A 72,089-nucleotide genomic window follows, 5' to 3' on the forward strand; every position below is an offset into this window, starting at 1 on the left:
TACAAGATGATTCATTCTTTCTATAAAACCTTCTTGCATAAAATGATGAGATGAACATTTGTAGAAAGGAGGTGATTATGGGCTTTATTATTATTATTACATTTTATTTATAGGCGCCATACATGACACTCCAGGACACCGTACAGTACACAATCAACATTAACAACAATCATCAGTAATGACCAAAACTAAATACAAGCATACAAATACTCACAAAAAATGCGCCTTAAAACAAGTTTTTAAAATACAAAGATTTTCGCTACTTTTGACGTCCTGAGGTAACGAGTTCCAGAGATAGGGAGCTGCATGACTAAAAGCTTCAGAACCCATAGTAGTGCAAATTCGAGGGAGAGCAAGACTGTGTGCAGAAGATGATCTTAAAGCGCGAATTGGAGTGTAAGTGTGAAGAAGTTCTGTTAGATATGAAGGAGTCAAATTATTGAGTGCTTTAGAGACAAAGAGAAGGATTTTAAAGTCGATAGGATATTAGTCCGGGAGCCAGTGTAGGTTTTGTAATGTGGGAGTAATGTGTTCAGTTATAGGAGTTCTGAACCAACTGGAGTTTATGAAAAAGCTTTGTCGGCAGACCGTACACGAATTGAGGGGAATTACAATAATCAAAACAGGAAGTGACTTGTGCATGAACCAATGTCACTGTGCTCTCAAATGAAAGAATCGTACCAAGGCGATTTATATTTCATAGATGGAAATATGCAGAACGAACTACATTATTTATGTGTGCTTCAAATGATAGGATGCTATCGAAGATGACACCTAGAGTTTTTACCTTAGTGGAGACAGGCACTGATAAGTCATCAAATATCATGATAGAAAATTTAGACTGGGCCAGTTTTGAGCAAACAAGCAGAATTTCCGTTTTACTACTATTCAATTTAAGAAAATGTAATGTTAACCACTCTTTAATCTCAGATACACAGTCTGAGAGAATATTTGAAAATGCGATTTAAAAATTGGAATAAATAATTGGATTTACAAATAAAACTAGAAATAAATGTTTTAATCCGTCATTTAAAAGACTTTTTTTCCATTTGCATTTCCATTTCCCGCTGCCATTCCTTTTACCATTTGCTATTCGATTAGCCAAGTCATTTAGCTTTACCTTTTAGCCTCTCTATTTACCATTTCCCTGACACTCTGGGGCCTTGCATTGCTAAAACGAGATTAAACAATGCAAATTAGCTATGGAGAGAGACATGTTACAAACTCTCTTATTGGCTAGTTCCTTTTACATCATGTTCAGAGGTATGTCAGTTGAGCAATGGAGAAGAGAGGATAGTCTGTTGTTCACTACACGTGTACCCAGCGCGTTATCAGCGCCTGCTTATTCTCTAACAGAAATCATAGAAAATGAAATTTATTGTTAGAACAGATTAGAACATTCATACTGCCCGTGGAAGCAGCAGTGCTGCGGTCATTTTGGCGCCGAGTCTATTTATGATGCGATGCTTACGCGGAGTTAACGTGACATAAGTTATGGTGCATATGGCCAAAATGCTTGTAGATTACCGCGAAATGTAACAGTTTTACCATTAAAGCATGTAACTGATGTCAGCTGTGTTTTTATGCGACAATATTGACTTTTTTATGAAACCGCAAACACACACCATGGTGTGTATTATATATGCATATAGTAGATGCTACTGTGTACTGTCTGAGGACAGAACTATTGAGTGACCCTGGAACGTTTTTCCAAGAGCAGCGCACCACATCACGTTCCGGTTCCCACTGTCTGCTCATGAGCGGTGGCCCACCGGTGCTGAGGGAAGCAACTGCATCAAGCAGTCAATCGAAACCAAGCAAATCCTTGTATCAATGTATCAAAATCAGTTGTATTATCTATATAATCCGGAAAAGCTTTAATTTGTGTGTTTTACACAAGTTCAGAGCACACTGTTCTAGTGGTACAAGCTGTGAACAACAAACAGGTCTTCTTCTACTCGAATCATTGCGTAATCAAGTTGTTTAATCCAGATGCGCGACCAGCGCATTTAAACATAGAAAAGTATATAAGTTTATACTTCGGCAAGTACAGAAAGCGTCGCATCCTGCATTTCCAACGAGTTTAAGACGTTTATGGCCCTTAAAAACCCAAGCATTTTTTCCAAAAAATGGTGGGGATACACATATCATATATACATTTACACGTACGTCCCACATATCCCACCTGCAAAATACGACTATGCTCATCTGACATACCTCAGCACACAACATACAGTACGTTACATGGACATGTTAGTAAAACACATGATAATGAAGACCGAAGACAAGGATTTGCTCAGCAGAAGGGAATTATTGACAGCGCGATACAATCATATCCCCTCCAACATAAAACGCATCGCATGCTGTGTATATTCCGTTTTATTTGTTTCTCTGAATTGACATGGAGAGTTTGCTTAAAATCGTTTTCCCCTCACTCACAGCGTGAGTCTCATACAAAAACATAAGTAGTGAACATGATGTGTACATTTAGTGGTGGTTTTCTGAAGATTACGATGAAAGACAAGGATTTGCTTTTTTAGTTTGGATTGACAGCATGATGCAGTTGCTTCACTCAGCACCAGTGGGCCACCGCTCATGAGCAGACCGGGGGAACCGGAACGCGAGAGGGTGTGTGGTGCGGTGCACTTGGAAAATTTTGAAATTCCACTGTTTATAAAGGAATTCATTAATGCGCTTAAAAATGATGTATTTATTTTGTGTTTTATGTTGATTTTTGTGCCCTGCGATGGGTTGGCACTCCATCCAGGGTGTATCCTGCCTTGATGCCCGATGACTCCTGAGATAGGCGCAGGCTCCCCGTGACCCGAGGTAGTTCGGATAAGCGGTAGAAAATGGATGGATGGATGAATGGATGTTGATTTTTAAAAGTCCCTTTTTAATTTGAAGTATTTATTGATGGATTAATATTTCATTTATTAATTATTTTTACAATCACGCTTTTTATTGCCCATTAAAACAATATATAATAAATGACTTTATCATTTCGCCTATTTATATTTGAATTAAAAAATGAAGTTAAAAACAAATGGATTAATGCCTATTTTTATTGAAGAATTAGTTATTAAACAATGAAATGCTTCATTACTTTACTCAAGACTCTCCTGGTCCTCCATAGCAACAACCCTGTCCAATATTTTAGAAAGAAATGGTAAGTTTGAAATGGGGTGAGAATGATCAAAGTTACTTGAGTCCGCCCCCGGTTTCTTAAGTATAGGAGTTATCATAGCAGTTTGAAGTGGAGGTGGAACAACACTGGAGACAAGTGATGAGTGAATAATGTCAGTAATTAAAAGGAGAGTGAGGGTAGGAAGGCTTTGACCACAAATGTTGGAATAGGATCCAACTGACTGGAACTAGGTTTAGATTTTTTAATAAAACAGAATATTTTCTCAGTGCTCAGAAGATTAAAAGTAAAAAGGAGAGATAAAAAGTCGGTCCAAATAAGTAATGGAAGCACAATGGCCTCTGTTTGATGCTGAAATGTGTTGATGAATACTATCAAAAAAAGACATAAAAGCATCACAAAAATCAGCTGAGAACAGATGAGGAGAGCGTGAATCCGGTGTTTTAAAATATTATTTATCACAGAGAAAAGGGTTCAAGAGTTCCTCTCGCCAGAACTAATTAATCTTGCATAGTATTCTGTTTAAGCTGTAGAAATAGCTACCTTATAGTTTTGCACATGCTCATTATACATTTCCTTGTGCACTACAAGTCCAATTTTAACGGACACACGATCCAGACGATGACCCTTCACTTTTAAGCATATGTACTGTTGGGTAAAGAATGGAGAAGAGTTAACTAATGGAACAGTTCTGGTTTTCTGAGGGGCAAGAACATCTCCTTGTAGTAGGAAACCTTGCCACAAGGTTTGCCACATTTTCTGTGGCAAAAATATGTCCGATGCAGGATAGAGTGCTAAGTCTGTCTGCAAAAGCCAACATATCAATGTTCTTTATGTTCCGAAATGTAATAGATCGACATAAATTATACGTAAAACAGGTTATTGAACATTAAAACACTAACAAATGGTCTGATAAAGATACTGTATATCAAGGGTAGCGCATATGAGCCTTTACTAGACAGCACACAAGATCCAGCATATGAAATTTTAGGTGGGTAAGAGAACTCACAAATTGTTTTAAGCCAAAGCTGTCCAGGCATGACCAGCTTATTCTTCCTGTTTATTGCTCATAGTGACAGTAAACTGTTAATTTTACAGCAATTAGCGATGTGTAAGGATTTGAAGAGCTGTGATTTTCATCCCCAAGAGTATTTATGGCACTTTTCATCTATACTATATTAAATCCAACCTACCGATCCCATGCTGTATGAAAATACAACAGAGATTACTTTTGTGATAGTGCTAATGGCATGCAATGAAATTTTGCTGCGCTTAATGTGGCTCATAAAAACTAAAACAGGAGGTGACTAAAACTGTCTATGCAAGACTGTACTGTACATTTGGGGGCTTCAGATTTCCATATAATAACTGTTTGGGAAGGCTAAAGTTACAGATACAACCAGATACATTTCAATTTGCACAAGTCATCTATTGCACAAGTCATCTATTGCACATGACTTTTGAAAAAAGACATTTTTCACATTCATGATTATGAATGGCTTTGATTTATGACTTTATGATGTGGGAAACATAATAAAGCAGAATGACAAATAAAATGTTTTGTTAATTGAGTTTAAAGTGTAAAGAGATTCTGTATTTATAATTGTGAAATTGTTTAGATCATTATAGATTCACAGAATGCTTCTGACCCCGTGGGGTTCCTCACTTCTCCTTCTGTTTCAATTTTTGTCATTCACAGTCTCAGTCTCTACGTCATTCCCACTTTAACAACTTATCACAAATGACGATAAGCCTGCTTTGCCAGGCATTCACTCACAGCTCTATTATTAGATATAGGAGCTTTAATATCAGCTCAGATGCGTTTTCTATACCTGCCCAAAGTCTGTTTATCTGGATGTAAAAGGCCATTTCACTCTGTTCAGTTTTTTATGATAATAGCACTCAGTATTGAAACAAAAATGGTGCATGGGCCCAGCAATAATGCTGAATAAGATCCCATATGTCTATGTATTTCCTGGCCAGCCAGGAGCTCTCCTGTCTTTGGGGCTTTTGTTCTGATAAGTAATTACAGTGGGTTTCATAGTCCCTAATGTCCTTGTTGGAGAGCACTTTATAAACATTGAGTACATAATAGCTGTCTGAATGCGTTGGCAACATCGCGGGCCAATGTGTATGGAAAACAAACAGTGGGCTGAAAGATTGCTCTGAATTGAAGGTGCCTTGTCATTCCCTTAATCCTGTTTGGGGGTATTTTGGGTTGTGCAGTCTCGTATCTAACGTCAGTCTTCAATACAACTCATTGAAAACACATTAAGCTGTTAATTCTGGGAAAACATCTCAACTCCACGCTCTCATCAGCTGTCTTCAATGCTTGTTTTTCAAGTTAATTCCAAGGAAATATCTCTTTGTGAGCAGAGAGGCTTTGCCAACCACAAAGATTGTTTGAAGTATGTTATAAGCAGGTTAAGTGTTTTTCAACAGGGCGGCACATTGAATATTGATTATCGTCGCTGTCTTGAAATCTCACATGTAAAAATTGAATAAAAACACTACTTTTTAAATGTTTTGTGATATCTTAGTTGATGAGCACTTATTCGATTTTATCGGTTAGATATTAGCAAAACACAGTGAAAAACATAAAGGCTTACTAATAATGAGTTCAAACAGAAGCGATATTCCATTCCATTCCATTTTCTACCGCTTATCCGAACTACCTCGGGTCACGGGGAGCCTGCACCTATCTCAGGAGTCATCGGGCATCAAGGCAGGATACACCCTGGATGGAGTGCCAACCCATCGCAGGGCACACACACACTCACTCATTCACTCACGCACTCACACCCTACGGACAATTTTTTCCAGAGATGCCAATCAACCTACCATGCATGTCTTTGGACCAGGGGAGGAAACCGGAGTACCCGGAGGAAACCCCCGAGGCACGGGGAGAACATGCAAACTCCACACACACAAGTCAGAAGCGGGAATCGAACCCCCAACCCTGGAGGTGTGAGGCGAACGTGATAACCACTAAGCCACCGTGCCCCCCGAAGCGATATTAAGTGATTATATTATTTCACAACTGACTGATCAGCAATACATTTAAATACATTTTATAGGCTAATAATAATTTAAACATTTTCTTAATCTTAATCTTATTATTTCTGATTTACTTTTATGTCTAATCTATTTAATGTCTATGTATACTTGTGCAATTTGTACGATTTGAAGACGTTTTGTGTTGTTCCTTGGGTTATGTGACACAGTATTTTAATGCAAAAACCTGCATTTTTCCAAGTTTGTCAAACCCCTGACAATCCAGTATTATCTTGTGCTAAATGTGCTTAAAGAGAGCTATACTGGGGGAATATTTAAATCGTTGGCAAACACAACTGGCTTCTATTTAAGATCATTTTAATAAGTTTAAACTTTTGTGCCTTAACTGCACCACACAAATCGCGCAGTTTTGTGAATAAGTAAACAATAAACAAAATATATTTAAAAAATACGTACCATACCATAGCAATTCAGTAAGGATCAAATATATGGATAGTAGCATTTTAATAAGAGTGAGCGTAATTAATCGTAATTAATTCTAACATTATTTATACTACTCTATGGATTAAGAGAGAATTCAGTGCTAATCCCTCCCTCACTATAAAACATGTTGTGTTCATCATTTAATTGGCTCTTAATGAAGTCACTGACTACTTATAAACCCCACACTTCCCCTTTTTGAGGTAATGAATTGAAAAAAGTGATTACATTTGTTATTGAACATGTAGAGGCTGAGACGCTCAGGTGATTATTTCTCAGGGGTTTACCTTTAAAGCATTCTAAAAAATATTAACAATTTAACAAATTATGTGTTCATGTAAAGAACTTTTCGTTTCTGGGAACTGGTGATAAGTAAATATGTTTTTGCATTAACAAAAGCCCGTTTGTAGATTATGTGTCACAATATTAGCACATGTATGTATTTAAGAATAGAATGTGCTGTCCGCAGTGTTTACATCAGCTGTGAACAAGCACTCCCTAGAGTTACATTACGTGTTCTAATCTTGTAGATGTTCATAGAACTCATCATTGCATAATCTATTGCATGAACTTTAGACTGATTTTAAAGCCACGAAGTCGGTTTTACATGTATTATGGCCATCTGAAAGGTAGAAGCTTAATTTATATTGAAAGACCAGTGAGATGGACGTGAAGGTCAGGAGATTACACTGCCCATTTAATCTACTGAGAGAAACCAGGCTCATTAGTTAACATAGCTGCAGACTGACAGCCTTGTATCCAATGTAATAAGGGAGGACTTCAGCTTTCTAATTGCACTTCCACATATTCTAGAGTAGAAACAGACACAGACTGAGAAACTGAAAGACTACTTTGAAAAAGTCCAGAGAAGAAATTAGATGTAGCTTTGGAAAATGTCCACTGAACAAAAAATGCTTGAATATTTCAAACCCAGCTTGTGGTTAAAAGGATAAACCCAGTTTTGGGTTAAACTCCCTGAACCGGAAGTTGCGATCATTTTTACTTCCGTATTCTGATGCATTTCCTAGTGAAACAGAATTTTTGAGTAAAAAAATAGTGGGCGTGCATAAAAAAATCAGTTGAACTGCCAGTTGAAGGGGAGGAGTTAACTAAATTAAATCAAATATCTCCTTCGGCAAAGAAGCCAAAACCTAGTGCCACCGTATTGCTTCAAAAGGGAGGGTTGGAGTCCTTTTCTCTACGTTCTGGTCCATGTTGTTTTCCATTTTTTTAAATGAAGGTTATGAAAATATGTAGTTTTATACAACCCCAGAGTTGGACAAGCTATATTCATCAAAACTGTTTATTCACACATATTTGAGTATTTCTGTGAATGTACTGAAAAAAATGTTCTCTGACAGGATTCTTGTATGATCTTTCCACAGTATCCATCGCAGTTGTCTAGCACTTTTATGCCATTCTATTGGTTTAGCCGATTAGCTGTGACCTTAACTGCAGAAGGTCACATCCATCGCTAATCTTCGTTGCTATTTGTCAGCTATTGTTGCTGCACGCCACCACCTCTTAAAGGTCAAGCATTTAGATTTTCCTTTTGTCACTGTTCCAGACCCAAAGTATGGAGTTCAGTAAAATCATGACGTTTTAACCTCTGTCTCTACTTCTACATATCCGGCCGCATGGATTGACACTTGAACAGAATAATTGCCTTTGGGGTATAGCAGTAATGTTTTCTAGGTGGCTTACATAAAACGTGGGAGAGTGGACGTCTCCTTTAGCGCTAATGGAGTGACTCTCTCTTTCTTCTGTTTAGACGTCTCAGAAGATTAATATCACAAGGCTTGCCCTTTTTAAGACTCATTTATTACCTCCGGCTCATCTTTTCAATGCAAAAAATAAGGTAATGAATCAAGCCCTTCAAATGTCATTGATCTTTTATTTATTCATCACTTTGTTTTTTCCACAGAAAGATTTCTCCCAATTCTACTCTGAGATGATCTGTCTAATTTAAATATATTGTGTTATCTTGTAATTTCAACCCAACATGTTTAGAGAGCAAAGGCTTTATCGGTTTAAGATCAATGTTCGTGCCTTCGTTGACGTCGTTGATGTTAAAAACTAATTAACCAGCCGACATGTACTTGAGTATGAATGTACAATTAATGGGACTTAAGAAACACGTTCACTTCTGTTTACATTAACATGCGTTCATTTATCAGATACTTTGACCCAAAGTGACACACACATTAGAAGAGCAGCAACACAAAGTTCCAAGATTGTTTGGAGATCTACAAGATCTTTAATGCTGTTTGAATCATTTTTGGTATGAGAAGTTAAAGCTGAGCTAAAGCTGCTACCCCGGGCACAAGTGTGTGGATTCCAATCAGAGACACGCACAAGACACAGAAGTGGTTAATCTCAGCCGAGATCTCCAGAGACAGCCATGCAAAGCTGCAGACTTTAGAGTTCATGAAGCAGAAACACAAAAGTGGGATTTAGACGAGGAAGCATAACATTATGTAGATCGATCTGGTTAACTAGTTCACCTTCAAAATGAAAATTCTGTCATCATTCACCCTGTTGTCATTTTAAAGTGGATGTATCACACTCATTTTCTGCCAATCTCATATTAATCTTGAGTACCTATAGAGTACTATTGCATACTTTGTATCTTAAAGAGTCTTTAGTTTGATTACAATTATAAAAGACAGATCCAGCTGTACGATTCTTTCAGAAAAAAGATGACCTCCTGAATGCGTATTGGGGGGTTTGGGGATTTGTGGAACTTTTTGAATAAATAGCATCTGAAGCTGTATATGCCTGTTATGTTTTATATTATATAATATACAAACTGTTAGGTTTAGGTGTGGGGTTGGGTTACGTGCTAAAATACGTCTAAAGTGTGCACAACGTAGGCCTATTCAATTTACACAAATTACCATGTACACCAGTACAGGTCATTCCATTCCATTTTCTACCGCTTATCCGAACTACCTCGGGTCACGGGGAGCCTGCACCTATCTCAGGAGTCATCGGGCATCAAGGCAGGATACACCCTGGATGGAGTGCCAACCCATCGCAGGGCACACACACTCACTCATTCACTCGCGCACTCACACCCTACGGACAATTTTTCCAGAGATGCCAATCAACCTACCATGCATGTCTTTCAGTACAGGTCATGAATTATAAAAACATAAGAAAATGGTCACGTTCTGCTAACGTTACTCCATCTTCAGAGAGCGCTTTGCTTGAGTAAAGTACATACCAAGTCAACGCAAAGACGCGAACTCGCGGCAGGCGGTGCAAATGAGGGGAATCGGCACGTGTTTTTGGCATTTACTGTATTTCTAAGCTGGGTCCTATTTGCTGTTTTTTTTCATAACTTTCATTGTACGCTACTAGTCTCAGATTTGGTTCCATGCATGTTCAAATAAAGATTTGTTTAAATGTTCTCTGGTGTTGTTTTGTGTTGACCTTACAACAATTCGAAAGAACAATGAGCAGGCGAAAGGTCTTTATTGGTGTTTTCTTTGTGAGCATAAAGAACATTTGTGAGAGAACAAACAACAAAATGGACATATTGAAATTATTGCCCATGAAAGGCTTTTCTTCTAGTACTTACACACACACAAACAAAGAGAGACAGAGAGAGTCCACTTTTCCCATTTTATTCATAAACACATGCAACAAAGCATTACACGTTGTAGGCAATGCTAAATTCATGTTCTCTCTGGATGCACAATGACAAGAAATTACAAAGTTAAATAAATGAACATAATTAACCCAAATTGTTTTGAAGCACAGCAGCCAATATTGACATGTTTCGCAAAGAAATGGGCCCGTGTCTGCTACAAGAGAGTGGTATCTATATACTCAGGCACACACAACATATATAATATGAAAAATCACAAATATTCTTCACTATGTAGCATCTTACAGGTTAACTTTACACTACCGCACTTTAACAAATGTGACTGCAATGCAAAGCAATGCGTTGTTGGCAAGTAATACTCACTTTTGAAAACACCTGCCTCGCAATTCTCCGCCGTGCCCCTGCATGAACTTGTCCTGTCCCGTGGGATCATGGAAATGGGATAGATAAGTATCTGTCGCTGGGTGCTTCTGAATGGGCGTAACAAGTAAGCCATCCGGGAATTTCTCACCTAGTTTAAAAAAAATCTGTTCAGATTTTAAAGTCTAGTAGTGTATTCCAGCCATAAATTAAAGCGGCTATGTGGAGGTGACATCATTTAGTTATTATAAAGCTGCATGGACTTTGATATGTGAAGAGAAATGTAGCCCAATAGAAAATAATGCATTTACACATCATTTAAAACACAATTTTAAACTCATGTTTGATTGAAGAAAATTCAATGGTCTATAATGAAGCTGCTGTGATAAATAAATCCTAATTGCCGTCCGTGGACTTGAGAAAAAGCCTTGGTTTATCATAACCCATATAGTATTTCATAACTGAGACACAGATCAGGTCTAAGCTCGCTGTCCAACAGAGATATCCCTCCACGCATGAGTATCACTGGCATGTCCCGAGGGCATTGTGGTCCTAATTAAAGTTATCCATGGTCTACTCATAATCCACTCATTATTTTATCAGTTATTTATGGGCATGGTATCATAACTGTACAATTTAAACAAAGTCGGCAGATAGAAAAGGCACTTTTCCATCAGCTGTTTTCCACACAGGGGCATTTTTTGTGTGACAGATGAAAAAGAAGGCAATCCATAGAATATGGGCTGTTCCGGAGGGGGCATTTTAGGTGCCAGAAAATCAATAGGTTGTTTTATATCCAATTTCAAAAAAACATATTTTTTTCTGAGCTCATTACCTACCAGCCTCAGCTGGAGCTAGATTTGTTTAGCACTTGCTTTTTCTGCACTTAGTTTAATTGTTTTCTCTGCAATGCTTTGTCACCCATTTCTATTGCCATATTTTTCTTTACCTGTTGTGTTGAATTTAAAGCTGAAGAATGTTATTTCAAACTACTTTCTCTCATCTCAACTTAAAGGAATAGTTCACCCAAAAATGAAATTTGTCATCATTTACTCACCGTCAACTTGTTCCAAACGTATATACATTTCTTTGTTCTGTTGAACACGACCCTGTTGAAAAAACAGCATATGCTGGTTTGGTGTATTTTGATGCTGGTTGAATCTGGTCACGTGCTGGTTTAAGCCGGTCATGTGCTGGTTTAAGCAGGTCATGTTCTTGTCCTTAGCTCGTTTAAGATGATCAAACCGGTATCAAAACATACCTAACCCAGCATATGCTGGTTTTTCAACAGGGAAAAAAGATATTTGGAAGAATGTTCAGAGAAAGTTTGAAAGGGATACTTTACTCAAAAATGTATTAGTTTCTTTCTTCTGCAGAACACAAAAGAAGTTATCTTGAATGATGTTGATTGTACCAATTCACTTGCATTAGTTTTCTGTCCAAACAATAGAAGTGAATGGGTGATGCTGTTGTGTGGTTACCAACATTCTTCAAGATATCTTCTTGTGTGTTCTACAGAAGAAAGAACTCACCTTCCCGGCATGTTCAGCGTCCCCAGACTACTGATTCTCCACACCTGCACCCGACAATCAGTGCCCTTTAAAAATTCACCCCTCCCGCACCTCAGCGTCTGGTCTCTTATGAGCCGCCCCAAATCTTACCGGACTCACCAAGCCAAGCTAGTACTCTCTGAAGAAGTTCCTAGTCTTGCTTCAGTTGAGGGCATACGTTTTTCAAAGACAATGAAAGATCTGTTCATCTACGTTTATTCAGATTCTGCTTAGTGCTACTATGACTTTGTGGTGAGGAAGGCGTGACGAGAGCCGTGAGGCGGGGCCGGTGGCATGAGTGATAGTTGGAATCAGCTGTGCGCACCGGTCTCGCATATCTCACGGAGGAAATCGGGAGCATAAGAGAACGAGCGACGGGACTGCTGACGAGAGAGGACCGGGCCCGGACATGTTTTACGTTTGTATTTATGTTCTTGTGGCCGGCAGTCGACCGTGAGGTGTCTGCCGGCATTTTACTTGAGTGTTTTTGTATTTTATTAAAGTGATTTAAATGCTCGCCGGTTCCCGCCTCCGCCACACGTACGCAAAATTCACCAGTCTCTCTCTCTCTCAAGACAAAATGTTTCATCTAAGGATAGTAGTTATATACTTTAAATATATATATTAGGGGTTGAATGACCTTCGATTTTTTTGAGGTCGATAATTATGTGATAAAAGTTGCGTCAATGACGTCATTGATAAAATAAGAGATATAAATAAAATAAGAGATAGGAAATGTTTTGCAACAAGATTTGATGGGTGTGGGCAGTAAGACATTCGTGGGTGTGGGCAGTGGGAGAATGGCGGGACACAGAATAGCCTCTAGATATATGGCATTTAGAATATATTATGTGTAGTTAATAAACTGTTATTTATGTATTGCACAAGAGCAAGAACTACTAAAGCTGCTGTATATTTTGTCATCAGGAGGGTCGGTGGTCGTTCACACACCCTGAGAGTCAAGTTTACCAGGCCTTTAACTTTACTTCAGATCTGAAGCGTCATGTGTGTACAGACCAAACTTCCCTTGCATTTACAACAAGTCAACTGAAATGCCTTGGAACGCGCAGCATTATTTGATGTGTTGACATAATTTCGAGTTAAAAATATCGAGGCAGTAACACAGGGTTTTGCGAATATGACGCCATTGTTTATATGTTTACATTATGTAAATATGGTTTATTTAAAAACCATGCTCTGATATTAAGTGTAACTAATGCAAAATCGTATAGTATGTAAAAAAGGTATGGATATGGATAGACGTGAATTGATAATACCTACAGATGGATATCTAGATGTGCTGTCGATTGGGATGATGGAGTCAGTTTGTGTAGGCCTTTCTTTCCTTACCCTCTTGCGTTAGCAATGGACGTTTTGTTTTGCTGGTATCATTTTGTCAGAGGTGTTTTGAGCGAGCAACATTTTGTTGGTCATTATATTGGAGAGTCTCATGTGCGGTGTGGATAAATCTGTAACCTATGATTCCAACGTTTCCTGAACGGAGTAAAACAAAAGCACCAGTAATTCCTAACACTGTATCCAAGAAACCCAACTTTGTTCCACAGACATTTTAATATGACATGCGTCTCTGGAGTATTCAAGTATCCTGGACAAATTAGTCATCCATCATTGGCTTGTACGGCATTAGAATGCAGTAAAGGCAGTGAAATTTCCATGGAGACTAAAGTGCAGGGAAATTAGAGGCCAGCGGTAGACTTAATGCAAGTTACAGTTATTGTTTCATCTGTGAAAAGTCTATCTGTCTCTCTGTCTATCATCCATCTATCTCATGAGTCATGCCCTCTAAAAGCCCATTGAAAACTCAATTTCTTAAAACTATTTTTAACCAAAAATAATCAGCAGCAAAAAAAATATATATACTATCCGATATTATGGCATGGCCATTGTCCCTATGCACATCCAGAATAAAGAGGAATATGAATAAATCCCAGTGACAGTGTGCTGGGGAGTTGTACAGCTGCAGAGCTTTGAGTGGGAAGTTAGGGCTTTATGTGTCACTGGCAGAATACCTGAACAGCTGCATTGGCAGTGAACGCTGTCTGTGAGACTCTTGCTTCCATTTTTCTTCTCTACAGATTTTTCCAATGCTAAGCTGAAGTTCGCCAACTCACCTTCTGTTTCCTCTGCGGGCAGAGCAGTTTCAACTTGCAGTATATTTGGAGTGAAATGTATTATTTATTTATTTTACTCTTTTGTCCTCCCCCTCCTTTCACAATATTGATTTGTCTGCTGTGTTCCTTCTTGTGAATGGAATAAAACATCTGATATCAGACATTCATTCAGGCAGACATGATGAAGGTCGCTATCTGCTTTTACATTTGTGAGAACTATGGTATGTGCGCACCCATTGCCAACAAAACATAGACATATGACTCAGTTTTATAAGCGTGGATGGGCTATTTCTTTCGCCTTGCAGAGAATTGACCGATTAGGGACTGAGAAAAGTTGTTACGAAACCGATTTTCATGTTCGAAAAATCTTTCCGAAACCTATACGCACGCTGGGAGAGTTTTTGACACCTTTACCATGTCAAGCATGAGAAGACAGCAATTTAACATTGTAAATGAGTCAGAATGGATGAAACACAGTTGCATGACCCCTTTAAGGTAGCATATATTCTGAAGCCAACATTCGCGTGTAAGTACGAAGTAGTGTGCTGTGATGGATTTACTATAATTATTCAATACAGCATGAGACTGGTACATTACACCCATTAAAACGGATTCAGCATACAGTGCCATGTTGTTTTCGGGTAACACGAAAACCGCCTACTACACAGTTGGCATGATGAAAGACTACAATGCAAAAAAATGCACACAATACCCGTATGCAAGTTTTACACTCTGAAATATTTTGTCCTATGCTGCTTACATTCCCTTATATATTATTGACTAATTAATTGACACATCATGTCATTGGATTTATTTCATACTTCCATACAGTCTACTGAAGCCTCGCTCTAAAGATCAGGGTGTCATGCAGTCTCTGTCAAAACAGCTCTGCAGCAGTCAATGTGGCCACTAGGGGGAGATGTGAATCCAGGTGGAATGAATTGTGTAGAAACATTACCTCAGCTTGACATTGTACGATTTGTCAGACACCCTTGCGTGATAACAGATATCTGCCACTCATTTATATCATCCTGTTTGGAATATTATATACAGTACGTATGAGACTTTGGGGTGCATTTGTATTTATAGATCAGACTCAGATTTTTTATGATACGATTAGAATGGCTGTATTGTAGTACAGTACACTCATTATCAAAATGTAATCTGTTTATCCTTCTAGCTGTATTACAGTATGCTTATAATGTCCAAGCTCATTTTACTCTAGCAATGTGTACAGCAAAAGATGCTCCGCCCATACGAAATGACATCATGTAGGCATATTTTGCTACATTTACATTTAGGCATTTGGCAGACGCTTTTATCCAAAGCGACTTACATTGCTTTATCCTATACATTTTACATAGGTATTTGCAATACCCTGGGATCGAACCCACAACCTTGCTGAGCTACAGGAAAGCTGAAATAGAATAGGTAAGTGATGTTGAGACACTTATTTGTTGATCTTTTTTGCAAATGTGATGGGATATACTTGACCCATTTGACTGAGACCTATACAATATAAGAACCAAATCCATTGTGATCCGACTGTTGTGCATGCAAAATTTAAGTCCGCATTTGTGCATTGGTATATTTTTGCATAAAGAATTTAGACCCCCCTGCATCCTTTTGAAGCATCCTCTATGCAGTGTCAAAGCAGCTCTTGATATGCAATTGTAACCATAATATAATTGGCTCCTAACACTTCATATGGCAAGGGCCCCCCTGCACCGCGGGGGTGTCGTGTACACCAGAGTGTAAATAAAGTATAAATTTGGCTCCGCGAGGAAAACATTGCAAAGCCTGTTTGTTAATTGGTGTCTGCCTCACGAAAACAGAAAGCTGACGGGAGAGTGTGGTAGTCTGTTAGTCAGCCCTCGGATGACCCTGGACGCAGCCAGTCTTTCTTTGTCGACTCTAAAGGAAGACACATTTGTAATTGAGGGATTCAGTCTGCACTTTGTTTGATCTGGTGTACAGCGAGACGAGTACTGTACTTTACAGCTCACTACATGGTTCCGACCTCAAAGACAAATCAATGAAATTGAAAATTCTGCCATGACCAAAGGTGTGCATTGTGCCTTACTTTATTTTATTTCTCTCTCTTTCTTTACTCTGGTGTTCAATTCCATTTGTGGGAAGGTAGATCTTGTAAGATTTCTCCTCCAAAATTGGTTTCCCGGGTCACAGACCGGCGAGAAGAAAAATCTGCAAAGTCCTCCTCATCCTCAAAACTTGATACAAGAACATTTTGGAAGGATGACTTTTTTAGAATAGAAGTCATTCAGGCATCTTGAACCGAGCGCATTGTACTGAATCAAGGCTGGTCAGTCATTTTACAGATATACAGTGTCCCACAGGATTTTGTCAGACTTGTGGCGCTGGTGACGTCAAAAACAAATTAGCATATTTGTGACGTCATCACATTGTGTTTACGTATTGTTAGTGTTAGTACTTGGTATCTGTTTTTCTTCTAGTCTCAGATCTTGTCACATTATACTGTATTTTACAACTGAATGCCACAAGCTGTCACTTTTACTGCTAGTAAAATCCTGATTTATAAACGCAATATCATCGGACAAAATCACTATACAGCACATCTCGATTATAGAGCGGCTATGTTTGCCCCTTCTAGACAATGTGTTGCTGTATTATGAACCCTTCTTAGATTTTAAGTGGAAGTGACCGTTGAATACACTATACAAAGCTAACTACACACGTGGAAGAGAGGCCGAAAGCTCGCACACACATGGAGCTCATCGGAAGACAGAGTGCGTTTGAACATGCAAGAGAAGGACACGCAACTCACGCCACTCACACCAAACAAGTCAGGAATGAGAGAAGACGTGTTCTAATCTTGTTATTGAGATGTCTTTGTGTTTAATCTCCCTTAATGCCAGGGGTCTAAGGAATACTTTAAATCAGAAAGCTATTTTTTTATTTGCCGAACAATGGAAAACTGACCTTTGTTTTCTACAGGAGACTCAAAGTATTTCTGAGGATATGGGGAAATGACATTTTGTTGTTCGAATGCTTCTCAATATTCTGCTGGTGTATTTACGCTCAAAAACCTATTGGCTGGTAAACTTTAGTATACAGACTTTGATATTAATGGACATTATATATGCCCTATTGTTAAAATTCAGAATTTAGATTTTATTATTATAAATATTTATGGATACAATTCAAAGGCAGAAAATTATGGGATATGATAGACGAGAAATTTACTAATCGGTTACCCCCAATTTCCCAATGCTTATATACTATAAGGTGGTGATTTAACTTAACATTAGATAATATGATTGACAGATTGCCTCCAGGCCCTTGTTCCAATACAAATGTAAAGCTGAAAGTTAAATACAAAAATTTGATTGCTGCTTGGAGAGTTAAGCATCCTCATAATCATGCTTTCACCTGGAGCAATAATACACGGTCTAAACAGTCAAGAAAAGATTTATGGTTAATTTCTAATACGCTTGTACATATAATAGCAACACAAATTAAAATAAATTTGCTGCCAATGTTCTCTGCTAAATTCTATAACTCTTATTGGAAGCTTCAATTTAAAGCACAATACTGTTACCTTTGAGGTAAAAAGTGAATAAATTCCTTCTGGAGTAAAGCTAAAGCTGAACGAATTTCTGGAAAGAATTGAGAGTTGCTTAAGTTTGAACTGGGGAAATTTTTCAGACACTACTGTAGTGATCTTGCCAATATGAAAAAAGCACAAGAAGAGGATGTAATCTTTACTATTAAACACCTATCATCTAGATGTCCTGATAGTTTATCTGTGGAAGAAAATAATATTCTTTCTGAATATCAACACAAACTAGATAAACTCTATATACCTAAAGCTGAAGGTGCTTTTGTGAGGTCCAAAAGACGCTAGCTTGAAGAAGGAGAACAAAATTCAGCTTACTTCTTTAGGTTGGAGAAGTCTATGTTCAAAAACAATATTCAACAATTAAAAATTGGCAAAACTATCTCCGAAGACCCAATTAAGCAATCTCCAGTATTTGTAATATCCAAGTCAAAGATACTATAATCTATCTTGGATTAGTAATCTCCAAATACCCTAAACTGCGTTGTGATCTAAACTTTATGCCTATTATAGAGAAAACTAAGTGTAAATTTAATCAGTGGCTTCAAAGAGACCTATATTTGAAAGGAAGAATCTTTAAAAAGACTGATCAGCTACTGTGTAATTTTGTTTGGAAAAATAAAACGATTATGTAAAGAAAACTGTTTTATCCAACAGTTGCAGTAATGGGGGTTAAATTTTTTGGATTTTGCAACAATAAATAACATGTTAAAATTAACTGGTTAAGAAATCATTTTAAAAATCCATCCATTTGGAATATTATATCGGAACATGTTTTCTCACAGTTGGGAGGTCTGAAGTTTCTATTATTATGAACTTCAATATTGAGGTGATCCCCATTTCTCTTTCCAATTTTCAAATTGTCTTTGATATTCAAACATATTTTTTCTCCTACCAGTTTACCACTTTATTTGGAATGATAACAATATATGTTACAAACATAAGTCTATATATTTTTTAAATTGGTTCAAAAATTTAATAATTTGGGTTAGTCAGTTATTTAATCAGGATGGTTACTTATTTACTTATAAGAATTTCTCTCCAAGTATAATATTCTTGTTCCGCCAAAACAGTTTGCTGCAGTTTTTGGTGCTGTTCCTAACAGTGTCAATATGTTATTTAAGGGTAATAATAGAGTTGTAAATTCTGAAATATATCTTCCAGACCCGTCAGACACGGGTAGGTGGCAAATGTTTTAATTACAGACTAAAAAGTAAAATGTAAATATTTGTTCACTTTTTCTCAAGAATTATGTTTCCATTCCCCATGCTGTAGGTAGATGGAACAGTTTAATGGATAAAACAGTTTGGGAAAAAGTTTGGATTCTTCCCAACAATAACTATTTTAAGCTTCTTCAGTATTATCCTGTGAAATAATTTATTGTGTCAAGATTTTAAATTAAATATTGATGTGAATTGTACCTTCTGTAAGTTACAACCAGAGACTGTTCTGCATCTGTTTTGGTGTTGTGACCATACCGGAAAACTTGGGAAAGACATTTGCCAGTTTATAGTAGAATTTATTCACCTTGACTTTGAGGTTTATTTCAAAGATGATGTTTGGTTCTTTCGTTTTGAGAAGCAAGACAATAATGTACATTTTCTCTCTAACTTAATAATTTTGCTTGGAAAATATTTTATCCACAAATGTACGACAATGGGAGTCTCTCCACGTTTTTTACATTTTCAAGAACATATAAAAAATTATATAAAATCCCCATTAACCTCGTGTAACAAAAAGGCTATCAAAACTTTAGATGTATGCCCTTCTTTTTTTTTTTAAATTATTTTCTTGCATTTATGCACTTTAGATGTATGCTCTTCTTTTGGTTTTTATTTAAATTATTTTCTTGTACTTGTGTTTAAGTTATTTTTATTCTTTCTCTTATTGTCTGTACGATTTGTTTATCCTTCTACGCCCTTGGGTGATATTGTTTTCTATCTTTGTATGTTCTTTGAACTTGTTGAATAAAAAAATCGCATCTTATGCACTAGTTCGGTGTTTCTTAACGGGGGAAAAGAAGATATTTGAAAGGGGGCATTCAGGTGCTCTTTGGGGGCGCTTGCTAGTTTGCACCAAATATCCAGGCAGGACAGGTTTAAACATTTACCTGCAAAAGAGTATGATCTGCATCAGGAGCAGCTAAGGGCGCACACATTGTGGTTTTAATCTATTCGTGAATGTTTTTGACCACACACACCAAAATCCTGCATCTTCACCCCGGACAGAGGTCTTCGCAGCTGCTACGTCGGCTTTAACCAAATATTTAAGAACATATCAATAAATTTGCACCGCATACACCCAAATACACATGCGGGTTCTGCTGGGCCCCCAGTGTAACAAGGGCCCTAAGAATCGTGCTCATCCTCCCCCCCCGTTACAGTGCCCCTGGTGAGAGTGTAAAAATGTGAAACAAATAGACTACCTACAAATTTCTCCATTTACTGTGGATACATAACTTTATCATTGCACATTATATCACAGTTGAGTTTGCATGAACAGAATTTTGCATGGAATAGTTATTTGTAAGCCTTGGAAAATATTTTCAATAAATAATATTTACTTCCACTCTAATGACAGCATTTAAAATGAATTACATTTAACTCTATTTGTGATGTAGAAATGTTTAAGCAGAAACTATAATATGTTGTAATCATCTTTGTTTAGGATATAAATTCTCTACTTATCTAATCATCAACATATCTGAGCCCAAAATGTACCCTGCTTGGACTGTTTCAAGATAATAAAAATAAATACATCCATTAATTTCTGTTTAAGTGTTTATTCTTGTAAGAAGATTGTATTGTTTTCATTTGCCTAATTATGAACACAAATTATTCATGACAAACCTTGCATTATACCTCTGATGGAAGAACACACTGGCACACACATTTAGACCTGTAAACTTACACACAACAGTGTTTCCCTTATGTTTATGGCTTTGGGAGGAGGGGACTTGGGTATGTGCGGTCTCTATATTTTCTTTCTGGCAGAGGTCTGTGCAATACTTTTTCAAATAAATAATATTTAATCAATTGATCCCAGTCGAGTATGTATATACAAAGTGAACACCTAATGTTAAGGCCATTTATTTTATATTCTGATACCCACAGTTTGTAGGCTTTGGTGCTAAAGTGAAGTCCGAGTGGCCTATTTTAATCTTTAATAAAACTACTAAAAACAAAATGTAATAACTGAAATAAATTGTCAGGGGTGCCTCTTTTCTGTACTTAGGCATTTTCCGCACCCTGATGACTGTCACACAACGCACCTCCACCTCTTCTTCCTAGCATGCATCAGCTTTAATAAGTCAATGGGTGGGAGGGAGCCTGTCATGGAGTTATCAAATCAGACCTCATGGAGACGGAGGAGAAAGCCGGAATCAAAATAAACAAATATTTTTGCTCTTCAGGGATGAGATTAAATGATTCTCTATATCACTCGAAAGAGGGTCTTTTCAAAATCCCATCCTTGCGTTGGGTGTCAGTGTCACGGTGGTGCGCGGTGTGAGATGAGGAATGAATAGGCTGTCTTGTGTATGTGCGGAGTGAAAGGATTGAGGGGGAGAACCTGCCAGTGCTGGTGGGAAGAACAAAGACCAGCTGTCCTCAGAGAACAGCAGCAGGTGATGGAGATGATCTGGGATTTGGGATGTTTGTGACACCATGTGACTTTGAAGGCTTTGGGTGGAAAAGTAACCATAACTTGGAAATATGGTTACAATGTAAAAATGAGATGTGATGAAAAGCAGGTCAAATAAAACCAGAAAGTCTGTTGTGTTGTGTTGACTTGCCTGGCAGAATGCGAGGGATTGGAAAAGTGTTGTTGTTTTTATCTTAATTCTCAGACGTGTCAGCTTTTACTGAGAACAGACACAGGTGGTATTTTTCTTTGAGGGTAGCAGAATGTCTTCTGAAATGCTGTCATGTTTCATTTTAGACTATGCTTAAAAGGAATGTTAAATGGCATGCTGGTTTACTACTATTTCTTTAGTAACAGGAATAATAAATTTTGTTAGAATTTTACAGTAATTCAACAGTAAGATTGTATCCTTGTAAAACTTTTATAAATAGAATGGCGAGTATCCTAGAAATCCTTTTCAGTGTATTTTTACAGGCTTTGACAAAATCTGCTGACGATTTTCTGTGCTGCTTTGGTAGAACATCTGTTTAATTCTCAGACTAGATTATTATTATTATCATAAAATGTGTTAGACGGAACAGAAAGAACTAAGATTATTGGTATTGATATTAACTATTGATAGCTGAAAACATAATCGAACATTCTTCAAAATATTTTCTTTTGTGTTCTGCAGAAGAAAGGAAGGATGTGGGTGAACAATCAAAACAAATCAACCGTGAGTCTCGACCATAATAACAGTTACAATAAGAGACAGTCTTACATTCCTTATCTTTGTTTAGTCTATTAAGTCCATGAGTTAAAAAGGTTATTGAATAAGATCAGGTATGTAAAATGTGTAATTCCTCATGGAGTTCAACATCTACCAATAGACGAACCAAAGACCAATTATACAGTAAACAGACTAAACACTAACAGTGCCATCAAATTTAGGTCCAACAGTATACCATTCATGTATTTCTTGTTGCTTTTCCATGTATTTTAGATCTAAAGAAGTCTAGGGATCAGGAAATTGTGGCTAGATAGGCAGACGTGAGCCAGTAAGTTACAATGATTCATTTCTTCCCCCGACCTTCGCTCGTCATCGCTGATAAACACCTGTGCCAGCTCAAAGTCTGGCTCACCTCCCCTGTTTCCTTTCCCTCCCTCCATTCATCCATCTGCCAATCCATCCTGCATCACTCTATCCTCTCCTGCTTGATGTATAATCTCTGTTTGCTCCCTCCTTTTAGTGTAAAGTTAATTTTAGAGGCCACTGTCAGTGAATAATTGTGATCTATGAATAGACCAGTGCACCTCCTCTTGCGTTGTTTTACCATCGCGTTTTGGAGATAATGCTAGTTTTAAAATAAACAAGATTAACATCTTACCCACTTCACCGGGTGGGTCGTATGGAGTGTCCTGTGACGTCGCCCGACCCACAAACTCAGGATGTTATAGAAGAATGGATCGGCCATATATCGTGCAGACTTTTCCTGTTAGGTGATTTGAGTGTCGCTTTTGAAACTGGATTCATATACAACATAAATAAGTAAAGATTTATAGGCAGACAAAGTTCTGACAGGGTGGCCCATTTAAAGGGAAAGTTCACCCAAAAATGAAAATCCAGTCACCAAACAGATCTCATCCCCCATTGACTCCAAGTGTTGGGTAAGTAATTTATTAATTACTAGTTACTAATTACACATTCAATAGTGTAATTAGATTACTGTACAAATTACTCTCTCCAAAAAGCATTTTGTTACTTATTACTTTCTATATCCTTCATCAACCTTGATTAGAATTGATTCAAGGATAGACATGAAACTGCTTATTTAATTCATTCAAATAAATTATAAATAACTCAATAAATTATTCTTATTTCCTGACCACCCTATCCCTTTAAGCAGCGGCGCATCAATGGATTGGTCACATAGAGTGGAACTAAATGGGACGCTCCCCATAAGATTAAGTTAAACCTCTAAATTCCATGACCATCCGCTCCTCTCATTAAAAATGAATTGCGTCTTAGTGGGTAATTTTTTCTAAACAAAGACTTGATGGGATTTTGTTCATTTAATCCTTTCAGTAAAACTGTGATGCTATTTACACAGCAGCATACCTGTGTGTGTGTGTGTGTTGTTATTTGGAGCCTTTAGTCTATTCCATTCGCTCTATCATGAATATAGAATGCAAAATCTTACATTTATAACCTTATATAAAAAAATTGTATAATTTTAATAGTTTAATTTTCTAAATTTAATTGTACTTTATTAATATAACTGTACTACCATTATATTTGATGCAGCAGGTAATGTTATATAATCTTTAAATAAATGGATCCCACCTTGTTTTTTTTATACCAATCCATGCCTGGGTGTCAGGGTTTACTTGCATGCATATGCACACACAACTTTATAAAAAGCATGTGGAGTAAAATGGACTTATTGAGAAACAATAAAGTTTCTATGAGTCACTTCTCACTTCCCTTCGTGATTTTTATTTATTTATTTAGTTTTTTTACTGTTTTGTTCTTGCCTTGGAAAAACACGCTATGGGAGCAGCCATCACTGCCAATACAACCCTGCGACTCACAGCATCTGTGTCTCTCTAGTGCTGTGCCTGAAACCTATAAGGATGGGCTTGCTTTGCCAACCCCTCTCTCCCAAAGTCAAAAGCAATTAAAGGTCGTAACGATTTCCACCGCTGCCTCTGGAACATCATCAGGGTGAGACTGGGCTTTGCCCCCCTGCAAAATTCATATGCACACACTGCAGTGTTAAACGATGATATTATTCTGCCTGACAGCTCAACACATACACAGGGAAGAAAAAGCAGCCCGGGAGGTAGGCAAAAGAAAGGAGAGCAAGAGAGAGGATGCCTGCTGGCTGTTCCTCTCTTTCTGTATCAATGCCTGCTGTCAAGAGCCTTGTATATGAGGGGAAAGAGGACCAGAGGGTTAGAGATAAAAAAATGAAGGAAATATTTTATATGTAATGTGGTTTATGTTCTTTATGTTGTAACTTGCTCATGACATCACAAAATCATCAGAGTTTGACAGGTCCTTTTAATCTTCAATTACAACTACGTCAATTAACACTAGTCATTAGGTGACTCAGGGTTTACCTCAATTTTTTCGGTCTAATAATAGCTGGATATGAATGAACAGCCTATTAAAGTCAACAGAGATATTAAATTATTTAATTTTAATGTCTCAATTTAAATGCAAATCACCCCTTTATGGCTCCGCACAATGGCGCTGTGAAGTTCAAGCCTGCAGTTAATGTGTTGTGTGGTTTCCTGTAGTGGCCATGATCTGAAGGGATGTTTGTACATGATACAGGGTTAATTAAAATGGTGTCTCCAGCTTTGAAGGCTCTTGCCATGAATTGGACTTTAATAGTGGATGATTTGACGATGCGTAATTGTTAGTGTTATTTGTTTGTAATTTTGTAATGTACTCTATATGAAGACTATTAATCTGCATATTGTATCAGCAAATACTGATTTACTGACATAAAAAAAATACATGTTTGTGATTCAGTCTTAACAATGTTTATTTGGAGCCTAAAGCTGTGTCAAACCACTCCACAGAGACTGCACTGCTATCGGTCACAGAAGCAATGCGGCTAGCCAAGGCGGACTGTAAATCCTCGATCCTGATTCTGCAAGACATTTCTGCAGCGTTTGACACTGTCAATCACCAGATATGCTAGCAACGCTGTCATCTCTACGAATCTCAGTCAATCCTCAACATTAGAAAGGCTAGACCCGATCTCTCTGAGCATGAGTCACTACTCCTTGTCCAGTCCCTGGTAATCTCAAAGTTGAACTACTGCAAGGCTCTCCTTGCTGGTTTTCATGCAAAGGCTATCAAATCACTAAACCTAGTTCAGAACGCAGCAGCACGCCTAGTCTTACAACAGTCCAAAAGGGCTCATCTCTTTTTATCTCTCTCCACTGGCTACCTGTTGAAGCCCATATCAGATTCAAGTCACTAATGCTTGCCTATAGGACTAATCCTGGATCTGCACCGGCAATGTGGACCAGACAAACAGCCTCTAGCCAGATCGATAAACCAACACAGGTCGGAACTTCATTTTTTTTTTACTTTTACAATTTTAGAATACATATGCTATAATAATATACATGTGTAAATAGTGTTTCTTGTATCTGAATATGATAAATGCCTGTGTTAGAGGTGACAACTTGAGCTTGCTGTTCTTTTGTTCCATGCACGCAGCAATAACCTTGCTTCTGCGTGTGTGTGTGTGTGTGTGGGCTAATATAGGTCAGCATCTGCTGTAATACGACTAATCAGCAGCTTAAAACTTTATGTAAATTGCCATACCTTTATAAATAATTAAAGAGGTGATGTCAAAGACAAAGGGAAGAGAGAAAGGCTGTGAATAAGAAGGTTCATTCTGTGGATCATATAATCATGCCCAGAGTAATATTTCACTGTGTGTCAATGAACAGGTGATAGAGATGGAAGGGATACAATTAACTTGCATGATGAACACAGAGAAAGATATTTGGAACAAAACTTGTAACCAAACAGTTCTTCTTGGCCACCATTGACTACCATAGAAGGAAAAATGACAATATAGTCCAAAGTGCCCCAGAACTGTCAGTGTTCAACAGAAGAAAAAAAAAATCCTACTATGGTAATGTCGTCCAAGAACTGTTTGTTTACAAGCATTCTTCCGAATATGTTTCTTTGTGTCCATCAGAACTAAGATATTTATTCAAATTTGGAACAACTCGAAGGTGAGTAAATGATATCAGAAGAGCCTTCTTTGAATTTGGTTAGACTTAACGTTACACATTTGCACCATTCACAGTTTTCGCACGGCATTTCTATTATCTGGAGACATCCTGTGATTTAAAAATTACCTCCCCACATCAGTTTTTCATGTGACGCATTCGCACAGGATGATTTTACAAAAATGTACTGACTTATTTCCCGGATATGATGGCAAGGCTTTGCGTGTAGTTTGTATAGCCTATAGGTGTTTGGTGTTTAATGATATATGACCGTACCTGTCAGCATTTGAGACCATTGATCGCGAACTGCACAAAAGATCACTGCGATCTCGAGTCTCAAACGTTACGAGAGTTTCCATGATAAATAAACAAACGGGAGACTCCCGGTAACTTATGGATATCACCCAGCACTCAAAATAATACCAAAACACTTCAAAACAGCTTCCATTATTCGCAAACCGTGGGTTAAACCTTCAAAATGATATATGAGTCTGCCAAATTACAGACATGCCGATTAGCACAAACTTAAGATCACAGACAACCTCTGCAATTAATACAAATGACTAGAGGTCCCCAGGAAATACTAATCTGGTGCGAATAGTGCTCAGGGCACATCAAGCGATCTCTAACAACGCAATAGTGACGCATAGTACAAAATTGTTTTACTCGCAAAAGATTGCTGCACCGTATTACTATCAGATCCAATATTGACGACATAGCACTGCTTTTGAATTTAAGTCATTCCACAAATCCAGTGTCAATCTCTGCCTTGTTCACGAAGGAATCCTCAGAGAAATGAAACGAACAAACGCTCCCTGTTTTTCCCACCTGAGCTGGAACGTCTTTAAAAAAAAACTTTAACCCTGCATTCCTAATATCGAAATCCGAAGGAAGGTTATGAAGCGTTTGTATTCTTCCACAACCAGGGATGACACAATATTTAGATATCTTTAACGACGTATTTGTTTATTGCTTGCTCTCTCTATCTGGTTCCGCACCACCTATTTTACTTCAGAATTGTCATGCGCTAACCAGTGGGCGGAACTGAAGTATTCATTTAAATTTTTCTGTGTAGGCTGTGTTCAACCTATCAATGTTGTCATAGATAGGTGCATTCCAGAACCTGGTGTTCGCTGGGTCTGGTGTCAATAACAGATGTAATCTCAGTTACAAGGGCCTTTTCAGTTCTAACACTTATATGATGTTCGCGTGAATGCAATTCCCTCTTATATAACAAAAGCTTGGGTTGTGCATTGTTCCTACCTGATCTCCTGAGACCTTGTCACAGTGAAAGCAATTATGTTATTTGTATTTTGTATTTGTATTTTGAGCTGTAAACAGGAAACAGAATACATTTAGATTTAAAAACTATAATACATTTTAAAAATCCTTTTAAATCCCACAATTTACAATAGAATCACAATATTTTTGATGCGTCTGTGTGCTTACCGCTCATTGGCTGTTGGAGAATTGGGTCAGGGATCAGAGTGGCAGTGGGGTTTCGCCCCCCAGAATAAAACTCCATAACATCCTTTTATCATTATAAAGATGCACAATGCACATGCTTTAGTTCCTCGATAGGGCAACCAGCAATTACTCACCCACTTCCACATGTAGCCCAACCGAGCTGCTGGAAGAAATTGACATTCATAACAGTAACAGATTGACTTCAGAATTTAGTTCAATGTGATGCCAGTGGCAGGCACAACAAAGCCGCATCCTTCCAACATCTTTATAAACGTCATGTTTTCGTGTTTATTTTAATACAGTCAACTATGGATGACATTATTTCTCCTTGCCAATGGAAATGAAATTATAGCATAAACAGTAGCACAGTGAGTTCTCACTCTAGCTGCCAAATATCGATGCAAGGTAAATAATAATATACAGTACTCTATAAATCCATGACTTTCCTAGAAACAAAATACTAGAACTATGTATGCTTAGGTATGTAACAATATCAAAATCTCAATGTACGATAATACCTTGGTATAAAGTCAACAGTACAGTATTTAAAATTCCAAATGATGACTTGGAAATGTGCCATAAGAATCCTATTTTCTTGATCATTTAATCATAACTGCTGCTTGGAGGTATTAGTTATTAGATGGGTCAAACGACCAAAAAAAATCCCTTTTTTTAAATAAAATAATTGCACCAGATGGACCTTGACAAAGGTAACATCTATTATTTCATAATTCTCTATGTTAGTCAATGGATAATATTAACATAAATGTATATAAATTTACTATATATAGTAATTTATGTGAGTTATTATACTCCATATTTAGTGTACAAGAAGTGGGGGTTCATTGAAGTTCAGATAGTTGGATTGTGTACTCAATGCTGAATAGCAGCTGATACGATACAACTGCAGCACAAGCTATAGCAAAATCTTCAGGAAGTCTAGAGAAAAATGAATTACAATATATATAAGCATGAGGCTTCACTTTCATTGTTTGGCAGCACAGAGTTGGTAATTTATTTACGAACACCAAAACTTCTTATTAAATGTGAATAATACAGTAAAGTTTCAATTTTTATTTAAGCATTAAAACACTCTCTTGTATCCAAGCTTAGTATGTAGTGACTGCAATAAGCAAGCTGTTTGTAGGCTGATTTTATTAAAAGTGTAAACACTGTAGCTTGGTGATGCCATCAAATCATCGCTCCATTTGTTTGAGCATCCTGGCAATCTCCACAGCAGCACTGGCTCAAGCAGTCTGTTGAAGCAATTACGAGAGTGATTGTTTCAGAAAAAGAAAAACTGTTAATATAAGTGAAAATCATGTTAAAGTTGCACTTTTTTTTACAAAGTGCAAGTGGAAAGTGTTTAAATGTAAAAAATGTCTCTAGAATAGCTGCAGATTCTACAATAATCTGTCATGACTGTCAAGTATTTCCAGCTGCCCTTTCTTCCTCATGGAACTGAAATAAAAAAGCAATTAAACATAAAAGATTTAGCATAAAGAATAGCATGAACTGTTTTCTAAGGGTTTGTGTTTCTGCCGAGTTTAAAGGCATATCATGCTTCAAAGTTACCGTAGTTTATAAAGCATCTTTCCGGCAAAGGCTTCAAAAAGCACAAAAGATGGTAAATTACATTTATTCCTATTCATGCAGTGAATGTGTGTGGGGCCTAAACGAAACTGTTGAGGTATTTTATACAGTGGGGCTTGTTTCAAAATCAAACAGTTAAGGGAGTTCTGATCTGAGAACAAAAGAAAATCCTATTGTCACTATTTTAACTTTTATGTAATTGTTTTAAAGAGTGCATATTACGAGATCATGTAAATTACATGTCATGCAGTGTGTAATGTTGCCGTGTGTCAATGTAAGCAGTGTACAAAGTTGTAAAGCCAAAGGTGAATGAGTAACAAAGTTATTGGCTTGAAAAAAGGGAGTCGACTCTGAATCACACAAATGAGTCGTGCCCTAGTCTGATTCGTGAACCGCCATGGATTTACGTCACTACATATAGTCCCCGCCGACGTTATAGGACTGCAAGCGATAACTTCACTCATCTCATCCAAACACTTTAGCTTGTGAACATCATTCGAGGTAGACCAATCACAGCAGAGTAGACAATCTAACCAATCAGATCAGAGGAGACTTGGGGAAAGGAGGGGATTAGATGGATGATTCGCAGAACAAAGTCAAGAAGTAAGGTAAGAAAAACTGGCTATTATAACAAAATAATGTTTTTACACCTTGTAAACGTAAACCAAAATAGCACCTTAAAAATTAAGGAATATTTACTCTTTAAATCTTTTTCAAAGGTGGTGGACCTCATGTTACTGTATCTTAAACCTCATTTAGTTTAGTGAGAATAATCTCATACGTTTTTGATTTATTTTGTCACACCAAATTTCCCAATTGTTGCAAAACCCAAAATGTGATGAGGTCGATGAGGTGCTTATTATAACGTTCATTCTGAAACCTTGAATGTCCAAATTCAAAAATTTTCAAGAAATGATGATTAAATACTGTGTTGTTGTTGACACACATTTTTAACACATTTTTACTCGTTAGATATTGGCAAAACCCGATGCCAAACATAAAGGGTGACTAATAATAATGCTTTATGGCCAAAAATAATAATCATGAAATATGGAGATTTTAGGTTTCAGAAGAACAGGAGTGTTATGATGGTTTGTTCAAAAACACAGAAATTATCATTCTTATAACACAAGGGGAATTAGTTGAAAAACAAACTTTTCAAAAAATGTATCAATGATTTTGCCTGCAATATAAGTTAAGGATATTTTGACTATATCTGATTCTGTGAGTTTCAGTTTGCATTGTTTGGACAGTGTTAGTTTTATGTTACTAAAACAAGAGTATGTGTTGTCCTCCAGTATATGTCTTTAAAAGCACCAACAGTGTTTTTCCTCAGGGAAAAATAGACGAGTCTGTATAGACTCCATTTTGTTTGTCATGAAACAAGAGGTTTTGATGAGTTGATGTAATCCAGTTTTTATAAACAATTGCCCATTTGAGAAACTGACCTTGAATTGTTATGGAAAACAATCCGTTTCAGAGACATGCAATGCTGAGCTTCTAATAACGGCACTTAAATGTTCAAAAATGCTCTGCCCTATAGGCAGCATTTGAGACAATGGTCCATTTGTACATAATGCAATCTTTGTTCTGTCTCTCTCAAAAACAGCCTAAAAAGATTAAACCCCAAGTGTATGTCCATTTAAATAGCAAATCCATTTAAATATTGAGCCCAAACAGGCTTATAGACTGGTTATATTTGATTATGCTCTAAACTTTTGTTACATTTTGCCATTAGCGTCTTTTGAAATAAAGCTGTGAGCGTAATTGGACACTAAGCTGTTTTGTGTGATATTTCATGGGCGAAGGGCAAATGGCTGTTGTTGTCAAGACGGTTTCTCTGAGCCTTTCTGCTTCAGTGTTCTTTAAATGACTGCTTTGCTGCCCTGGCATCTAGCTGACAGTGAAAGGAAGCCAACCTTTGAAACAAATGGGGAAATTAGTTTTTAATAATTCACGGTTAATCATCCATTCAACAGGCCCCACTTCATCTCATGCCAGCTATATTGACATTCATTCCGCCAATAAATTTCGCTTCAGTACAAATGTACTGTAAGAGAAGGCAGAAGAAAAATGCTTCTTTTCACTTTGTCAAAAAGAAAGTTATGAATCATAATAACGTTCAATGTGTTTAATGTGCTTCTTGGAAAATATGCTTGTTTTCAACAAAACATTCACTAAACTGCAGGGCTGAGTTCACCATGAATTTCCTAGTCCTCCTGACAGAAAGCTGCACATTGACTGCGTTTAATCGCATAAGTATATTCTCTTATTCATCCCAATTTGATCCTATTATGAATATATAATCATTCAAATTTTGGATAGTCAGATGTAACCAGTGGTGTAGTCTAGTTTATTGTAGTGAGTATACTATTTTCCAGCCCAGCCTACTCTGCAGTTTTTATCAAGCACCCGTAGCACTTAGATTGCTGGCAGTGTCTCTAGACCAGGAGTTCTCATCTCTTAGCATCTTAAACAATTATATACATCGTAGTACAAGTCATCTGTCCCTTTCTCCCTCATTTATTGATTCACCACACAAACTAAAGTGTGAAGTTAGCTAGTTATATACAATTTAATGCCAATGATCGCCTTACAGTTATGTTAATGATAACAAATATGCTCATTTTATTAAAGGTGTGATGAACTGTTCTTGTTTATTTTTGTATACAGTTGTACGAGGTATACTTATGACGTTTGCGTGATATTTACATTAAAAAACATCAAAACCATAAGTATTAGGCTATTTTCTACCTGGGTTTTAAGGCCAGCTCTACAGACGCTATATTTTAATAGCCGTGTCGCATTGAAGATTTTATAAGTAAACGCCCACTGCTTTGATTGTATAGCAGTTTGTGTAGTTAGAGCCTTCTGTGAATTTGGTTCGAGACGTAACGTTAGGTCACACATTAGCACCATTCACAGTTTTCGCAAGACATTAGTAATATCTTGAGACCTCATCTGATTTAAAAATGACCTCCCGACCATCAGTATTTCATGTGACTCATTCGCACAGGATGATTTTACTCAAATTTACTGACTTATTTCCCAGAATGTGATGGCAAGGCTTTGCGTATAGTTTATATAGCTTATAACTGGATTAAATATAATGATACATGACCGCACCTGTCAGCATTTGAGACCAGTGATCGTAAACCGTACAGAAGATCACCGCGATTTCGGGTCTCAAATGAGTTTCCATGATAAATGAACAAACGGGAGACTCCCGGTAACTTATGGATATCACCCAGCACCCGAAATAATACCACAACACTTTAAAACAGCCTCTATACATCGCAAACGGTGTATAAATCCTTGAAAAGTGATATATGAGCCCATCAAATCACAGAGATCCTGTTTCGCCCTGGCTTAAGATCACAGACAACCTCTGCAATTACTACAATAATTTCGTGCAAATAGTGCTCAGGGCACATCAAGCGATCTCTAACAAAGCAATAGTGATGCATAGTACAAAATTGTTTTACTCGCATAAGATTGCTGCACCGTATTCCAAACGGAACCAATATTGATGGCACAGCTATGCTTTTTAACATTTTTGCCTTGTTCACAAAGGAACCTTCGGAGAAATGAAACGAATAAACTCTCCATGTTTTTCACACATGAGCTGGAACGTCTTTAAAAAGAAACTTTAATTGGGTTTAACCCTAATTCGGAATTCGAAGGAAGGTTTTGCAGCGACTGTATTCTTCCACAAACAGGGATGGCACAATATTTAGCTATCTTTAACGTCATGTTTGTTTATTGCTTACTCGCTCTATCTGGTTCTGTGCCACTTGGTACGTCAGAGTTGTTGGCTAGAGAAGTCGCCGTTGATACTTTCTGTGCAGGCAGTGTTCAACCTATCAGTGTCATCATAGATTCAATCTTGTCATCATAGATGTCATCATAGATACAATTCACTCTTATATAACAAAAGCTCGGGTTAAAATTGTGATTTAAATTCATGTCTCCTTTAAAGAATACGCAGTGGTTTTAAAAGTGGGGGTGAGTTATCAGCAGAAAGTATAATACCTTGGCGAACAGCAGAGTATGCGATTGCGACCCCAGGACAATACGACAACGGAGGTGGACGATGTTGTTTCGTATCCTCACGCTTTTTTAAGTGGGTATACAGAAATCTTATCTTATAGTGGGTATACAGCGTAAACCTGTGTATCACGTAGACTACACCACTTGATATAACACAGTATTACAGTTTAATTTCTTTAAATTTTCTTTAAATCAAGGAAAAATTTTGGCTAAAATAAATAAACACGCCTTCGATTTTTAACTGATTAAGATGGTTTCATGTATAACAGCCATGGAGCATGTAAACATCTTTTTCAAAATAAACCTTGACCCGAATACAATGAACCGATATACTCTATGGGTTGTAATGGTAAGATGATGTGCATGGAAGCGTTGCATAACCTAGATTCGTTTAGTTCGGTTCTGCCCATTTTGATTGTAACGTCGGCTTCAAACGTCTGGGATCTGAGAAAGGCTACGGGGCTCTGTCTGGTCTTCGTGGATTAAACAGGGCTATTAAAAATTCAAGTGTGAAATGGAAAAAATGATCTCCCCCCTGCTTCTTCAACATGCCCTCGGACCTACAGCACGGGTGACGGCTTATCATTAATTTATGGCATATTAGCCAAAGAAATGAGAATTGGCCATGAAAAGCAAGGAGAAAATCATCCTCTTGTGAGAAAAAATGTAGAACGTGTCCCCGGATAGTGAATAAAGTGAGACGGTACATCTTCACTCTGTACATTATACAAGCTCTCAGAAATCTCACACAGGTGAATAAGTGTCAATCCATATAACAAGCAAGCATCTAAGTAGTACTTTTATGGAGAAGAAAATAAAGTAATTTGTATTGATTCCAGACAGTATGCTTGAACCACTGTCAATGGTTTATGTTTAAGCAGTGCGGGGAATTAATTCCAGACACTTGAAACATACATTATGTGCCATATGAACAGAATTTTATGCACAGCGTGTCACATTGTTCATTATATTTCTGAAGGAGGGAGGTGACACATGTCTGTTCTGTCTCCTATTAAAAGTTATAATGCAAATGAAGGCAGACGAAGTAAGAGGATGATATTTTGTCTTTATAAAAGTTTGGGATGTTGTCGTTGTCAATCAGTTTTTGTGTAATGTACCCTTATATACTAAACAGCAATGACATAATACAATAGTGGCCAAATGTGATGTCCAGGGGGCCACATTTGAACGATATTTGCTTTTTATTCCCCATCTGGTTAGATTTAAACTAAGAAAATATGCACATTAACTACACTTAAAGTGGACTTAAAGGGGGTTCACCCAAAAATGAAAATTCTGTCATCATTTACTCACCTTCAAGTTGTTCCAAATCTGTACACATTTCTTTGTTCTGATGAACACAGAGAAAGATATTTGGAAGAATGCTTGTAACCAAACAGATCTTACAAATTGACTCCCATAGTAGGAAAAATTACTTTATAATTTTTTTCTTCTTCTGTTGAACACAAAAATACATTCTGAAGAATGTATGACAGCAAACAGTTCTGGGGCACTTTTTTCCTACTATGGAAGTCAATGGGGGCAAAATGGAGGATATGACTGCAAAACATCAATTACATTAATATTCCTGAGAGCGTGTGTGATGTGATTCTATGTTGTGTAGACGCTGTCTCAATTTAAACAACTGAAATAGTCAAATGTTGGTTATGTCTCTCCGTGTGGATGAAACAGAGTAAAAGGTCCGGATCTGTCCCGCGGTCCGCCAATTGAGGATGACTGTCCAAGGCCTAGTCCTGGCTTAAGCTAAACCCTGTCCGGGAAACTGCCACATATGATAATTATTGGATACAGTTATTGGGCAAAAATGCAAAGTACATCATATCAAGAAATTTGGACTTCATTCCTTGTACTAAAAATGAATAGAAAAACGGAATGCATACATGAAATAAAGCAGAGTACAATATTATCTATTTGTATTCATTTCCTGGGCTCTGAATCAATATGCGTAGCACATGTAGCCTTCGTTAATGCACAACTATACAACATGCAAACAAATTGTTTAATGCATCTTAATAATTTATTTGAATAAAGGGCAAAGACCTCGGTTTTGGCCACTACCCCCTTCATCAACAAGTCTTGCCTGATTTTATACTCTACTGTATATCATACATTGTCATTCCTTTTGTTAAGGTAAAACAATCTTTCAAACTATCTGAAAAATCATTTTAAATTCTCATTTTTTGTTCAGTTTTCCTTCATTTTATCTTCAGTTAGGAAATTGATTGTTTTCCATCATTATCTAATCCAGTCCTCTGGGTGTCATCCGGGTTGTTGTGTGGGGCGTCTGTGAAGAAGTGGAGTCAGTCATTAGTGAAAGCGAGGTACTTATGAATTATGCTCTTTGTTTGAGTGGTCGCCCGGGGAACCACAGTACAGCAATTGAACAGAAATCACAAGCAAAGAGCAATTGAAGTTCAAAGGTCAACTGAAAGGTTGTTTACATCTTCTTTGTAAAGTTTTGAAAGTTCTCCTGTGTTTGTGAATGTTTCTCTTTTTTTGAAGAAACATTTGTTTTAATTTTTTCCAATATCAGAATCTAAGAATAAAGCATGTAGTGAAAAAACAACCTGATCTGAAGTAAATCTTAGAGATTTAGACATGATGTTTGGCTGAACCACTGATTAATTCATCCATCCATTATTCAAGGCTTGTTCTCTGCAGGGTCATACATTTAATGTTTACAACTTTAGTATAATGTCATGGCCTAATCATTATGCACATTTAAAATGATGATAATTAATTGTGACTATAAAATGGTTTTAGTAAATGCTGAACAATAACTGATGATGAGATGCATGTACTGTTTTAAGGAGCTGCCAAAGTTAGATCATTATCCCAGAACGTTTGTTGTCTCCACGCTTCACTTTCTGTTCCAAAGAAACCATGTCGTTCCTCAACACTGGATTTATTTTGATTGCGCAATCGTTGAGCGATGGCTTCATGCAACAAATTTTAATATCATACAAAAATTGCAGCCACTTGAATCATGTTGCTCTTGGAATCTTGCAGAGGATTTTTCATTTGTTTTGATCAGCCGGGGAGGAAGCAACAGACAGAATGCTGTACAATAACAACAAGGCCTTGGAAAATTGAAGCTTGGCATATCTGACAAGTCCCAACAGAAAATGATAAATCTGTCACTTTGAAGGAATAATTTCTACTCAGATATATACCATGAGTTACCAGGCAGGAAAAAGCAGTTGAAGAATCAGGTGCACTTTTTCACTGCTGAGGCGTAACTCGCACATATTGATGAAAGGTGGAAGAGTGCTTTATTCCTCGTACTTGTGATGAAGAGAGCGAAGGATTCTGAGAAATACAAAGGCCTTGAGTGTCAGAAAATAACATATCTTGTCAAAGTTAACTTTAAATGCTCACTCTAGCTGTTTTTGAGTTTTATGAGTGATACTCTTACTTTCATAAAATGGTCTCTTTGGTGTGGAGACTGACTTTAAGTCTTTGAAATACTTTCGTAAAAGCTCAGAAATTTAGGCAAAAGTTTCTACTTGACGAAAAACATTTGACGGTGCTCTTCTACAGCATAAAAGAAGTGAGGCTGAAAACCCTAAAAATCCCATATAAAAAAGTTGTGATTTGCGCTTTCCCCGTGTGCCATGGAGTCGCTGTTTAGGGCTTTTCGGGGCCTGATTCGACAGCAGTACTGTGTACTTTTGTATAGTTGTCTTTGCATATCGAGCTAGAAAAAAGATATAAATATATGTATTTATACATGCATACTCAGCTGGTATTTAGTATTTAATGAGCGCTCTGTAGCTTATATTATTCGAACAAGTCTTTTGTTACAAATTTTTATTCTAGTCTGTATAATGGTGTCAGTTTTGTTTGTTAGGCTTTTCATGTTCTATTTCTAAGCCTCTGATGGGTATTTTCATTTGCATAATAAACAGTCGAATATATACATGAAAAATAGCTTGCATCACAGCAAGAGGATTGTCCAAGAGTGTTTAAAGTCAATCTAATCTCAGAGGGAAAGATGTTTTCTTTAATGTCGGCATGTTTATTCCACAGCTGGGAAAAAGAAAATCTTTTTCAGAGCTGCTGTTTTAATCCTCTGCCTCAGAACTTGAGGTGTTGAATGTGTTCCCAGTATCAGCTTCAACTCGAAAGGCCAAGTTGTGTGTTAAAATTGGGCATCGTCCATATTGTAGAGAATTAATTATTGCGCTTGTTCTGTTTTCTTGTTTTACTTATTTATTTGCTTTGCATTTTTTTCATATTGAGCTTGGAGGTTCCTGATGGCATGATGTATGTTCTCAAGGCTGGGTCATATATAACTGACAACGGTAAATTATATCCAGTTTTATCCATGTATACAGGACGCTAGATAGACCTTAGGCTGTCCAAATCGTATTACAATTCAAGTAAACCACATTATTGTACCATTATAGCTAATTGACCTCATAGGGACCCGTTACTGGAATGCTAAAGAGGATGCCTGCGTTAACTGAAATGCATTTACAACCTTATCAAAACCAGACAGGGGAGATGGAAAACTTCCTTGAATTGATTCAAAACAGGCTTTTTCCCCTCTAGATGTATCTTGCGATGCTTTCTTAGTGAATGTTATGCATTATTTCTTTTCATCCTGTGTAAGGAAGAGTAAAGACGTGCATTGATTGCCACGATGGTGACTGTTTTTTATGTATTCGTACAGTTGTTTGGTTGTTTTAGTGTAAAAAAAGTTCTAGTGAATTTGTTTTAGATTCTTTTCACATGTTCATTTCACAACTTGGCTGTATCTTGTAAAATGTCATTGCTCATAAGTTAAATCTGGGTTCTGAGTTTTGCATGGAGCACCATGATAGCAGACTGTTTTGTCCAAACAGGTTGTGATTCCTTCAGTCACCATGATGTAGCTTCTTCTTGCTACACGTCCTTTATAGATGACATGTCAGATTTGAGCTTGGCTTCCAGTAAGCACTTGCAGCTTCAGGCCTGTCATAAAGTCCTTTAAACCTTTCTCCTGCATTAGATAAAAGTTGAAGACTGGTCATTACTTATTGAAAACAAGGAATTGGCTGAAATCATCTCACCGTAGTGTGCGCCCTCGGCCTCAGGCACTTTCAAATTCTGCCTCATTAATTTCTTAAGGGTGCCATCAGAGCCAATCTCTAATGTTGACTTGCTGGTAATGGATACCAAGCCAGTGTTTGCAAATTCAATAGAACATACATGGTTCTGTTGTGGTACAGCTTTATTAAACGTTCTTTGAAGTCCTGCTTGTAAATGTCTACTGCTTGTTTTATTATCCATCTGGGGTCCAATATAAAAATGCAAACCTAAAACTTATTTTATTAGTGTTAATTCATATAACTGGTCTGACCTCATTCGGTCCGGTGTCATTTCCCTCGCAATAGTAGGAAAAAGTGAGAGGGGCACCGACCAATCAAAACAGCCTGAGAGGCGGAAGCTTCCTAATATGGTATGGGTGGGACATCTTCACACACACACACTCAAAGCGGGGAACCAATCACGACAGACCTGGTCAGCTTTGCCAATTTGAGCGTTTCGGAGGGAGGGACTTTATATAGACCGGAAGAAATCCAGTCGTTTTGTGAGAAGAGGGACAGCGGTGAACAATAGACTTGAAATACGTGAAATATAAGCTTGTTGAAATAAGAAACAGGAATATCCATTGATAAACACCCCAAAAACATAATCAAAGCCTCAAAAACAGCAAAAGACTGGCTCCTTTAAAAAGCCTCAATAGAGGCAGGTTTCATCGTATGCATTACACCTTTTCCGCAACATACTGATTAGGTTACCTTGATGACAAGAAAAACATCTACATTAAAACTTTGGGTGTCAGATAGTCCTTTTAATGTCTCTAGACAGCCGTTTTTGTTTGATTCAAGTTCTACCATAATAACTTACCATCGCCTATGGGATGCCAAATTTATTTTTTAAACACGACTGGATGAATCCAAAAAACAAATTGGTCACTGCAACAAGCAACACTGTTCATTCCAACAAGGTTCAGTGAATGAGCAGTGCAGGGTATCCAGTCAGCTAATGTGTTCACCTCCTGAATGTGACCCTTATAAAGGCAAGACACATTGGACTCGTTATCCTAACACTGGCCCCTGCTGTTTTTAATATCAAGATTGATCTCATTTAGAATCCTTGATACGGACTTAAAAAGTGTCCCGTGTGACTAAATATTGGTCGAAATTTTAAAAAGCGTTCGAATACTTTCCCTTCTGTAGAAAGATAATGTATCATAAATGTGAGCGGTTCCAAATGTGCCAAGTCTAGAGGAATCGACTATTATGGAAAAATATTTAGTCCTCTGAAATAACTTAATGTATTTCAGCTTGAACTCTCTGTCCCATTGTAAATTCCTCACATATGGTGTTAGATGGATAAGATGTAGTTCCCCTCCCCTTTTTCAATATTTTCTCATATGTTCTGTAAGAAAAGGGTCAAACTTGCTAAGAATTTCAAGTATTCCTAAATAATTGCCAATGTTTGGAGACCCAACGTTTCAACGTCAATCAAGTGCTTTACAGAAGAGAAGATTTGTACTACATATAAAGAAACAGACCATACACAAATTTAATACAACTGGTTAAAAAGGGCTATATCATTGTAGTCAACAATTTAATATAAGCCGTTTAAAAATGTAAAATCACCTTGTTCAATACACTAAGGAAAACAAATAAGTTTTTAGCAAGGACTTAAAAACAGTCAGAGAAGGGGCGGGTTTAATATCTAGAGGCAGGGCATTCCAAACTCGAGGTCCTCCCACTGCAAATGCAGGCTCACCTCTGCGCTTAAGCGTAACATGGGAGACTACCAACAATGCCTGGTCACAGGATCATAGGCTTCTGGATGGGGTGTTGAGATGAAGAAGTTCAGAGAGGTATTCAGGGGCTGTGTTGTGTAGGGATTAATACTAAAAGAGGAGAATTTTAAAGTCTATTCTCTGACAAACCGGCAACCATTGTAGGGATTTAAGAACTGGAGTGATGTGTTCATGTTTACGACACTTTAAAAGAAGTCTGGCCGCAGCATTTTGAACTAGCTGAAGACGCGCAATTTGACACTTAGATATACCGCAATTTAAAAAATTGCAGTAATCTAGACGAGACGTAACACAAGCGTGGACAGCCATTTCTAGAGTTTCCATATCTGAACGGTCTCTTCGGGCATCTGACACCAGGGCAATTTGACAAACCCATGCCAGTCTATAATGAGATTAAACTTTTTTGACTGCTTGCAGCATGTGTCTGTCAGTATGTGATAGCTGAGGCTGCTCATTTCCTGAATATTGAAGAGCTTATAGCTGGGTGTGGAGCACAGAGGGTCTTTTTTGATGTGATGAAACCTGATGTTGGTATCGCTCATCTGATGGTTGATGGATCGCAGTGGTAGTGGAATGATCCCACAATGGAGTTCTCTTTTGGTAGGGCCGTTGGAACCAGGAGTGCCCTGGGTAAAGACCCCTTTGTGGTGGGAGGGACAAAGATGGGTATGAACAGCTTTGCTGTCATCATTTAGACATTGACTTTTAATGTAAATGTATATAAAGGGGCATTATGTAAATATTGATAAAATAATTATGTTATCGCCATTATGGGACATGATTATCTGTATAGGTTAAATAAGGTGAAAGGGATAGTTCACCCAAAAATGATTTTTTTTATCACTTACTGACCCTCAAGCAATTCTAAACATGTATTACTTTCCTTCTTCTGCAGAACACAAAGAAGATATTTTGAAGAATGTTGTCAACCAAACAACATTGGCCTCCATTGACTTCCTTTGTATGGACACAAAACCACAAAATAGCAGTTTAAAGAGTTAACTTACTTAGGACTTATTTGTTTCGCAATTGTTTTGTAAGAAGAATAGGGCAGAATGAAAACAATTAGATGCAAACGGGAAACCGTCCAGTTTTGTGTCAACAAAGCTTACATGCTGAAACCAAATGAGAACCTGTAAAATTTGAAAGCCATTGTACTGATCTCTGCAACAGGCCATTTACCAACTAATCTCATTTTCCTTGCGGTGTTTGACTAAGTGTAATGTCTAATGGTAATTTATGTAGAACACTGCCCTCTGGATACTTAATTGTATTACCATCTACTTTGTAATTAAGAACAATCTCAGGCAATATTCATCTTCAGTCCGCATTACTTGAACTGTCAGGTCTTTGTGTTAAATGTTTTCCTTGGATGTTCTTATGAAGAGCTGTGCTGATGTTAATGTACTGTAATAGCCATGACCATGGTGTAATCTTTTACAGAGAGCACTTACACAATTTTAAATCTCTGGGAAGATTATAGGCCTTTATTACCTTAAAGGAGACATCATATGAAAACCCTCTCATTTTCTGTGTTTAAGTGCTATAATCGGGTCCCGGGTGCCTCTAGCAACCCAGAAAACGTGAAAAATAAGAACCCAGTAAGTTTGTTTTGGTGTGCCTTTCTCTGCAAGCATGTGAGAAATTGAGCCGTTCATATTTCATTCCGGTTGTGATGTCCAAAGCGGATTTCATTATTATGTTACCGCCCCTTAATCTACACGTTCCACCCAACGCGCTCAGCCATTGTTGTTTTCATAAGCGAAAGCTGTTTACATGACGCCATGGCTAAAGTTCGTGGACAACATGCAAAGTAGTCCAAACCTAGGAGGAGACAGCAGTAGATTTATTTTATTTTTAGTATAAATTCCTCAGAAAACATAAGTAAAAACCTGTTTGTTTGCGCGAATCACTTCAAACCGGAGTGCTTTTTCAACCTGGGACAGCACAAGCAGGATTAGCTTCAAAGTTGTTCCTCAAGAGGGATCGAGACTGACTGAACAAGACAAAACTGCCGATGTGAGTAACATTTATCAAAAGTCTGAATTGATGTAAATGTACCTTATAGGAGGATAACGTTAGCATATAATAGTGAAGGGAGCTAAGTCAGTCACGGGCTAATTAGAACATTCAAAGCCAGTGTTAAACTTACTGTATATAAGTGCAGATGGACACTTGGAGTTTAACTGTGTGAATGTTAATACATTATATGCGTTAATATGTTTAGCTGCGGCAAGCTGTTTGTTTTGCTAATGAACAGGGGCGAACACTGCAGGGTAGTTTCGTTTTTAACGTCTCAAATCATTCGTGCTTAGGCTGAAACATCATTCACAGCTTACTGGTTATGCTCTCATGTCGTGTGTGTAACATAATAACTTGTCAACAACAAGCGCTTAAATCCACGTTATTCCGCTGAGATCTGCAGGTGCACAATCCGTGGATTATAGGCAAACACACAACGTAAACGCTGTTTGCTATGACAGATTTTTTTGTCTCTGGATGAATGATTTGAGACATTTAAAACGAGACTAACCGAAGAAGAACTCAGGAAATATAATTTAGCTAAATCATTGCCATGGCAGTACTACACGTGTGTTGAAAAGCCGGATAGAAGGGAGGTGGGGTGTAACTCATGATCATTTAAAGAGACATGCAATAAAAAGGTTGCTGTGAGCAGAGCTGTTTTTGACGAGGCAAGAAGGGTTTTGTTTACACAGCCATTGAGTGTCCTTAAGCAAAATATGTTCCAGACATTTCATAAAGACCCTAATAAATCATACCAACTTGTTGAAAGTGGTCTTATGAGGAGATCTTTAACAGATGACTTTTCTTAAAGTACTGTATGTGATGCAGAGTCAAATGTAAATGTCATAAAGGGAACATTGTGATCTTTTAAAGCTGGATTCAGAAGTTGTATTGCAAATTTAAGACCCTCAAAGCAATGTTAAGAAATCTTCCATGTGTCGGAGCAGATGGTCGAGCGGTTCTTGCTCCGACATAAGGCATTGTTGTGTCCTGTGCGACCCGAGTTCCAATCCCGTCTCGTGGTCCTTTCCCCGACCCCACCCCCTCTCTCTCATCCACTTCGCTTCCTGTCCTCTCCAAAATCACCGTCTGTCCAATAAAGACAAAAAAAAAAGAGATGTCAGGTGTTTGATTCGAGTAAGTAATGATACTCAACTTGTGAAAGATTTCGATTTGGCATTGACTCTAGTGTAAAGTCATTTGTCTGCCAATATGTCAGTAGCTGAGGTTTGTTACTTGCAGTCATGTGCATAAAACATTGAGGGGTACATTTACAAAATGGAAACACCACTTTCTGTAAATGTCTTTGATTCGTAATGTACTGAAACAGTAGTCTAGATTCAGTAGGACAATCTGTGTTTATCACATCTTCAAAGTAACAAATGAAACAATTATGTATGTTATATTAAATTTTTGGGAGAGACCAATACTGATGGTAGATGGTGTCACTAGATGAAAAAAATTCATGCTTCATGTTACCGTTGTTGTTCACCATGTCATGATGTCTCTTCATTCTCCATTCGAGAGTGCAGTTGTTTTAGCTGCTCTGAAAGCAATTTTCATGGTGGCCGTAATGAGTGAAGGCTATAATCGAATAATGCCTCTAAAACCATTAATGTAGTCAGAGGATTACCATAATACTTGGGATTAGTATCTTCACTCAAATTTAGTGAAGTTAGTGTTTGGAAAATACACCGATCATTTTCCTTTCCAGTGATTTATCCCTAATTAAATCCAGAATTCATTTTCGCACAGAGATAAGCAAAATTCACCCACAACTTGGTCTATGACAATGACATGTAATTATGTTGAATGTTTCATTTCATATGCATACTTAAAAATAGCAGATACACACGAAGAATGGACAGTTTTGTTAATGGTTTGAAATTACTAATAGTACAATTTGTGAAATAGAGATAGATGGACAGATAAGCAGACAGACAGTACTGTATAGTTGCAAATAGCTTTAGCTTTGTTCAACATCCGCTGTTGCATTCTTATTCCATGGTTGTGCTTTTATATTTTAATGTTTGGTTCTTCGTGGAAACTCTTAACCATTACAAACTCAACATAATTCATATCTGTGATAACAGGCTTGTGAAGAACAAAACGAGTAAAGAACGAAGGAATCATTCCAATGAAAAGTGCGGTTCTCAGCTGTTTACTGCTTTCATTAAACGTTTACACAAACACAACAGGGTGATGCTGGCTGAATAAGCAATGATGCTGTGAATATGCATTAGACGAATCTGCAAGATGCAAGAATCATAATAATTATGTGCCTTTGACACATGATATGACGGTGATGAATTTTTACCTTTCATTTATAAATGGTTGTTATAAATTAAAATGAGGCAGAGCAATTCAGCAGTAGTTAAATATGTACAATGGAACACATCACTTGAACGAACAGATGACCATATAGACTATATGATATAACAGTTTAAGAGATGGAGTCTGCATATCACTCTTAGAGGCACGGTTCACCCCAAAATAAAACTATTTTATCATTTACTCACCTTAATGTCACGCCAAATTAATTTCCATTTTATGGACACAAAACCACTAAGACATTTAAATACAGGTTATATACAGGTTTTGATAGACATGAGGGTTAACAAATTATGACTTTTTGTGATTTGTTTTGTAGTAAACTCCAATCTTTAACTTCTGTCTAGGTTGCACAGCTTAACTTTGAGGAAGAGAGAGCCGATATGGACACTGGGTGCACCTAAGAGAATCTGACAGTAAACAAGTAAGAAGCCATAGAGTTTGTGCAGTCTCGGTTCAATGGTCATGATCTGTTTGAGAGTGACGGGATCTTGGGTTGTAAAAGCTGTTTTTTCTTTAGCTGTGAGGAGAGGAGACGCACCAATGTGCTTTGGTGAGATCGATTGTGAAAACTTTGGCTTACCTAGGTTTCATCAGCTTGGCCGCTGTGAATATAAGGCTGAGATCTTGTGAAGTCATAACAAAATTTTAAGTTGGTGCCTGGCATCACGCCTCATTTTTTTTAATTGTTCATTGTCCACTGCTATAAAAAGACTTGTTTTGTTTAATAATATTCAACTGGCTCTCCAATGTCACATTCATATCCATCACATCAGTGTTAATAATTTCGATCATTACACTGTGGGGTCAAGGATACATTGACCCTGCTTAGAATCGAATGACTCATACAATTACCTAATCTTCTATTGCTTCGTTTGATCTTATGGCTTTACCGTGGTCCCTCAAATCAGCACTGACCCGTATTACCAAGTCTTGCTTAAGCTCTTGACTGCGGCTCCCCTTTCTAGACCTTCCTGTGTCTGTATCACCAGTGCTGTATCACTGTTCCCACTGTTCAATTTGAAGACACCACACCGCCATTTAAAACTTATTCGACTCTACGTCCACCTTTTCCCACTTTTAACTTTATGCTATTTTGCATTATTTAACATTTTAAATGCAAACAAACTTACTGTGCTGATTTTTGCTTCAGGTTTCATATGGGTTTCTATTGTTTGCATGTAAAAACAAATGTTTTAAAGAGGCAAACTTCTTCCATATTACAACATACTTTGAAGATACTGCTCATGGTATCCTGCAATGAACTCCTCCTCAAAAAACATTTGACGAAAACATAGTCTGGCACTCCCACGGTCACACTAATGAGATTTAGAGGTTAGAAAATTTGAATTCGCTTTGTTCTTGTCAAGGAGTATGATCACTCCTTGATGAAACTTTCAATGTGATATCAACATTGTATTGTTAAACACAATGGTGGGCCTAGAAGGAACTTTACAGGAAATGTTGATAGGCAAAACAATATTGATGAAACCAAGAAAACAGCAGAAACAATAAAACGACATAAGAAATAGACAGTTTCAAAGTGAACATAAATAAACGTTGCTGCGAATGCGCCCGATCGAGGGCTGCAGTTAACTTCCGGTACACATTCACAAATGATAGAGTGGCTGTAAAGTGTTTCTGATAGCAAGCAGAAGAAACTGAGAAGAACCGTTACTTAGCTAAACTTCTCTCTCCAATATTTTGAATTTAGACTGCGATACCAAGCTCAAACGCTGTATGTAAATCTTCTTTTGTGTTCTGCAGAAGAAAGAAAGTCAGACAGGTTTGAAATGACAAGAGAGCAAGTAAATGATGACAGAATTTTCATTTTTGAAGTTGAGCCACTCCTTTAAAGTGAAATCCCTGAACCTAAACATAGGAGCCTGATAAAAACTCAAATTTTTTGAAGAATTCTTCAAACGCCACTTAGAGGCTTTTGTATCTGAACTCTTCATGTTAAGAAATATATATATTTCAAAAGCATTATGTACTTTATTATGTACTTTAATAATGCTTCACAACATTGATTATTATCAGAATAATCTACTAAAATCTTTACAATCATCAGACATATGACCAGTGAACGTTTATAAATGAATTGAAAATGCCCTTCTCACATTTATTCATTTATGTTTAGAGAATCTCTCACTTCTCTAATATAATGAATGTATAGATGGATTCTTGGGGTTTCAGATTTTTTGTAATAGTTGCTACATTTAATTTTCTCTCATTAGTTGTTGTATAAACCTCAACCAAATATGGTGAAAGTTAAAAAGTCTGATTGATGATTGGGTATTACAGAAGTAGTGATATTTAATTTCTTCTCTTATTCGCCTTTTCCCTTCAACAACAAACAAACAAACAAAATACATTACATAATTGCAATTGCATAATCTTTTGGCTGACCTTGGTTTAAGCTCCAGACCAGCAGCAGCTCGCATAACAGTTCATGACTTCTTTGCCATGATAAGCATCACTGACCACTCACTCAGTAATCACTTTGGCCATTTAGTCAATTTCATTGGACATGCCCGGAATATTTTCCTATAGGTTGAGTTTCCTTCCTTATCATCTTCTGCCCTCCTTCCTTTTTTATCGTCTGTGACTAATTGGAATGGGTCATTCTCTAGGGCAATGTTGTCATATCTTGAACTTATCCAGAAATGTTATATTACAAGATATAAGAGAGGATCATTTGGAAAATAATGTCTCAGGCTGCGATTGCCGCACAAATGAAAATGGTTGAAATTGTGTTCTGGTAGTGTTCTTGTTCCCATGCCTACGACAAGATCTTTTTCTCCTTGTATTGCAGTCATCTCTACACCAGTGCCCATTAGTGCCGTGACTTTATGACTTTTTGAAATACCCGGAGGACTGAATAACTGATCAATCTAGACCGCTGAAAAAATAATTATTCAGATGTTTGTCTTTGTGCTGTTGAACCAGAAGTTGCGATCGTTTTACTTCGTAAACTGACAAATTTCTGAGTACAATGGTTTTTTGAATGAGAAAAATTGTGGGCGTGGCATGTGTGCCATTGCATGATTTGTGCCATTGATCATGTTAACTCATGTTACGGCAGATTTTCTTTGTTCTATTAAAGCGCACAAGATGTTCTTTAAAACATTCTTGGGATAACATGAATCTAAATTTTCAACTTTCACTTTAAATTGTCTTGCTTGTTATATAATCAGTATTTTGTGTTAGTGTTCTCAAACTGTAAATAATAGCAAGTTTTTTTTTCAGAAGTTAAGCAAACTTAATATCTATAATTCTCATTAAGACAGAATCATAAGCCGGTTGCAGATAAAGCAGCATATATATATTTTTTTATCAAACTAAAAGAGCTAAAGATAGGTGTTAATTGACATGCTTATTCCAAACACACTGTACTTACTGTAACAATACCACTTATTATTACTTATTAGAATAAAAACATTAAATTATTTAAAACATTGGTTATAAACTAAGGGCCAGACCAATTTTGCAGTGCATTGAAACTCTGCTCCAGTGGTTCTCAAACTGGGGGCCCCAAGATGGATCCTTGGGGAACACAGATTTAGTGGCATTTTATAAAATATATCATAAATGTTATGCATTTAAATGTCAGAATAATAAAACCTCCTACCAAAAGAATTTATGTAACACCATTGTATAATTGAATATGTTTTTGGTTTAATTAAAATTCTAAGTTTAGGATTATGAGTCTTTATTTGGGGGGCCGCAAGGATGCACCCTACACAAAAGGGGCCTTACATCAAAAAAGTTTGAAAACCACTGCTCATATGTGTAATCTTCTGTGTACAAAACCTGCTGCTTTCCTGAACATTTCCCTCATATTGGTCAAGGTTGAAGGTTCAACAGTTCATCAAATGGTTGATGTCATCGATGACATTTAAGACTTTGATGCACTGCCTTTGTGGAACTTTGCACTTTTAGCACAAAGGAGGTGATGGTGTTTTCCGGCTGAATGGTTCTTGATTCGTCAGAGGAAAGCTGGCTGCTCTACCGAGTGTGAAAACTCACTCATGGGGTGACTACAGAAATTGACAAGTGGCTCAATAATCCTGAACCACACAAGCTCTTCAAAACAACACATTATGGGGACCTTCTTGTCCCCTAGCCTCTTTGGGAAAGTCAAATTTTTTTTTTCTTTTAACCAAGTTTGCCATCACGTAGGACTTTCTTTGCAAAATATTTCAGATCGTTATCTTAAAGGGATAGTTTTGAATGTAACTCTCTAGTTGTAGGAATTTTTTTCCCCAGAACTGATTGATGTCCTACATTTTTTTTTAAATCTTCTTTTGTCTTCAACAGGACAGAGAATTATAAAGTAATTTTTCCTACTATGGTAGTCAATGGTGGTCAAGAACTGTTCGGTTTCAAGCATTCTTCCAAATACTTTCTCTGTTTTCATCAGAACAAAGAAATGTATACACGTTTGAAACAATTCGATTGTGAGTGAATGATGACCGAATTTTAATTTTTGGGTGTACAATCCCTTTAAAAGTACAATCTGTACAGTATTACATTGAGATATTCAATCATTTCATGACCCAATACAGGCCTAGTGCATGTGGAAAAGAACTTCTGTTGCTATGTGATTGCAACAGAATGTCACATATTATTTTTTATATAATACTAAAGCTAGGAAAGCGCATGCAAGATGTGTCAGATTGCACTTTTCTTTAATAAATTAGCAGCAGCTACCAGTTTTGCCATAAAAACTGTTAAGGTGTGGAGTTATACTATAATAAAAACATACAGTTGAAAGAAAAAGTATGTGAACCCTTTGGGCTAAATTGGTCATAAAATGTGTTCTGATCTTCATCTAAATCACAACAATAGAGAAACACAGTCTGCTTAAACTAATACCGCACAAACATTATACGTTTTCATGTTTTTATTGAACACAACATGTAAACATTCATAGTGCAGGGTGGAAAAAGTATGTGAACCTTTGGGTTTAATAACTGGTTGACTCTCCTTTGGCAGCAATAACCTCAACCAAACATTTCCTATAGTTGCAGATCAGACCTGCACAACGGTCAGGAGAAATTTTGGACCATTCCTCTTTACAAAAGTGTTTCAGTTCAGCAATATTCTTGGGATGTCTGGTGTGAATCGCTCTCTTGAGGTCATGCCACAGCATCTTAATCGGGTTGAGGTCAGGACTCTGACTGGGCCACTCCAGAAGGCGTATTTTCTTCTGTTGAAGCCATTCTGTTGTTGATTTACTTCTATGCTTTGGGTCGTTGTCCTGTTGCATCGTCCATCCTCTGTTACGCTTCAGTTGGCGGACAGATGGTCTTAAGTTTTCCTGAAAAATGTCTTGATAAACTTTGGAATTCATTTTTCCATCGATGACAGTAATCCGTCCAGGGCCTGAGGCAGCAAAGCAGCCCCAAACCATGATGCCCCCTCCACCATATTTCACAGTTGGGATGAGATTTTGATGTTGGTGTGCTGTGCCTTTTGTTCTCCACACATAGCGTTGTGTGTTCTTTCCAAACAACTCAATTTTGGTTTCATCTGTCCACAGAATGTTTAATGTTTTCCTTATTGTAGATTTGTCAACAAAAATGTTAGCATGTGCCAGAGATTTCAGTAAATGTTTAGCTGACACTCTAGGATTCTTCTTCACCTCATTGAGCATTCTGCGCTGTGCTCTTGCAGTCATCTTTACAGGACGACCACGCCTAGGGAGTGTAGCAACAGTGCTGAACTTTCTCCATTTGTAGACAATCTGTCTAACCGTGGACACATGGACATCAAGGCTTTTAGATATACTTTTGTAGCCCTTTCCAGCTTTATGTAAGTCAACAATTCTTGATCGTAGGTATTCTGAGAGCTCTTTTGTGAGAGGCATGGTTCACATCAGACAACGCTTCTTCAGAACAGCAAACTCAAAACTGGTGTGTGTTTTTTATTGGACAGGCCAGTTTTAATCAACACATCCAATCTCATCACATTGATTGGACACCAGGTTGGCTGACTCCTGCCTCCAATTAGCTCTTGGAGAAGTCATTAGCCTAGGGTTTCACATACTTTTTCCACCCTGCACTATGAATGTTTACATGTTGTGTTCAATAAAAACATGAAAACGTATAATGTTTGTGCGGTATTAGTTTAAGCAGACTGGGTTTCTCTATTGTTGTGACTTAGATGAAGATCAGAACACATTTTATGACCAATTTAGCCCAAAGGGTTCACATACTTTTTCTTTCAACTGTATGTGCTAAAATTATTAAGCAGAGCTAAATTATTCTTATATAAAAAAGAATTTGCTGTGCATGTTAAATAAAAGCAAATAACCAAAACCACTTTTGTTTTAATTAATTAAGGAAACTTCATTGGTTTAGTAAAATTTTCAATAAACATGCATCAATTTAATATGCATTGTAATTTATTTCTCCCTCTTGCCACTAACTCAATCAGGAAAACTTGTTTACGCTTATAGAAGTAATCCTGTTCGGTTATGGTTCATAATTTTGCATCGTTTAAACGTTTCTATTTTAAAAAGGCAATAATGTTTTTTATCATGAATTGGCCTATAGCTGTGGAAATGAAATCTCTAATTTAAATGGCACAGTCATAATTCAATCCCAAGCCAGAGCTCAGTCTGCCCCCATTATTTGGGGTCAGAAAGTTTTCGGTGCCCGTCTGCATCTGAACACGCCAGCGTCGGATCTCGCAGTTAGATTGTGTTAAAAGTAAGGGTCCACGTTCTCAATTTACACCATTAAATTAAGGGAGAGGACGAAATTGAATAAGTGAGTGAGTGATAAGAAAAATATGTCACACCTCAACAATCAACACAGTATTCACTCTTCTGTTAGAATCTCAATTTTGCAAGGGATTCATTTCTGGGAAGGTTAGCAGATGCATGGATCTGGTGGTCATTTGAAATCCTTTTGTATAGCTACCTATTTTCCTGCCTAATCGGATATCAAATCAAAGATGAATTTTCGAACTTTTATCTTTGCGCCGCTTCATGTCATATCCATTTTTGATCCACTTACATATGTCTGCTCCACTAAGTAAAGATCTGCAAATTGGCAAAGCAATCTACAAGGCAAACTTTTCTCTGCAATTTCACAGTTGGGTAAGAGCTGTTGTGACATCTTGACAATCATTTTCTGCTTTTAAGATTTAGGTTTTTTCTCTGGATGCTTTGTTAGTCTTGTCCTTTTTATCACAACAGTGAAAGCTCCATTTGTCAAAAAAGCAGCCTCAACATAAACAGAACACATTCTTAGTCCAAGAATGAAACATGAAATCAGGACCCAAGACCGTATGTAATCTCATTTTTTAATGAGCTTAATTATGAGAAATATGATTTTTTTTAAACCAAAATAGCCTTTTACAAATTACATATGTATACATATGTACACAATTCTGGTATAATTCTGGTTTTAAATGGCAATAAATCACAATTAACAAATATAGGAAATTATAATTCATTAAATATGAGTTATCATCTGATGCATGCGCTCCAGGACTATTTGTTGACAATTGAGCATTATTTAATATTGTGGTACAGTTAATGGGCCGGTTGGCCTTGGGGATTCGGTCTAAATTGCAGTTTGTCTCTATTGGTTAAGACTCTGTTGAATGGTGTTATATTTTTAACTCAGCGGACTGTAACAATACACTGGAGTACTACTCAAAGTCTGCTCGGGTGATTCAATATTTAATCTCAAAATGCAAGAACTTTCTACAGTCACAAATGTATCATTTCACAGATGCTGAGCTCATTAGGACTAATGCTATTTGATCAAAACTGCTTAAACGTCACAATATAAAACACTTATATTTATGGATGTGCTGCGGTATGCTGAATTGTTCACTTTTCCGTTTGTCTCAAAATATAATAACATTTAACAAATACAAATAAATGGCCAGTCATTGTGACATCACCTTCACACGGCCCCACATGGGCACACAGAGCTTTTCACTCACATTTAATTTATACTAATTAAAAAGAAAAATAATAACTCGGAGGCCTAAGTGCACAAATTGATTATTGAAGCAGTTAATTATGAAGGTGTTTGCGTTGGTATTGTGTGATTTAAAATGCGGCAGAAATCCCAAAGAGAATCTGCATTAAATTAAAGTAAAATTAAAATGGATTGTATGATAAACATGTACGCTTTTTCTGATTTTTCTCGTGCTAAAAAGCATAAAAGTGTAGAATAATGCAAAATTTCTGAATCTGTCCAACACGCTAGATCACATCATATTTTTTAAATCTTAATCATAAACTTGGTGATTGACTGCTACACATCCCTCAAAAAGGCCATTAATTTCAATTCGAAGAAAGTATGGGGATCTTGTCTAAAAAGACCTCCTATGCATTTAGCAGGCAGCACCAAGCAGCCGCTCTCCCATGTAGCTGAAATTGGAATACATCTCAGCCTTTGTAGTCGCCCCCACAAATTCTTCATTCCGCAGTCTGATTAGGGACTCCCCTGCTGGGATGTTGAGAGCAGAATGGTGACAGGTATCTGAGCGGCTCGCTCCATGGGGCTCAAATGCCTGAAAGAAGAGGTCGATCGCTGAATGCAATACTGTCAGCTCAGATACATTCCACTGCTTTCACCTTATTTCAACAGTGATGGTTTGATATGTGGTTTAGGTGCTCAAAAGAGGGATTTTCATTGCATGCTGACCACATAATGGGCGACATTAGAGGCCATACGACAGATTTACAGTGATTTTAAGTATTCATAAAGTGTTCTTGTAAATTAGTTTTGATGTATGGCATAAAGTCAAGGGGAGGGCTAGGCTGAACTAAAGCACATTGTAAAAACACAGTCATCAGTTTTACTCACTGCACGCGGTTCATGTCCTGCATCTTTTAGCGCTGGGAGGGCTCCACGTATCAGTTTCATACGATCTCCAAATCCCGTGTTATATACCGTTTATTTAACATTCATCGCCCAAATGCAGTGAACAAACAAACACCTGAAATTCGCGAACGTATGCTCTCTCTCTCTCTCTCTCCTGCACACAAGTGAAAGTGACGTCTGCACATGCTCCTTCTCCTGCTCTCCATGCTGACGCGTGGGCGTGCCGCGTGCTTTTCCGGGAAAATTGTCCAATAAGTGACTAAGAAAAATTGTTACAAAACAGTTTTATAAGGTCAAAAAAATCTTTCCAAAACCTGTATGATTGCTGGGGGAGTGTATTGAGAACAGAAATACTACGTAATACGCCCAACTCGTTTTTGGACAAGTTGACCATGTTAAGCATGAGAAGACAGCACGTTAACATTGTGAACAAGTCAGAATGATGAAATGAATTACCAGACACATCATTACAGCACCCCTTTAATAATAATCCACAACATCCACAAGGAGCACAACAAAAAACAACATAAACAATACCGGAAAAAGGATGCAAACACAGGTCTTAAATACAAGGGAGAATGCAATCAGGGAGAACAGAAACAGGTGTGGGGCAATTAACAACCAAGGAAACCAAAGAGGCAGGAGAATAGAACACAGAAAACTAAACGAAAACAAAGCTTCACCGTAACAAAAAAGTGTGGTGTTAAAAAGTGTGTGGGTTCCGATGCCCATGGTAGTCGTACATGTACATGTGATTCAAAAACACTCTTTTGCGGGTTAACATTTTTCAGATTTCATTACAGTGTATCCTCACTTTTGTGTATGTTGTGTAAACAGGGCTTTTAACAACATCCAGCCCTGAGAACGGAGAATGAGGACAGTAATCAATTAGCTGTTGCTCTTGCACTGCAAAACCCAAAGACTGGCGTCATATTCTTCTCAATCTGTCGAGCAAGTGGAATAATTATACATTAATCATTCACTTAAATATGGCAGAGCGAAATGTGTTTCATTAAAAAACAGTATTCAATATGTGGAGTGGATTCTGTGCCCTCTTAATTATGTCGAGGCATTCTGTTTAATGTTAAAATTTCCCTTGAAGCAAACTCTCTGCCGGCCTTATCTGTCTTCTGCATTCTCAACCTTCTCATTCCCTCATAGCGCCGTGGTTTTCTTTGGGCTGAAATTAATTAGCTTTTAATGAAGGGTTCAATTAATATTCTTGGAGACGCGTCTCCATCAATTTATGTTCAGCTTTGAGGAACTTGATATATTCTGTTTCATGACCTCTAAGTTTTATTCATTCCTTGATATATACATTTGTTTTGAGAGGAATCCATTTGCTAAACATTTTCGGAGATCTTAAGTTTGTTATATATAAAGCATTTGTCACTGAGGACAAAGTCACTACAGTTTACTTTAAAAGCGCTAGAATCAAGTATATTCTTCATTTAAAAAGATATGTTTGTGTTAATGGTCTTGTCATCACTGCAGCAGTAATGTATCAAGTGATGATGAAATGATTCAGAACAGAATTAAAACCCGGCAAATATCCAGACCTGTCGGGCATTCAAACACACTTTCTGCATTTTGGGTGATTGTGATGGAGCGCTGTGATGTGTTGTACACTTCCAATTAAGTATGCTTCATCCTCCACAGCCTTGCACTTAGGACCGACCGGCAGGATAGCGAATTAGAATGCAAATTGCCTTAAGCAATATTTTTGGGAGGCGTGTTTGTGGGCGTTACCCAATTTGCATAATACCCTGTGTTGAAGTGATTGCTTAAGGCAGGAGTTCCCACAATTTTCAGCCTGCAACCCCCAAAATAACAGTGCCAGTGACTCTAGTCCCCCACAATCAGACATGCACCTATTCTACCCAAACTCGCATAATGACAACACAAAAGAGCACAGACTAAAATAATATTATTTTATAGTTATTTAATCATTACTTTACTTGTTGATATTCATAAAATATGAACTTTTACTACAGATGGTCGAATTTCATCAAACTGATTCGAGTGCTGATGGATGTGCCTCTTTTCGTACCGGAGGACGATGGCCTCTCTGACTGACCTCTCCTCCATGCATTGTCTTTGGTCGATATTAATCAACGTTTCATTTCCACAATTATGAAAATCCTAAACTTAAGGCCTGAAAAAGAATCTACATGCACATGGGACTGTTTAACGTGGTGCTGTAAATGGACTTGCTGCACCTTGGTTGTTAATGTTGTTAAAGTGAAGTACTCACCTGGGGTCATGGAAGAAATTCCTAAGGCTGATGGCTCTTTATTTGCTTGGTTTTATTTCAACTTAACTGATATTTTCATAATTTGTCATGCTTGTTGATTACATATGCTATTTCTAATAATACAAATATATATTTCTGGAAATCATCTTGCTACCCCTATATTGGCTTAAGCAATGCACATACAGCATTTGAAAATTAACAACATGTGTGAAGTGTGCAATGCCTTTTTAGTGACCCCCTTCCTAGAGGTATTATAAGGGAATAAAAAGCTTTTTTAGTTGTTTGCTGAAGCAATTACTCCCGTCATTCACAGTTATAGAAACGTTTTTCTCCATGTATAAGTTGTTCAGTCAGGAAATAATGTCACCTTCCATACGCCACAGAACTTCACATGAAAACACAAAGTTGCAACTTTCACATTGTTAATGATTACACGTCCTAATGGTTTGAAATTTAAACCAAATGCACGCAGTTACTAACAGGGAAAATTTAATTCGGTGAACAGCGCTCGCAAATAACACAGCATTGCCGCTCTTCATGAGTTCACATCTCATTTCTTGCTCAGAGTGAAACCTCTCTCTTTCTTGGAGAATGTCAGCATGCAGTAATCTATTAAGATCAGTGATCTTTAGCAGCTGAGAGGAGTCTCGTTCCATTCAGGAAGAGCATCATATAACTTCCTTGAGATGGCTTTCTGATGTTGGGATGTCTGCTGCTGGTTTTGATGAGCATTGATGCCATCTTCCCATGTGTGATGTAAAATATTTATCACCAGAAGTGATTATAATATGCCATGGGCTAACAATGAATTATTAACAGTCGGCAAGGTACCTACTCATTTAGGCTCTTCTGTTACATGTCTGGTTGCAGATATATTTCATGCTCTCCTCAATAGTTTTTTTTCTGGAAGCATGGATGTTTTATGCAACTTCGATACTGCATTACAATTAAGTAAAAGTTTGCATTGTGGGCTCATAGTTTAAACAAGAAGCTGTTTTGTTATGTAATTAAATAAAAAAAAGTGTGTTGTTTGACTGTTTTGTTCCAGCAATGCTTAAAATGTGGACGCAAACACCAGGAACAGTATGTTCTGACTTCTCCATTTCTGAAGAGGGAGGAATGATACATTCTGAACTCCATTATTAACTCAGTCTGAGCTCATTTAATGCAGAATAAGTATAGCCTGGATATAGCGAATCCCATGTCTGACGTTATAGTATTTATGTGCATTGAAAAAAAAACTCAAATGAATATTTAAGTGATTTGGTCATCAATTACTCACCCTCTTTTCATTCCTGGTTGGTTCAAACCTGTATGACTTTCTATCTTTCGCAGAACACAAAAGAATACATATTGAAGAATGTTGTTAACTGGCATCCATACAGTTGCAGTTTTGTTTCTAAACAATAGAAGTGAATGGGGGCCAGTGATCAAATAAAATAAAATAAAATCCCTTTATTGTAACTTAACCATATACACAAGTGCAACAGTAGGTGAAAAACTTGGGTGCAGTTCCTACCAACATGGCAGTATGACATATTACAAGTACTAAGAATTACAATACTTCACAGTAGACATTTCTTGTACACATTTACACAGTAAACATTTCTGTACAAGACCATAATATAACGAATGACACATAATTTACAGCAGCAAATGTACACAATGTACATATGATAATGACACAATATGTACATATAACTACACAGCAGCAAATGTACACACAATGATGTTCAGTTACCAATTTTCTTCAAAATATCCTCTTTTGTGTTTTGCGAAAGAAAGACATTAAGGTTTAAAATGACTATAGGATGAGTAAATGATGACAGAATTTTTGGGTGAACTATCACTTTATTTAGTCATTATTGGCATAATTTTCAGCATTGCCTGAGAAATTAATTTCCCTTGCGAAATTAAATGTGGTGAATAGGTATGTTGGTAACACTTTATAATAACTACACGCTATGAATCATTAGTTAAGCATCAGTACATAGTTAATTAATCATTTATGAAGCGTTGGCCCCACATTAATAGACATTAGTAAGCAGTTTATAAATACAGCTATAAATGCTTTGTTCTTGATTTATAAGCATGTATAAAATATGCTTAATAATCAAATTTTCATACTTTATTAAGGATGAATTCACCTTTTTAAAATTAAGGATTACATTACTTACAAACCAGTTAGTTAGGAGTTGTCAGTGGTTCATGAGATCATTTAGAAAGTGTAAGTAAATGATTAATAAACTCTTTGAATGCACATTTATGCATCTTATTATTCTGACATATAGTAACATTTACTTAATTTGTTAATAAATGTTTTTTTAACACACATTCCTGTTGTAATTCATGATTAATTAAGGTAGTTATAAAACATTTACTAGTTGTCAGTTAACTATTTTTGTGAGCTCATCTAAAGTGAGGACTATGTATGCCTTGTAAAGTATTTACAAATGAGAGTTAAAGGCTCAGTTATCTTCTAAACAGAAATAGGAAAAACACAACACAGAGGGATACAGAACATAGAAATATTTATTTCAAGATGCAAAAGAAATTAAAATTGTACAACCGAACATATAAATTAACATTTAATGAATTGATATAAAATGAAAAATAAACTTCTGAAAAAATTCCTGCACACCTCCAGAAAAAATATAACTGTGAAGTGATATGCAACTCTCATTTGTAAATGCTTTACAAGGCATACATAGTCCTCACTTTAGATGAGCTCACAAAAAAATAGTTCTCTAACAACTAGTAAATGTTTTATAACTACGTTAATTAATCATGAATTACAGCAGGAATGTGTGTTAAAAAAACATTTATTAACAAATTAAGTAAATGTTACTATATGTCAGAATAATAAGATGTATAAATGTGCATTTAAAGAGTTTATTAATCATTTACTTACACTTTCTAAATGATCTCATGAACTACTGACAACTCCTAACTAACTGGTTTGTAAGTAATGTAATCCTTAATTTTGAAATGATGAATTCATCCTTAATAAAGTATGAAAATTTGATTATTAAGCATATTTTATACATGCTTATAAATCAAGAACAAAGCATTTATAGCTGTATTTATAAACTGCTTACTAATGTCTATTAATGTGGGGCCAATGCTTCATAAATGATTAATTAACTATGTATTGATGCTTAACTAATGATTCATAGCGTGCAGTTATTATAAAGTGTTACCGGTATGTTTTACCCCTTATTTGTTTTGATGGAAGACACAACAAACCTGCCTGAGGAAATCACACAAACTACTTATATACTTTAACAAAGTCTCCGTTTCGTCATTGCTCACTTAAAGAAGTGCAAATACTAAGAAACAGAATATTGAGTTCATCACTGCCTCCAACAGCTTTTGAGACCAAAAAATTATGTTATAAAGAAACTTTGGCAGTGAAAAACAACGTCAGCACCACATCATTTTTGGGGGTCCTTAACAAGCGCGTACAATTTTTTTATGTATTATTTATCATTTAAAAAAGAAAGCTGTGAAGCAGTTGTGCTGATCCGCTTTTTTTCTTCATTCGTAAATTATTATTCTTTTTCTTTAAGGAATGCTATTCTATCATGTTCAACTTTTACAGCAACATTTAAAATTGGAGCGGTCAGATATCCTTGCAACATTGCACTATGCAATATACACATGAACATGAAAAAGGCATATAGGCTGTAATTTGTTGCACTGTAATAAAGAATGTGATTGAGATTTAAATCCATCAAATCCATTAAATACATATTTGTACATAAAATAACAATAAATCGTGCACATATGGTAACAAGATAATGTATTTGTCTGATAATATTCGAACCCTCTCTCTTTCTCTCAACAGGTAGTGGTCTAGGTTTTGTTGAAACTAGTAAACTTTGTATTAGCACCTATTGTATTATTGCTCCTGTATGATATATTGCTTATTGCTCCCTGAACTCTCTGTAAGTCACTTTGGATAAAAGCGTCTGCTAAATGAATAAATGTAAATTATATATTTTTTTCAAAATCGTATTGAAAGCTATTATAGAGTATAAGAAAATTTTACATTCTTGAAAAAAGGTTTTCTACTGAATGTATGAGGCTTAAAGCAAAATAATAAAATATTAGTATTTGTATTAGTATTAGTATTAGTATTAGTATTAGTATTAGTATTAGTATTAGTATTAGTAATAGTAATTATGCTGTTTCCTTGACATTAAACCACCCCCGGTGCTAATGTACTGTAAATTCTTAGAATATAATCTGTCTTTGTTGCAAAAGCAGGAACATGTTTGGTAAACTTCCATTTGTTTACAAGCATTTCAGAACGACTTAAATAATAAATAAATGTTAATAAAATAAACAGACAATCCTGCGAACCAAACAAACAGAGTTTATAAAATGCTGAAATTAGCTTCATTAACTTGAATACATTAACTTCATGAAGTGAAGTGCATTCACCGTTGAAAGCAGGGGTTAATGAAAAGGCTGTTAATTCCCCTCACTCTTATCAGCTCAGCATTTCAAGCAGAACCTCAGCAAGGTCACTGAATTTTTGACCCTAAAGTGTTTTGAAGTTCATAATGGAAAAATGTAATTATTCTCAAGTGAAGCACAGGGACTTAAAGAGGAAAGAAATACTGTAAATGACATAATTTTTGCACTATAAATTATTTTATAGGTTTACATGGACATAAGCATTGCAGGTAACATAATAATAATAAATAACAATAATAACAATGAAAGAATTATTAACAGCAGGTTTTAGTATGATTTAAAGGAGCAGTATGTTACATTGGCACCAAGCTGTTGAGCTCGGTATCGCAGTCCAATTTCAAAATATTGGCAAGGGTTTTTCCCCGCCCCTCCTCAGTCTCGACGCTCACAGGAGTTTCCAGATACTTACAGGAGTGTAATAGAAAGCATCGACTCTTACACTGTATGTTTATCTGATAATTTATACGTTTGTAGTGTTTTTTTTGTTTCAAATATAACTCAATCAGCAGCTATTTTTAGAGGTTGCGTCCTCCGGAGGTAGCATGTACGGGCCATATTGCTGTCTAGTTTAAATAACCATAGTAAAATTGTATATTACTCCTCGTAAATTGTAAAATAATATTGTTATTCTTGAAGGTGTCATGAATTAAGACATCAATTTTAACCCAAGCTTTTGATATTTCGAGGGAATTGTATTTAGGCAAACATCATGTAAGTGTCAGAACTGAAAACGCCCTTGTTACTGAAATTACAACTGTTATTGACACCAGGCCCAGCGAACGCCAGGTCCTGGAATGCACCTATCTATGACGTAGGTTGAACACCACCTCCACAGAAGAATATCAACGACTACTTCTCTAGCCCCACCCATTGGGAGCAGATAGAGCGTGCAAGCAATAAACATGCCATAAAAGATCAGCAAATATTGTGCAGTCAGTACCTTGTTGTGGAAGAACACAGCCGCTGCATAACCTTCCTCGGATTCCAACATTATTAACTCATTCCCCGCCAGCCTTTTTAAAAAAGTTGCCAGCCTACGCCAGCGTTTTTTTACATTTTCACCAAAATGTAATGGCTCACAGTAAATTTTCTGTAAAGAATATATGGACAAACAATATGTCAAATGAAAGAACAGAGTCTCAGCTTTTAAACAAAAGAAACCGTATTCTTCTATCTTCATTTGTTATCTTATTTGTTTTTTATCACCCGTAGATGTGGGTAGGTTTCTTCAAAAATGCATCACTTTGATTAAACAGCTGAGATAATTAACGGTTTTTGTCCACCCAGATTCCACTCAGAACAATCATTAAAAACCGCTAAAACATTTACGTTCTAGGTTCTGGGATTCTGTACTTTTCCCAAAGGTGTGTAACAGCGCCACCTGCTGTACAACAGTACAAACACTAATTGTTGTAATAACTCGTCTTTGGCGGTGAACCGTTTTTTTTAAATGACGAGATAACCCGTCAATGGCGGTGAAAGAGTAAATGCGTGGTTGAAGTTTTTTTTAAAGACATTCCAGCGTGGGTAAAACGAGTGTTTGTTTGCTTCAGTTCAACGCGGATTCCTTTTCTCAACAAGGCCCAGGTTGACGCTGGATTTGAGGAGAGGCTAAAATGAAAAAGTCATGCAGTGCCGTCAATATTGAATCCGATAGGAATGGTACAGCGATCTTATGTGAGTAAAACATATTTGTACTATGCGTCACTATTGCTTTGTAAGAGATCGCTTGATATACCCTGATAATGTGTAACCTAACGTTACGTGTCTAACCAAATTCACAGAAGGTTTTATTACGCAAAAATCTATCCAATCATAGCAGTGGGTGACATCCCAGTCTTCAATACGGCACGCCCATTAAAACGTATCATTTGTCGAGCCTGTCTCAAAACCTGGGTAGGAAATAGCCTATTTCTTATTGATTTTTTTTAATGTAAAAACCGTTGTAAGTAGACCTCACACAACAGTATAAAACAATAAAAAAGGCCAGTTCATGACACTTTTAAGTTTGCAACGTAATAGTACGGGAAAAGGGCGGAATCTGCTATCTCAGACCCACATCGTTTGTTTGCTGCAATATGCTGTGATTGTCACCAACTGGCAACCGAGTTGTCGAAATAAACTAGTGGGAAAATAGTCACTGGGCGGGGTCATATGGACCAAAAAAAACAGACATTCACAGAACGCACACTTCAAAGTGGAATAACTGGCTATAGCATTGTTTTTTCGTATTGCACAGGAACACCTTAGTGGCTTAAGACTGTCAACTCTGACCTCTCATCCCCTTCTGTCTCTCACTGAAATGGAATCTCTAAAAAACATTAACCCATTTAAAGGGGTAAATCCAGAACCGATCCTAGACATTATAGAGCAAACCTTTGTGGGGGCCCTTGTCAAAGTTAAATTAAGATAAGCATAACTGTAAACTATGAGAAATGATAATGTAAATAATTCTTTACCTAAAGTAACGCGTGGTTCTGGAACCATCTAGCTGTTAACAGTTAACACGCAAATGTGTTGTGTTTTTACTAACCAAATGAGTAATCAACTAAAACAAAACATGATAAATATAGTTTTCTCAAGAAAGCTAAGCATACCAAAACACATCAATAATTCTCTAAATGTGATGATACAAAATGTACATATTATCATGGGCTAACATACAGTGGATTGTAGTGGTGTGAATTACAGCTGACACCTACATGATCACCGTACAGCTGGTTTTGTGAAAGTAAATCATTCCCTTCAAATGCCATTGAAGTGAGAAAAATGTATATTAAACTGTAGCCTATTTGACTATGGAGACCCTAAATTCAGACTATCCAACGTCCAACGTCAAACCAACTTTATGCCAGTGGATTAATACTGAATTTGTAAATCTGTCCTTGCATAATTTGGCAAAACTAATAAGACTTAAAAAAATACAATAACACATGCATTCTTGTTCTTTTGTTTCGCGTTGTTGCCGTTTTTTCCGCTACAGACAGCTCTTTTATATCCATGGCCATATTATGTAAACATGCATCATCACGTCATGCGCTCACATGAAACATTCACTTCGATTCCCCAACAGATGCCCACAAAATAAAGATATCCAGAGAATTGTTTACACGCCTTCATTTTTTTTATATTGGATTAAATTTCATACCAGAAATATACAAAGCTTCCAATCGAGAACAAAAACCAGGCATCTTTTACACAGGACTGCGTTACATGCCCTCGGGCGATGTGAACGCTTTAGTATCATTTTGACATTTCCTGTTTTATGTAACCACATGTATTACAGATGAACTTCTTATAAATAACAAATGTCCAAAAGCTATTTAAAGGGCACATAAATCAGTCCCTGTTTAGTATCAGCAGTAAGAGGAAACACACTGTATAAGATGAGGGATGGAGGTAAAGGAGTACGGGTGTGAAGACCTGGTGAGAAAAGGCACGTTCAATCTTGGTGTCATCTTGACAGAGATTTAGATGTGCAGAAACAGTGAACGGTGAGAAAATGAAAAGTGTTCATAATGCATGTTAAATTTAACAGAGCGCCCTTATAGGCAGCTCAGGCTTTTATCACAAAGATCGTGTGAAAAAGTTGCAAGCAAGTGTTAGAGAAGTTGTAAATGGTGAACATTCAAATCGAGGAAAACAGTGTGCTTAGTAATCACAGCGGGTTCCTCACGGCCTCTTTTCTTCTTCTGCGGGGCACTTCACAAACTGCTGTTCACATCACGAGTGGACTTTTGTCAGTGACTGCATGTGATCTGCAAGAAACGACTCTGTCAGTTCTTTCTCTACACCTGTTTTTAACAGCAAGTGAAGAATGGCAAGTCATTGTTTACAACCATAATCGAAGTGTACAGTTGCAGAGGATTACCAAATGTTCGGCTGGTAATGTGATCTCAACAATATATGTAAAATAAAGCAGATTTAAAGGCGCAGTTTTTGATTTACAGCGGCCACTAGCGTTGTATTAAGATTTGCAACGAATCGCTCAGTCCAAACATGACGGTGGCCACCATAGTACAAAAAGATGTCGTTCTTATGTTGAAGCAGGGAGGAGATCATGCGGACATTAGAAAGAATGTAGAAAGAGCAATGTCTCATTTATTACATGAAATAAAAGGTCTGTGGATTTTAGGTATAAAAAGAAGGATAATAGTCAGGCAGGAGCTTGGACCTGCGTTAATATAATAAAGTCTTTCCAGCAGAGACGAGTTAGGACCCGCGGTACTAAGGCTTTTAGCAGAGATACTCTCCAGCAGAGAGTCTTTGGAGAGAAAGATCGTCTTAAAATCATGCCCGAGGAGGTTGTTTTGATTCGGATATGTATGTGTGTAACATTGTTTTTTCTGTTTGTTAGAACCAAGATATGTTGCAGTTTTTGTTCTAATATTAGCTGTGTGACGGAGCCGTTTTGAGGGTTATCGTTTATCTGGAACCGCTTTAATATTGTACTCGTCCAGATACTGGATTAGTGCTCTAGACTAATTTTTCCAACTGGACACACGGTTGCGACCAACTTTCTCAGTTCGCACCAACTTACAATTTGGTGTAACGCTTTTTTATAGTAATCATAATGACCTTGCATAATGACCTCAGTTGATGAATCGTTTTGTTAATTTCCCACTCTGTCTTTTAAAATAGTCATCTATAGATCACTACATTTTCGCTTTTACACTTGCGAGCCCAATAAATCCAAAATAACGGCAAAGAAACTCTGTATTTGTTATTTTATACAGATGTAGTTTTATGAAATATTAAATGATCTGACACAAATATAACCTGACACGCTTCACAATCCTCCTATATTGCCCTCTCTGCAAAAAGCTGTGATAAATAAAATGTAATTGAATTAGCTACCTCAAAACTCAAAAGTAACTAAATTGTAATAATGTAAAATAAATAAAGCACTAAATTGTTATATATGTACTTTATATGTTCTTTTTTATGTACTATGTACTCATTGTCATAAATAAACATTAAATACTTAATCTTACAAACCACTTTTGTTTAATGGTCTGAGAACGCTTGGCTTCTCATGTGAAAAATGAAAATTATTTGAAAAGCGCTTGAATTGTATGTGACTGTTTTGATGGGTTCAGACACCGAGTCTCGTTTCAACAAAAGGAATAGGTTCGAATGAGTCATTTTTCATCACAATTTTTTTAGAACCTGATGTTCCAAATATGGTAAGAGTCACATCTCCATCACACGCTTGCAGTACTCGAACCAATCACTGGTTATCAGGCCAATCATAGCACACCTCGCTATTAACAGCGATGAGCTTTGTAAAAAATCTGCTTGCTTCAGAGAGGCACAAACATGCACGGTATGTGGAAAATACAGCTTTTTTAACCTTAAATCGTGTATACATATTGCATAACATCTAAAACAAACAATAATATTTGTTTTAGCTGTGTCATATGACCACTTTAACAATCTGTCCAGACATCAGAAAAATATAAGAGTATGCATTATTTATCTGTTTCAAATAATGGAAATAAACATGCATTTTGAGTTTTTGAGACAACATACTTTCTGTGAATTAAATGCAATGCACATGCCAGAAGCAATAATACCCGACAAATGGAGAAAGGATGGCTCTTCCTGGAACATATCATGCTTTAAATGTGCTTTAAGAGAGACTTCACGTGGGTGTTAATCCACCAAATATTGACAACTGTGTATTATGGTTAACATTTTTGGTACAGACTTTTTTCATGGTAAGGTGGACCCTTTCATGGAATTGCCCAATACGTTTAAAATCAGTGTTGTTACAAGAGGAATAACCATGTTACTATTGACATTGTGACTGCTTCTAACTCATGCAGTCAATGTGGATCTTATGTATTATTGTGAAACTGAGTTATGATATCAATCTTATCATACTCCATCTGGTGCCCATCCATGAACGACATAAAACTGCTATGCAAAAATCTAACAATCACATCATTTTCTTCTCTGTTTGACTCCGGAGGATCACTGCTCAAGAAGCAAACTGTTTTATTTTGATGCGAAACACCATTGTTTCTGTCAGATGTACCTCAGCAGTGACAATCATTTCGATGTTTTTCATCTCTGCAGTCAGATGATGAAGTCATCAGATGAGGGTTCTGGGATCTGTGAAATTGATATAAAGTCGACATGAAATCAGATTTGAACCCATTTACTCTCCTAATACGTATTACTGCATGCACACCGTGTACACACACCTTACACATTAGTTTATCGGTGCATGATGTTACCAAAGCAAAACAATGTTTGTCTTCGTAATCTTTCAGTAAAATGTAATAACCTGCTTTGCCTTTAAAGTGACTTTCTTTATGGCTGTTATCAATTTTAGCTGATGATCAATGTTTTTATGTGTTTTTTGTATGTATGCCTAGTTATCATTAATGCTTAGCTGGCACTGAAAATGTTTTTAAAATAGTAAAAAATATTCAGATTTCGCATTTCCTGTCAAAAGGAATAAGAATGAGAACAAGAGGATAAATGGACACACACAAATCAAAAATTATAAAGGATGTTTGAATTCCACATTATTCAGATTTAGCAGGTTTGACAGATATCAATGTTCATAAGGTCACGGTGAAAGCGATGTTGCTGTAATCATAAGTAATTGTCAGATTACACGCATAACAATGACATTTGTCAGTCACTTAGAACGATTTCATTTGGCTCACTTTTGGCTGACAGTAAGCTTCTCATATTTGCATGTTAGACTGTCATTAAGACAACTGTTCTATCCTCTTTACCTGATGATTGACAGCTTATCAGAAGTGACAGTGACAATCCCCTTCCATACTTTCACTGTAAACACATCCTCACACAAGTGTAGTATTCTGGCTAGCTATGTTTTTTTATATTACGTCTGAATAAACGTGAAAACGATGTCAGGCAGAGATCACACTTGACACTTGAGATGGGACGCTGGCGCAAAATGTTAAGAGAGATAACACACACATGTAACATTAAAAGTGAAATGGTGACGTTCCAATAATATCTTGGGAAAGATAGCTTGAAGGATTCACTTTGCAATTTCAATCCAATGCACTCTTTGACCAAGTGTTCTCAAGACGCCTACTGTAAATAGTGCGCTGAATGGAGAGAGCCTGACAACCCTGTATATAATGGAACCGAGTGGATGATAGCTTGTGACAAACACGTGCATCATGGGACGTGAGCTCCTGCCACAAAGCTCGGAGCCAATAGGCCAAGGACAGTAATCTCATCCTCAGTTATAACTCCTGTTTCTCATATGTCCGCTGTCAGCCAAACACACAAATCATAGCTGTGGGTCCTCAGCAGGGTTGTCAAAGGAAAATTTTAAAAAGGAGTGTGGAAAACTAGGGATGTGACATTTAGGATAGGTCCACTTAGGGATGGGCGATCTTCCCCAAAAAGCATATCACGATCTTCATAACAAAGAATCACGATCTGAATTGAAATACAGGGCTGTACATTAACTTTTTTGCACACAGCACTGTGGGTGCTACAGAGGTTTAAATAGGTCATGTGGCGTGAATACGTGTTTTTCTGTTTATTTGGTGTGATATAAGTTGCCTATTCATGTATAAGACACGTAAAATTGAAACATAGATTAATAATGATGATATAACATAGAATTTTTTTTTAAAGAAACAATGAAAGTATTTTCAATTACTGATATATAGACTACGGAGTTAGTCATGGTCAAGTGATTTCAAAAGTTATTGTAATTGGTTCCCCAGGAGACCAAATGTTTCTTTGTTGTGGTGTTAAAACAGACTTCAGCTATTCATTTTAAAGAACTAATGTGAAGATACAGCACAGTTTTGTAAATTAAATAAATGCGAATACAGTACAAATATAAATAGAGAACCTCAGAGATGACATTTTTTTGTATGCAAACCCCGAAAGCGAGTTAGCTTTTAAAAAATCTCACAAATGCAACATGGACAACATGACGTTGATATTGAGCGACCCTTGTGTTAATCTGTTTTTAGCCTCGTTAGCTTTTTTACTTCTGTTTGGCTACAAAAATAACAAATATTGTGTTCATCTGAAAAAATTATCTTGATAGACAAAACGTGTAAACATTATGAACATTTGTTAATCACAGATCTTAATTTTTTGTGATCTTCCTAAAGGCTGTGGGAAAAAAGCACAGGCTTTCAGTCGAAGGAACCTGTTACAGGGGAAACAGGACTGGAGGCGTGCGGATCCATTTGCAGGCCTTTATCAATTAGGGCATGGTCAAAACAGGCATGGGTCGATATAATAGCAAACAGGGTCTTCATAAGTGAGATAAAGAGCATTCCACAATCATTCAAGGGTCGATCACTGGCGAACAGTATCCAATACAGGCAAGCAGGGAGGAATAACCAGGTAACCAGGCAAATATCCAGGCGGTAGCGAACAGGGTCCGAACCGTAAAACAAAGGGATAATCCAAAGATCTGAAGCGAGTTACTAAAAATAAGGCTAAACTCTGATAAGAGGTACAGCCTTTGTATCGCTGCTATCACTTAGGTGAAGTGAATAAACAGCAACAATTCTTCGCACTAAGTAACAGAAGTGAATTGATTATAAATGGTAAGCGTGATGACTAGGAGCTGTAGTTGTAATCACTGCAATGGATTGTGGGGGATGCAGTCCAGGGTTTATTATGACAGTTTGTGTGGTGTATGAGTCCAGATGTAGACAAAAACATTTATTTTCTCACATGACAAATACAAAAATATTAGGAATTCCTGGTTAATGCATTTTTAAACATGTATTAACTCAACTTTGCATCGTTTCGGGAGAGACAACCAAGAGTGAATATACTAAAATATTGTTAACTAGTAGCTATTCTAGTGATTTATGAAATGTGTTTTGATTAATGGAAAATTTGTTTAAAAAAAAATTCATGTGATATTAACAAGTTTTCCTTACCTTTTTGTGTGAAATTATGCCAATGCCGCTGAAGGCTAACCTGCCATCAAGGCTAAATAAAGTTTAATGCAGATAGGGGAACAGGAGCATGATGAGCTAAAACGTTTATTTAAATTGTGTAAAGATTATCGAATCCTCATAGCTGTCCATCAGTTGTACGCGATTGGCTACAATGCTCATGAAATACATATATAATGATTTTATTGTTTCTGTTTGTCACAATTTTGCATTGGTTGTTTCTTTATTATTAGAAATGTGATCATCGATCATCACCGATAGGTGTCTCATCTCATGTATTGGGTTATTTGGACACAACAGTGTGTAAGCCCGAATTTTAATGTTGGGGGTCATCTTAAGATGAAGGGGCTTCTGTATACTAGACTTATTATGATGCTCTGATTTGTGTTTACTAATAACAAATTCATCTTAAGAATAGGAGGTGAGTTATTAGAATGTGTGACATTGACGGTTCATGTTCTGTTTTTCTGTATTTAGCTTTTTAATTACAATGACCTGAGCTGTAGAGATAATGTGCTAATTTTAAGTTTTGGTGACTCGGGGGCGAATTTCATGTGGGATTTTGTGAATTCAGTTCATGAGTTAATTTACAAAAAAAATTATGCTTTTAAGTGGGCACCTGTTCAATTCTTTCTAGAAATAGTTCATCGTTGGTGTTAGTTTCCCGGCTAACACAGTTATGTTGTGACAACGTACCAGGACCGGACCATATTCGTTACCACGATGTACCAAATAACGTTCCAACAATGTAACTTTGTGACCCATATTCGTCGTGACGATGTAACATTGGACAACGCTGGGACATGGTGATGACCTACTGAAGATGTAAATGGACAGCATTTAGTGTAAATGTATCTGCATATGTAATTGAGCATTAGCAGTTTTGACTGACACTGTAGGGTCCCTGCAATACATTGTTTTGTAATATAAGTTAAACTAACATTTTTCTTGCTTATTAGGGAGGCACCGAAATTATGGGTGGCATTATCGGTTTCAGGTGAAAGAAAAAAACTGGCCCAAATAAAAGCCGAAATATTCAGTGCCCGCTGGATAATGGCTGGATTTGCAGATTGTTTAAAAATGATAGATGGAGCAGTCCCAGCGCCAAAAGATGCCGGTCATCAACCAGATGCGGTGAAACTGTGAAACTGAGTCAAATATCTGTGTTTTGTTGGCAATCGGTGGTATAAGGTAAACAACACAAAGTTATTGTGAATCAACAGTTATGCATAAGTATAATCCAATGATGTATTGTGCTATTGTGCTTTAGTCCCCCCCTTACCCCCTGCACACATTCAGGAGGTCGCCTGTTTTCGGAAATAATCGTACAGCTTTATCGGTCTTTTATAACTGTGATCAAAATAAAGACTCTTCAAAAATACAACTATGCAATATTTCTCTATAGGTCCTCAATATTAATATGAGATTCGCAGAAACTGCACGTGTTACATCCGCTTTGAGCAAATATTGAGGAACAGCTGATGTATAGCTTAAATAAATCTTAACATTTGGTGTTGGAAATAGATGTATATTGCTAATACCTCTTCGTCGACAAGGCGAACGCAGCTCATGGTTGCTTAGAAATGACAGACGCCACGAGAGCACAAGTTCCCGACTGCTTTGAAAGAAGGAGAACATGATGCAGTTTGCATTTTCCACACATTTTTAGATGCGACGTGAATGTCCCCTTACTTCACAACTCAATGAATGTCAATTAAATGGACAGTTCACCCAAAAAAATGTATTCTGTCATAAATGACTTGTTCCAAACCTGTATGATTTTCTTTGTTTGGTTATATATTTATAATATAGAAATATATTTGGACGAATGCTTGTAACCAAACGGTTCTTAGAGACAAGTAGGAAAGATGGTAGTCAAAAGCAGGGGCGTATCTAGGATATAAAACCATCAGGGGCTTAGCCTTAAACATTAGGGGCTAATGTAGAGAATTTGGATAAGGTTGTAAGGGGTATTTTAATGCAATATAGTTTACACAAAACAATCACATTCATTTAAATTTACTCTTCTCAAGGAAAATATGCTTTGCGGAACACATTTATGCAATATATTTTCAAACTCAAAAATTAATATGTAACTTTATATATCTGACCCATTGTTATCTATGTCTAGCTACTTCTCTTGTGGACGTTTCAAGGTTTTTTATGATTCTTTTATCAATTTATTTATCCTGTTCATTTTTTTGATGGTGGAATCATCATTGAGTATCTTCGAGACTTGACTTGAGCAAAAAAAGCATATGATAATGTTTGTAATAAGTTGGTGCTTTCACATTTATGAGCTGGGCGTCAGTTCCTTGGATTTTTCCTTCTTTTTTAAATTGTGTAAATATTTTATTAATATTTTATTACTGTTTATTTACAACATTAATTAATTAAATTCTAAAGTATTTATATGAATAGAAATACTTAATAACTAAAATTGATAAAGCTTAACCTAATATAAATAAAAAATGAAAGGTTTGAAGTAAATTTGTAAGGTAACAGTAACAGCCAGTGGCCTAATAAGTGCTGGTGTGACTGAGCTGCTAGAACTTTAAGTGATACACGTCCCAAACAGTTTCTCCCAAAAACTTTTTGTTTACTTCTTACCCGATTATGTTAAAAAAAACTCGGCGGACGATTTGACATAATTTTATCTGTATTTTACCATTCAAGCAATAAACCTGAAAGACAAGATTTGCGCACTGATGGGAAGCATTTGCTCAAGGATGATTTTTTTTACAAGGAATACAAAACTACTGCACCACTACGCTGTCATATATTAGGATATTATTGCTTCACCCGGTGTTCTGTCAATACCAAAAGGTTCACACAGATCACTCACTGACGTCACATTATCTATGCATTATCCTCGTAAAAATAATGCATAAATGGATAAAATTATTTTTTGCTATTTTTGAATTGATTTTGATTACGATTATACCGTAAAAGAAGAATCACGAAAACTGTGCGGGCT

The sequence above is a fragment of the Triplophysa dalaica genome, chromosome 3 (assembly GCF_015846415.1).
Source record: "Triplophysa dalaica isolate WHDGS20190420 chromosome 3, ASM1584641v1, whole genome shotgun sequence".
Classification (NCBI taxonomy): Eukaryota; Metazoa; Chordata; class Actinopteri; order Cypriniformes; family Nemacheilidae; genus Triplophysa; species Triplophysa dalaica.